This window comes from Daktulosphaira vitifoliae, unplaced genomic scaffold (genome assembly GCF_025091365.1).
Source record: "Daktulosphaira vitifoliae isolate Bord-2020 unplaced genomic scaffold, ASM2509136v1 Scaffold_1, whole genome shotgun sequence".
Taxonomy (NCBI): domain Eukaryota; kingdom Metazoa; phylum Arthropoda; class Insecta; order Hemiptera; family Phylloxeridae; genus Daktulosphaira; species Daktulosphaira vitifoliae.
Window position 1 is genome coordinate 34,797,109 of NW_026099572.1, and position 72,089 is coordinate 34,869,197.

Consider the following 72,089-nt stretch of genomic DNA (forward strand, 5'->3'; position numbering starts at 1 on the left):
TTTGTACGTAATTTCGACTACTGACACATGAAAGATGAATTGAAACGAAACGTGTACTGTGAACGACATCTAACATGATAATTAACTTGGGGTTACTTTGATAACTACTATTTACATTTTTTTTTATGTATGTAATTTACATTTTATATCTTTTAATGATTCGTCAATACTAAAAAAAAATTACAGTAGGACATGTAAAAACTATGATGATTGGCTACTAAATGACGCATTAATCATAATTGCAAATGGCGATCATCAAATATTGGGTATGTTATTCTGACGAAAAAGATAAAATAAATAGTAAAAAAGGCATAACTCATGACTCTGAGTCTAATCAAGAACCTATAGTCTAGTGAACAGAATAGTAATATTATTTTTAATTAAGTCAATGCAAAATTTTAAAAACAAGGAGCGATAGAAAATTTGTAGATTGTTGTTGTAAAAAAACCCAGCACAGGGGGGTCGCGGCACAGTGGTGACGTGGCATAGTTGGATCAAGTATAATGATATCTGACAGTGATTAAAATCACTAACCGGCGTCTAAGCCAGGCCGAGTCCGGGTTGGGTGGAATACCTGTAGGCTGAGGATACTTGATAAAGGTCCTCAGTGCTACAGGTGTCTGGAACGTGGGCATATTGCCCACGCATGTAAGGGGCCGGACCGGTCAAAGGCTTGCTTCAGGTGCAAGAAGGAGGGGCACCTTTCCAAAGACTGCCCAAATAATGGAAAGAAAAAAGAAGAAGGTCAGGTTTCAAATCTGACCAAGAAGAAGAAGAAAGACGGCCTACCCCCACCTCCAAGTGGTCCAACCCGGGCAACGGACCCTCTAGTAGGGTCCGGCTAACGGGGGAGGCTACGCCGTGCTGGGATTCGGCTCTGGTGTAAACTTGGGCCGTATCTCAGCGCGGTGGTAAGAAGACGAAGGCGACGTGGGTCGCCCCGAAGCAATGCCTCACGGCAGTTCCGGGGCGGTCCACATTAGGTCGAAAGGGAGGGAAAAAAAAAAAAAAAAAAAAAGGATCCACCGGTCGTCAAGCCGAAGGAAGCCAACGTGACGGGTAGAAAAAGGAAGAAGAAGAAAAAGCGCCCTGCTGTCCAAGATTCGATCTCCGATTCAGTCGCGCCTACCCAGACGCAGACTGACGAGAGAGCGACGAACCGGGCAAACTACCCGAGGTCTGCAGAAGGGGATGCGGGAGGTACTCCCGCTGAACCGCTGTGGTCCAAAGTACTAGGAAGGAAGGTAGGAACAATAAAGAAGAAGGAGGAGACGGCGACCGCGCCTAAACCTCCACAATCAAAAAGAAGCCAGAATGCAGCGAAGCTGCGGTCAAAAGTGCCACGCACGGAAGCTGTGGTGATCGGCCCCTTGAGGGAGGGTCAGAAATATGCCACAGTTATGGGTATAGCCATGGCTGCGGTTGATCTTCTGGCCCTGGGCATCCAGGTGTCCGGGACCAGGAGAACACAGACGGGGGACGTCCTCTTGGAGGTCAGGGGGTCAGCGGAACAAGCGGACCTTCTGGCGGCCATGTTAAAGGCGGCCCTACAGGAGATGGACGTGCAGGTACAACGTCCCTCGATGACCTGCAGTGTCCTCCTACTGGATGTGGAGGAGTGGCAGGAGGAGCAAGATGTGCGCCAAGCACTGAGCGCCGCCCTGAATTCTCCAAATGGAGAATTGCCGCCAGAAGTGGGACCTATTACGGTCCTCACTAACATCGGTGGTAAAGGACGGTATGCGAGGTGCGAGGTGCCCCTCAAAGTTGCTCATCGCCTGGCAGGTCTAGGCCGAGTCCGGGTCGGATGGACGTCCTGTAGACTGAAGATTCTCGATAAGGGACCTCAGTGCTACAGGTGTCTAGAACGCGGGCACATAGCCCACGCGTGCAAGGGACCGGACCGGTCGAAGGCCTGCTTCAGGTGTAAGAACCTCTCCAAGGATGCCCTTTTTTTTTTTTTTTTTTCACGGTCGACATAATGCTGGACGCCCTGGAACTACCGTGAAGTATTGCTTCAGGGCGCCCAACGTCGCATAAAACTCATACCGCCGTCTTTTGACTCAGCCCGAAATTAATCAAGAGCTGAGTCACAACACGACGTTGCCTCCCCCGTTAGCCGGATCCTAGAGTGGGATCCGTTGCCCAGGTCACACCACGTGGAGGTGGGGGTAGGACTTAGCTAAGGGTGGGCATAAAAGAATTCACAAACACATAGAAACATACACAAACGGTGAGGAGAACGGGAGATACCCTAAGTAGGCCTCTCCTTTCCTCCCACCTTCTTGGGGCAATCCCTCGCCCTGTGGCCCGCTGCCCTGCACGTGAAACACGCGCCGGTCCGATCGACGCCGTTACAGGCCGTTTGCACGTGGCCCCTTTCGAGGCACCTGTAGCAGCGCGGTCCCTTATCCTGTGGGACCCGGATGGGATGGGCACGTGCCCCATCCCACCCGGAGCCGTGTCAGTCCGACCAGCGGTTGATGGGGACCTCGCACCACGCGTAGCGGCCCTTTCCACTACCATGAAGTCGGACTGACACCGCACCGACCGACACACCAACCCCTTCTTTCGAGAGGATAGTGGTCAACGCCCCTACGACGTCCTCTTCCACTATCCACTCTTCCACGTCTAACAGCATGAACGCCGCGGACATCACTGGGCGATGTACGCGGACGTCCATGCCGTCCAATGCCTCGCTGACCTTGGCGGCCAGCAGGTCGGCCTGGGCACCGGTTCCCGGGACCTCCAGGAGCACCGCTCCCGTCTTGGTCCTGCGGGTACCGGAAACCACAACGCCCAGCACCTGAAGATCGACGCCTTCCATCACCCTCTTGACCACGACCGAATATTTTTGGTCCTCTTTAAGAGGACCGATAACAACGGCCTCGGTCCGCGGGGCCTTCGCCTTTATGACGGGTCTCTGTGCTGAGACGGGAGGTTCGGGGTTTGGACGAGGTTTCGCCGACCGGTTAGGAGCCTTACGGCGGACTACGTCCGACCACGTATCTTGCGGTGGCACCGCAGGCGCTACCACGTTCTGGGACGCCCGCCGCAACCGCAGTCTGCGATTGTGGCGCACCATCGTTTCATCGGACACCCGCTTCACCATCGTTCCTGCCATTAGCCTTCTTACGCCGGCGTTTCCGTACCCGTTTGACCACCTTGGCGGTGGGTGGCAGGTCGCCGTCTGGTGCGCTTTCCCCAAGGGTATTCGACGCAGCGACTCCGGTGCTCAGTTCGCCGACGCTCACTGCAGCCTCGGGGTGCTCCATTTGTGTTCCCGCTTCCTTGGTGGGTACCTTCTCAACCCGACCCAGCATGGTTCTTTCATCGGGTGGGGCCTGATGGACCCCAACTCTTGACGACGGCTTCCTTCTCCTCTCTCCCTCCAGTACCGCTTCGAGTTTCTTCGTCGCTTCCTGGACCTCTCTATGGACTCCCATACCTCTCCGTTTGTCGATGACACCACGGAGTACTCTGACTTCGTTGACCATGGTCGGAGTCGCAGTCATTTCCTCCTTTTCCGGCGTGGTTCAGCTGAGCTTCTTAACTCAGTCAGAGCCTGGCACGACAGGGCTATCTGTTTAAGAAGGAATGCCAAATGAGTATTTGGCACCTCCTTCATGAGGCTTCCCTCTACCTCCGCGGCTCTGGAGAGAGAGACGAGGTGGTTGAGGCCAGCGTCAAAACGTCTCCTCATCATCAGTAACTTGGGCGCGAACGCCCCCTGGACCCTGCCTCAACAGTCCAACGGTTTTTCCCAGTCGCTGGATAACGACTGGGTCAAGCCTGCGTTAGCACTTTCCCCAGCCGGTCCTGGAGTCTCCGAAACTCCTGGCACTGTAACAGTTTTTTTATCCTGGTGTCCTTCCATATTTGGTTTTGAGGGTTTTACCTGCCGCCAGGGGATTGGTTTTCGGTGTTACCTTCACCTAGGTGGTCGCCTTACCAGGCTATCGGGCCCACCCGCCCGTTGTGAAATTACCCTCGCTCGCTACAGCTTATTCGTCCACTCTTGGAGTGGCTTATATCACGACTACCCTGCATATCTGCAGGGTTAACGAGCGATCGAGGGGCTCGCTGTCCGCGACCGCTTATTCGTCAGTCCAAATGAATGGACTGCTTATTTTGCGGCTAACCTGCATATCTGCAGGCCGTTCCTCTATCCGCAACCTGAGGACGCACCCGATTCTTCGAGCTAGGGACGCTGCGCTCGTGCCGACGTTTCGTAGCCCCGCAGAGCCCGATCACGCCGACACTGTAACGCAGCGCAACGGGTCCAAGGACTGCCCTGTTAGAAGAAAAAAGAAGAAGGTCGGGTTCTTAACCCGGCCAACAATGGAGAAGACTGCCTACCCCCACCTCCACGTGGTCCAACCCGGGCAACGGACCCTGTAGTGGGGTCCGCCTAACGGGGGAGGCTACGCCGCGCTGGGATTCGGCTCTAGTGTGAACTTGGGTCGGGTCACAGCGCGGTGGTAAGAAGAAGCGAAGGCGACATGGGCCGCCCTGAAGCAATGCCTAACGGCAGTTCCAGGGCGGTCCACATTAAAGTCGAGAAGTGGAAGAAAAAAAAAAAAAAAAAAAGATATCATTATACTTGATCCAACTATACCACGGCACCACTGTGCCCTGACCCCCCTGTGATGGGTTGGGTTTTTTATTACACTTCTTTGGTTTTTAGAAGCTTTTTTTGTATTAAAGCATTTTAATAGAATAATTTTTATTTAAAGGAAATTTTACAGATTATTTATTGATATTTTACGTGTCATTACAATGTTTTTTAAGGTATTTAAGTCGGGGCTCTAGTTATAATTACTATATACGATAAAAAATTTGATGTACTGAACCTTGTAATGGACGGGCCGGGCCATTTCTGTAAATTTTTCGATCAGATCGAACCTCAAAATAAAACGCAGATACTGAAATGTATCGTCTTTTGTTTTTTTGAAGTCGAGAAAAATAACTTTGAAATTTGAACTAGCTAAATTTTCATTTTTATTAAGTGATGAATGAGACGTACGGTTTTTGAAACGGTAACACTTGGATTTATCACAACTGTGGCACAGAATTTTTTTTTAATTCTTTTTGAGTTAAAAAAAAATGTTCAACTCATTTTATTTTTATCTCATTTAGATTCAATAACTTCAATAAATATCAAGGATTTTATTACTGTAGTCTCCTCTCGTGAGAAGAAATTCATATTAATATTATTTTACTATGTGGTTTTTTTTTTTTGTTGCTATCATTTATTTTCTCAGCTCTCATTTGACCTACTTTTTTGACAAATTTTTTTTTTTTAATTAAACACTATCTACAGATTTGTATCGAAGCGTTTTTATAATAGTGATTTTAATCATTGTCAGATATCATCTATACTGGACCCAAATATGCCACGACCCCACTGTGCCGCCACCCTACTGTGCTGGGTTTTTTTTTATTTCAGCTTGGAAGTTTGAAATCGATTTTAATCTAGTTGAATTAATAACCATCAAATATTGGAAAAAAATCCCTTAATTTTAGAATTTTAGATAAATATATTCTATAAAAAGTTATAAATTCAACAATATTTTTTTAAATAAATAACTCTAAAAACAATAATTGTATAAAATTTGTTTTTATACTAAATTACACAGTAAAATCATATCACTATTTCTATGGTCTCTTTTTTTTTGATATTATTATTAATTTCTAAAAACGTGTATTTACATTTTTAATTGATTTCATTTTTAATATGTTAAAAATAATCCGTGTAAAATGTTGATTCAAAATGTCATGCTTATCTATATTTTGGTTCCTTTACAGTTGATCATTATGAAAGTTTATAATTTAAAAATATTTTAACTTTTACCTTTTTTGTAATTCTACATGCAGGTTTGAACTTGATATCTTCATATAGAAAATTTTATGAATATTTAAAAAATGGTTATGTTTAGATTGATATAAAGCAAGGAACTTATATAATTACTATTAACAGTTTACGGAAAAAGCCCAATATTTCGTTAAAATCAGTTATCTTATTTTTAGTATTTATATCGTAATAAATCATTTTAATAGAAATACTAATCATTTATATGTAACCCTTGGTAATTAAATTAGTGATGGACATTTTTCAATATTTTAAACTATCGAATAGTTTTAAAAACTATTCGATTTTATTGTGTAACTATAGACTATTTTTATTATTCGAATATCTTTTGAATGATTATGAAATAGTTCGGTAGTTACTATTCGATACTTCCCATCACTAGAAGAAATAGATGATTATAATGAAATATTCAAAACTTTATTCCGTATAGTAATATCCTATAGTTTTTAACTAATTAGTAATAAATTCAAAGTTTAGTGGTCATATAAAAAATCTGATTGCAGATTTGAAATCAACTCAAAATATTGATAAATAAAAATATATTTTTGATTCTGTTAAAAATTCTTCTTAAAATCTTTGAAAATTCACAAATTTTAAATAATTTTGATTTTAAAGGTAGGTGTTTTCAAGATTCTTAAAAATAAAAAATAATCTATTATAAAACTCGTAAATGACTGTAATATCAAAAATAATTTTTTTTCAAAATATCAATTTTTTTTTTATAAGATATATCCCCTGTTGGTCGGGGTTAGAATAGACCATCGGTTGTTCCTGCCTATCGTAAAAAGCGACTGAAAGGGACTTGTAGTAGGGCAGCAGCTACTACAATATTGGGTGTAGGTGCAGGTAACTGCAGACGATATAGCAGTCATAGCTGAAAATGAAGAAGAATTGCAAAGGATGCTATGGTGTATGGAAGAAACTCTGCTCAATGAAATGAGCATGAAAATAAATACGAAAAAGACCAAAGTTCTCGTATGCAGCAGGAGCTATAATATTACGACAAGAATACATCTGCAAAATAACCAAGAAATAAAGCAAGTAGAAGAGTTCGCATACTTGGGAAGCATAGTAAGTAAGGATGGCAGAAGTAAAAAAGAAATAGTAAAGCGAATATGCCAAGCTAAGATAGCATTTAACAAAAAGAGAGGACTTTTTACTTCAAAAAATATTAGCATACGCACCAGAATATATCTCCTGAAGACATACGTATGGAGTATAATGCTGTATGGCAGCGAAACTTGGACGATTGCCAAAGAAGAGCGAAGAAGAATAGAAGCTTTCGAGATGTGGTGTTTCAGAAGAATGCTCAAAATAAGTTGGACGGGTATGGAAACAAACGAGGAAGTATTAGAAAGAATGTCCGAAAGAAGAACTTTATGGAGTAGTATCAAAAAAAGGAGAAATGAATGGATTGGACACGTATTGAGACATGGTGGGTTGCTAGGATTGATTATAGAAGGCTGCTTGGAAGGAAAAAATGCTAGAGGAAGACCACGAATGGAATATATGCAACAAATAATAGAGGACCAAGGATGTATTTCTTATGAAGAGACAAAGAGAAAAGCAAGTAACAGGGAAGAGTGGAGAATTGCTACAAACTAATCTCAGGACTGAATACTAAAGAAGAAGATATGAAAATTCCTTTGAAAATAAGAATTTTTATTTTAGTACAACAAAATCTTTGCTATCACTACAATAACATTACAGTTCAATACAATACGTCAAATTACAACAAATTCAAAAGATCTCATATAGTAGAGTAGAAATTTATGAGATTAACTTCTTTAATATTTTTAAGCATTCTTGAAAAATAAAAATAATTTATTGATATTTCTTCAATATAAATTGCAGCCATAAAAAAAAATTTTAGTTAGTAATTCTTTTTACATAAACGACAACGAATTTCACCAAAAATAGATTTTCTATTGGTTTAAAAAGACAAAATTTTATGAATTTTATAAAATATTTCTTTATAAGGAACACGTTTTTTAATTTATCAATGATGGGTCACATTATAATTTTTTAGCGTTACAGGTATTCATTTTTATCAATTAGTAAGGATTTAATGAAAAACATAATCACATAAGTTGTTACAAGAATATTAGACCATACGTTGGTATTATAACATGAAGTAGTACTATTCTAAAAATGCTTGCAAAATGTACTTTTTACTTTTAACATACTTTTCTATTATAAATTACAAATAAATAATAACATTTTATATCAAAGTTACATTAAATTTATATTTATGAATATATATATATGTTTATCTTATTATATAACAAATCATTATAAAATTAGCCAGTGCTGGAATAAATTTTTAACGATCTACTATTTTGAAATTTTTTTTTTAATAAACGAACTCGGCGATGTAGTTCTAGAAATTATTATTTTAAGAATAATTTTTTAGCACACCGTGAGCGTTTGAAAAATTTATCAAAAATGCGTATTGCCGTTAGCGTTTTTCGATTTAAATTCTAAAATTTTTACCTGGTTTGCTCAAAGGTAGCCTGAAAATTTCGTTGAAATCTTTTTTCACCAAGTTATGAGCATTTATTTTTCTGGGAACTCTAGGCCACGCCGCCCGCATTTCTTATGCCACTTTTCTCCATGAAAACAATTTTTTCTGTATACCTCATATACCACTGTAATCTAAATGGAAGGTGGAAAATTCCAAAAATCTAAAATTTAATCAATATTCTACCCGCTGTGATCGTTTGAAATTTACCGCCTGCCTACAATTTTTATTTTTTTAAGTCCACCTGCATAGTTTCTAATAAGACATGATTTTACTTTGTGAATTTAAATTTCGTTTATAATTTATGTTATTGATTGTAGTTTTCACCGATAACACTGTATTTAACATTTTTTTATCGATTAGAATCAAAACTTAAATTATTAAGTTTCCTTTCGTCTATTTGTTGTTTGGAATAATAAGAATAAGATAACTTTGAACTATAGTTGTTAATACACATAAGTATTTCGTTATTACATTTATATTTATAAAAGTAAAAATGTTTAATTTACAAGTGGGAATAATTATCTGGTAAACTGCTTTTGAAGTTATATTTTTTTCACGCAACATGTCGTGCTCAGCGCAGCCGAGTACTCCTACTGGAATCAGTGGCCTACCTGTAAGGACAGGCCGAGGGGGCTAAAGCGCCGTAGAAGCGTGAGCCCTGTAGAGCACCGGGTTTGAGGTGGTTATGGATATTTATTCAAATTATTGAATCTAAATGAGATAAAAAAAAAATGATTTTAACATTTTTTTTCTAACTCAAAAAGAATTAAAGGAAAAATTCATTGTCACGGGCGGAATCAATCCTCGTACCTCTAGCGTCAGTGTTACGGATTCCATAACTGTACGTCACATTTGTCGGTTGATAAAATTGGCAATTTAAGTTACTTAAAATTTTAAAGTTATTTTTCTCGACTTAAAAGTAATAAAAAAATAAAATAATTTTAACTATATATTCTATGTCAATTAGATTTATATAATATTCATTAAAATCAGTGTATTCCCCATATGAGGTATTTTAAATTATATTAAAATACAATATTAAGAAATTTAACATAAAAGTAGCATATTTTTAAATATGACAGCCCTTTTTACCATGAAGACGATTTATAAGTAGAATTTTTTTTTTAATAGTTAAGTATATTACATAAGTCTAAAATTTAAGATACATATAAAAGTGTTAATTTTTCTGGAACATTTTCAAAACTTAAGTTGAAAAAATTTAATTTTTGTGCAGAAAATGNCTTAAGTTTAAAAATTTTAATTTTTGTGCAGAAAACGCTATTATGAATTCCCTCCTGTGTACAGATTTTCAAAAACTTTATATTAAATGAGACAGAAATATCTATAGTTACAATAAAAAAAAATATATTTTGATTCATTCATTTTCCAAATAAGTTATGGCAATTTTTAGAAAAAAAAATGTCGAAATTTACCGATTTTAAAAATCATAATTTTTGAGGGGATTTTCTGCGTTTATGAGGAACGAGCATAAAATTTTCAATTTTTGAGGGTAATATCTTCAACTAGATACGATTTATGATCTTTTGACCTATCGTTGAGAAAATTGTTCCAGCCAGAGCTGAGAAAAAGTAGTGACAGACACAAAAAAAAAAAAATTAAAAAAATAAAAACATCATGGTTGTTTGGTACAGAATGCTTTTAGCAAAGATTTAGTAGACCAGTTGTTATAAACATCATTGATTATATTATATCGTGTGACAGCTGATCTCCAGCGTCTTGTTTTACTCGCCCAGCACGGCAAATCGATGACCTTCGTGTCAATTGTCATCCGTGTAAAGTTTATTGTCGTAAGTCAGTCAGTCTATTGTTTTTTGTGTCTTTTTTTTTTTTTTGTAGCAAGCGCCTTCGCTTGAATGGTAAATTGTTTATTATAATGAATCAAATATAAAAAAAGATATGTTTTAGTTCGGATGGTAATTTTTTCAAAAAAAAAAAAAATTTTGTTATTTAACTATCAAATTATAATTTTGTTTATTTAGTTTAAAAATATAGATTCAATTTTAATTTATATATGTGTTTTGACTTTTTAAAGTTAAATCCAAAAAAAAAATGTAAAATACTTAATAATTGAAAAAAAAAAGTCATTACTAAAACAGATTAATATAATAATAACAGTTATAGTGATACTAAAATGTAGTCATATAAATGTATTTTTATAGTGATTTTAAACTACATTTTTGGTTTTTATTAAGATTAATTTGTTTTATTGTAAAGATATTACGATTGACAGTCAGATAAGTTGCGATTAAAGATGACTATACTTGTCAGTTCTTTTTACTCTTATCTTAATAATAAAACACAATGTGTAAAACAAACTATACTGACGTCATATAAAACATCAAAGTGATTTGTATATTATTCGAATGTGATAATTTATATATTTTATGTATTAATTTATATATTTGATGCTATTTATATATTAATATCTAAATTTTATGATTACTTGTCAATAAAATAATAACATTGCAAGAATGGGACAATGGTGATAATTCGGGGAAACAAAATACTATAAAAAGCAGTCAGTCCTGAGGGCTTGAGAGTATCTATCTCCAGATACTCAAGTTGCTGCTCCTAATGCACTCTCAACACCATCACGCATAATTTATAATCATCATTGTCGAATTTCTCAACTGTTAAAGTTACAAAGTAAATTGATTTGTTTTAATTATTGATTAATATTATTAATAAAAATATTGTAAGAAACGGGAAAATTATCAGGTAAGATTTTAAAAGTCAATAAGAATCTAAATTCATGTAATTTTATAATCCTCGAACAACACCCCGAAATAAAGTAACAATTTTCTTCTACTCAACTCACTCACTTAGATATCCTCCCCTCTTCGTTTTATTTTGACTTACTATAATACGGAGCACAGTTCTCATGGTGAAATTTAACATAATGGTTTTTATCTCCTCCGTGTCAAAATCATTTAATTTTCGACGAGAGGAACAGTGCAAACGAGAAATAACTATTAAAAAAAATACCATTTCCCGAGTATTACTTACGCTTATTATAATACAATTTTAAATTACTAAAGCTGTAACATCATGAACAGACAATATAATATATTGATAGTATAATATCCAGTAACAAGCATATAGTAGCAATCACTGGCCTAGTAATTTAGTCAAGTTTTTATAATGATTAATTTTGAATAGCATTATTTAAAAATGTAATTTTGTACAAACGAGGAACTTGTTGTATATTAGGAAAACAAAAATATTCGTAAATGATTAAAAATAATATTATTAAAAGAAATAACATAATTACATTTATTCATTGTTTAACAATTTTACACGTAATTTATCTTTGATTATCAGGTTACATTCTGTACAATTGGCATTATCAATGCATTTACTGCAATACCAACCATGACCACATGGACTCATTACGTGTTTATTTGGAGGATTCATATTTTGTATTTTTTTGAAGCAGCTTATACAACGTGCTTCTCGTCGATGTAAGACACATTTTGGCTGCACGGTTAAATAATCTAATTACAAATATTGAAAATTAGTTCGTTTTATAGTACAAAAGTTTACGGGAGTGGGAAACTATTTTAATTTTCACTCAATGATATTAAGCACTAAAGTAAAAACAAACTGCACGCGCTTAAGTAAATAAGTATAAGTAGTAAAAATTCAATAAATATATATATATATTGCATTAGTTAGCTTTTATTTGTTTAGTCCTTAGTTACTTGGTTTATATATAAATAATATAAACCAAGTATACAATATTTAAATAGACAACAATTTGTAGATCTGTGGCTTTTTAGATTTTTTTATAATATGTGTCAAGAAAGATATTTTCTTTCGTTTGTCAAAAAAATAAGATTCATTTTTTAACAGCAATATTTGATTTTTTGTACACAAATTAGTATACCAAGAAAATTAAAAGGTTATTGAAAACTGAATTTCTGTTGTTATATCTACTATAATATTTAAAATATACATAATACGACTAAATTTTAACTAGAATATTATTTGTAAATTATACATAACACATATACTTCATAAATATAAATAATAAATGTGTTCACTATGTAATACTATGTAAGTTAATCCCTTATGTCTGATAAAGGTGTCAACTTTGTTTTTTTAAATGAGAACACATATTTTGAATTTAATAAAATGTTTGAATTTTTAATTTAATAGTAAATGGCGTTTGAATTTTTAATATACCTTTATTTTTTTATTATATATAAACACTTAAAGTTTCAAATTTTTGAGTTAATATACATGTATAATACACGAGGAATTATAAATACAGGTAGCTAATTGGTTTTTTATGACATCGATATTAGCAGGTACACAGCATTGTTATTATCAATGGTAGTAAGGCACATTGTTGTGAGTTAATAAATACACTAACTGACAATACAGATTGTATATCTATTGATACTCATACTTGATAATAAACAACCCATGACTGTGACAGCAATGTTATAAAAAACTCAAACATTTTATTAAATTCAAAATGTGTGTTCCCATTTAAAAAAAACAAAGTTGACACCCTTACAAGGCATAAGAGATGAACATAAAAAGTTTTAAGTAGTTAATAATTCAAGAACAATGTGTAACTAAGGAAAACAAAAAAAAAATGTTTGAATTATTATTACTCTGTATGTAATTGAGTGGGTTATGATAAAAAAAATCATTCTGTATATAGAGAAAACAAAATTTTTCCCCTGGTGCGTGGCAAGATATTTTAGATTAAGAAATTTTTTATGTCATTTTTAATTATTGTTATAATTGTTAAAATATTGTAACAGAAAATTATATAAAAGGAAAAGAAATCGACCTCATGACCCCCCAAGTAATGTTAACAAAATTTCTATATTTACAAATGGCCACACTTAATAGCCATTTTTAAATACTTTTTTAACAAAAAATGTTGATAGTTCCATAATAATTTTAAGAAAACTACAGCTATTCTACAATTGAAAAAAATAAAATATTGTTATTTATATTAATAATAAAAAGAATAAAATATGTTTTGAACGTAATTATCAAAAGGCAATAGTTGTTAAAAGAGAAATTTGATTAACGGAATAGTAATTATATATAAAAGTTCATATACACTAATTGAAAATAAAACAATTTTTTCTGTAGCATTTTTGTTAAAAAATTCTACCTACTTCGTAATTGCCTTTCGTAATCTCCTAATTTGAACAAAACTTAAAATTTCAAATAATTTTTATTCGTTATCTTTTTTTTTTTTAGCATTGCAATACCAAAAAAAAAATTTTTTATTGAAATATAAGTTTAGTTCAGCTCAATTTAAAATCAAAAGTCGTACAATACTATAATCATATTGTTATTGCATAAAAGTTTTAACAAGTATTTAAAATAATCATACGTGTTCATTTTAATTATTTTTCAAAAACTTGTCATTAGTTATATTTAAAAGTATTTTTATATAATTTTGTAGACACTTTACTAAGTAAAGTTTAAAGTATAGAGTTTTGTAAAGTAGATAATCATGTAATTTTTAATGCATATATTATATTAGTGGTATTTCTGAAAGGGAGCTAACTATTCTCAATTTGCTAATTATTAATATGCCGTATGCAAAAAATAATAAATCTATAAACCCCTCAATCTAAATTACCAAACATAGTAATTATAATTTATTTACTTCCTTCAACTATTGATGTAGGTGTTAGTATATTTAGTTGTTGAGTACTTGTAATATCTTGATGACATACTGGACACTTTTTCACAAGGCTATAACACAAATCACAGCACCAGCCATGTCCGCATGGTACAAAAATAAAAATTGTATCAACCATACCACTACACAAACGGTTACACCTGCCACAAAAGCTTTGATCTACAGTAAATATGAATAGTATTGTTAAATACTTATATTGGTATTTATTTTTTCAAATTTTATGTTTTAAGTTTTAGTTCAAAAGCTTTTTCAGTATTTCTTTACGAATTTAAAACCAATTAAACAAATAGCCGACAATTTCGAAGATTAATTTCTTTAACATCGAATATATATTTATATTATAATTTGAATTTTTATAAATCTATATTTATAAATTAGCCAATAATTCTATTATCTTGAAATTAATTGACAAATATTTGCAGGAAAATATTTCACAAATTATAAAAATGCTTTTTTTTTTCTTAAAAATTTATGTTATATAAAAAACGTTTTAAAAAAAATTTTCCTCCCTACTTTTATCTCCAATTACATATTTGTAATTAGAAATTTGTGACCATAAACTCAACCCATTCCTAAGAACTTTATTATTATTGTCAGAATACTCTTCTAATTCGTTTATAGACATAGTATTTATTGATTCTACACGAGGTTCTGCTAAAAAGTGTACTTTATCTTTCATTAATTTCATGCAGCTTAGTAAATCCTTTCTGTATTTTCTGTCTACTTTTTTAAACTTGTACTTCTTATGATTGTGTTTGTGTTTTTTGTAAACTTCTAAAATACATTCATATGGTTCAGGTGAAAACAATTCTCTATTAAATATCAGTATAAGTTCCTCAAGATGTTCACTAAAGTCTTCTAATTCATCAAATATATTAGCACGTTTTTTATTCATTTCTATTGCAAACTCGCAGAATCGATACATATATGTAAAGCCCATACTTTCAATAGCGTTCAAAATGATTATATAAGCCAAAGTATAAAAGTGATTATTTACACATTCATTAACTACATTTTCCAAAATTTCATTTTCTATTAATATACCTTTATAAGGAACTTCTTCATTATCTACTGCTTGACTGTAAGGTATTGGACAAACCATTACGCCATTGTTTGATTTTATATAATATGGATGATTTTGAAGTGTGATTTTCATAATATTTGGAAATTCCCTTTCAAGAGTCTGTATGTCCGCATGTGTAATGTGATTTAGATCAACACAAATCGATTGGTTGATTGTTTGAATAAAAATAATAATTAATTTCACTATATTGAGTAACATATTATTATTTTAAGAGAATTAAAAATTACTTATCAAAAATGTTTGAATTACAAGAATTACTGTAACAAGAGTATTTATAAGTAGTAGTCACAAGTTTATTTTAAAAACATGATCAAAAATAAAATTTTATTATGTACTTTAATAATATATGAACAATTGTAATTTAAAATATAATTTGTTAATTATTTACATATGCAAAAATACGAATTTTCTTTAATGAAATGTTTGATTGAAAAAAACAAATGAACATTAAATTTAAAATAAAATACTATAATACTTGTGTATCTATTTTATCTAACAGTTTATTTTGATTTAACTGTTTCATATTGAAACCGATTTTTTTAAATATTTTTAAAGATTATCTATTTCAATGAAAATTTGTAAATCGTAAATAAAAATAACTTTTTAACAGTTATAGTTAAAATTTAATTAAACATTTTATATTGAAAAATAGTATGTATTATATCTGTTTGATATTGATAAATGGATTGATTAATAAATGAATCAGGTAACCGAAAAAAAAATAATAATGCTTCCGAATTTTTTATAAAATTGATTGAATAATAATTTATTACGAAAAGAATAACAAATTTTTATAATTTACCCAAAGTTTTTTAAGTGGGACATGAGGAAACTACCTCGAACTTAGTTAATACATATATAGTAATTTTTTTACCTAATTACCTAGATAATACCTAATTAATAATAATACCTAATTAAAGCAAAAGTATTTTAACATTCCCATTAAAACAAAATTTTAATTTGACTTTTTACAATTAAGTAGAAATCAGTATTAAATAATGAGGATTTTATCAATTGATCTGAATATATCTAGTAGTATTCCTAAAAAAAATTTCTGATTTATATTTTCTTTATGATATTTTATTAAAGGTTATTAATTTGCCTTATACTCCTCCATATGCATGTAAATAATAAATATTAAGATTGTTTTTAATAATCTCGGTTAAACATATTTTTAGAATGAGTTAATATTAAAATACATAAAACGTTGAAAAGCACCATAAGTGTTAACTATTTTCTTTATTTATAACGATATAATGACAAGAAAGTTAATTTATTGGTTAATATGATAAGTTTTGTAATTATAAAATAATTTTATTTATTATACTAACTCTGCCTTTTAAAGTAAATTATATTAAAACATTTAATTAACATTTCTGTTGTTCAATATTATTATAAAAGTGTACTTATCGATCATATAGCTGAGAATACTTGTCAGTATTATTAATTTCACATTTATAAAAGTCATAATTAAAATTTCCAAAAACATAATCATCTTATAAAGTTTTCAATTATTTTTAAAAGTACAAAGTTTGTATGTTTTATTCTTTTAAAATACTAAACTTGAACTTATTAAATTACTATAATCTTCAGTGAAAAGTATGGTATACCAAGTAGTAATTATTGAGATTAAAGCATTTTTATGCCTGGAAAAATGTTGTTGCTCTTTGATTCGCCAGAACACCTGAATCCAAAGACATTTTGCGGTTTATGGAAAATATCGATGTTTACTTAAGTAAGGGCTTTGGTTATACAATAAATAGGATTTGTTGGATTATGGAGTGTGTTTACAAATATTGCCCTCTTGGTGAACTGTATTATATAGCTCTACANAATTAAAATTTCTAAAAACATAATCATCTTATAAAGTTTTCAATTATTTTTAAAAGTACAAAATTTGTATGTTTTATTCTTTTAAAATACTAAACTTGAACTTATTAAATTACTATCATCTTCAGTGAAAAGTATGGTATACCAAGTAGTAATTATTGAGATTAAAGCATTTTTATGCCTGGAAAAATGTTGTTGCTCTTTGATTCGCCAGAACACCTGAATCCAAAGACATTTTGCGGTTTATGGAAAATATCGATGTTTACTTAAGTAAGGGCTTTGGTTATACAATAAATAGGATTTGTTGGATTATGGTGTGTGTTTACAGATATTGCCCTCTTGGTGAACTGTATTATATAGCTCTACTTCAATCACTTGAAAATCGAAAGGCTAAAATTAACGTTCAGAACTTAAATTATAATAATATCATATAAATAATATGTGTTTCAAAAATAGTATACAATCAATATATATCAATATTCATCACCCTAACGGAATGTCTTTTATAAAATTTTATGAATTCTACTCGATAAGTTTAATTTTACAGGAATCAGCTATTATAAAACCTGGAGGTTTTCATAAATATACATGGTAACAAAAGTATACATTTACATATAAAAATAGAACAAAAAACTCAAAACTCATTATTGACCGTGAAGATCAACACATTATAATTTCTTTACGAGCATATGAAAAAGAGAAGCTTATTCATTTTGAATTATTGCACACGAAAAAAAAGAATAAGCCAATCATTTTTCAACATTAGTAGAACCTCAAATAACAAAACACAAAGCAGGTTATAAGATATGTAAAAGGTGTTTTAAAGTCTATCACGATAGAGTTAGGAAAGTGTGTAAAGAATACAGCTAAAGGGACTACATGATCCTGACAGTATGTTGTAATACAGTAGGGTTGAACTTAAGCTTATTTCCGATTACAACATGATTTTAATGTTTGAATCAGTAATAAGAGAATGGTTAACTCGGGCATCAAAACGATATTCAGTAGCAAACAATCCGAATGCTCCAATTTATGATCTTAAAAAACAAATANGAGCATATGAAAAAGAGAAGCTTATTCATTTTGAATTATTGCACACGAAAAAAAAGAATAAGCCAATCATTTTTCAACATTAGTAGAACCTCAAATAACAAAACACAAAGCAGGTTATAAGATATGTAAAAGGTGTTTTAAAGTCTATCACGATAGAGTTAGGAAAGTGTGTAAAGAAGACAGCTAAAGGGACTACATGATCCTGACAGTATGTTGTAGTACAGTAGGGTTGAACTTAAGCTTATTTCCGATTGCAACGTGATTTTAATGTTTGAATCAGTAATAAGATAATGGTTAACTCAGGCATCAAAACGATATTCAGTAGCAAACAATCCGAATGCTCCAATTTATGATCTTAAAAAAGGTTTCATAATCTATTTGGACGATAGAAATTAAAAAAAAAATGTATTTTAATTTTATTATTAGGTATACAATTTGGTTGGGCAATGTCTTCAGTACTACCAAAAAATAACTTTTTGTGATAAATGATAAATGTTGATAAATCATAAGACTGATAAAAATTGTACATTTTTATTATTGAGAGCAGCATACCTTTTGTGGAGCGCACCGCTCGCGCTTGTAAAATAAACGTATATCAATTTTCGTACTTGACGTTTTATTTTAAATTTATTTAATATATTTGAATTATAAAAGATCACACTCGGACGTATTATCCTTCGCCCGGAACGTCTAATGTTTAGCGGAACGCGAAAGTGCGATATTAGAGTACGCAAGAAAAAACGTTGTATGATCGTGTGTCATAAAAATTTCTAACAAATCGAGTTGTAAAATGGTTATTTCTGCTCAACGTTTCCTTACTTACTGAATCTCTGTATAGTAGTAACGGTCAGCTGAATCAGTTTATTTATTTTGGAACAATTATTATTTATTATCGTTAAAAGCCAAAATAAACTAAGCCTGAAGATAACCGAAAGCCGGGTTATGAAAAATTGTCAAATTAAATATAATAAAATAATACACAATACACATATTATTTTAAAGGTCGCAGTAGAAAATAGAAATGAAAATAATAAGAGCGATTATATTATTACAGCAATCGGTGACGACGAGCTGTACGCGCAGTTAATTCTAATAATAAAATACCCAATTTAGTAGTAAATTAATATTTTACCGTATGGACAATGCTGTAGGTCATCCAAACACTACTCGTGTGTGTGTATGCGTATCAGCATATAATGAGGGAAACAGCTTTTATGTTCGTATTATAACTATTATACTATTAAATAATTTGCATTTATAATAAAAATATGCAATTAATTTTCTTCTTTTAATTAATTTTTGTAGGCGGTGCGGCCGTCCGGTCGTCCAACCCACGAGCCGCTACTAGGTAAACTATCAACTGTCAAGGAATTAACGACATTTTTAAGCGAACGTTTTCAAATAATGGAATCTATAGAATCATCGCAATGCAATAATGATTTTTTATCGCCTGTTGACAGGAAAAGTAGTTTAAAAGTACGAACAATAACCGTAAAGTAATGATTCGGTCAACGATTAAGTGTTATGCTCGTAATTAGCCGCATACTACATAAGTGTCCATCTTTTATTGCGTTATCGGTAGCCGAGCGCATATATCAAGTAAATACAACAGGTCTGTGTAAAGTCGTGTTCCCACTACTCGTCTATTTGCCGAATATTCGCTGTTTGGCATATATTTGTCAAGCAATGGAAACGATGTACTCGTGCGAGTGTTCGTTCATCGGTATTCGTTATTCGTCATCTTCCTAACGGTTGTCGGTATTGGTGACACGAATCAAGGAGATTATAAATATTTGTCCAAACACGCGATAAGTGGGAACGGTCTACTCGGCTATGTTTTTTAAATAAACGAATATTCGATCAAAGTCAATATACTTAATTTTAAATTGTTTTAGTTAATTAATTTAATTATTTGTTTTAATTAGTTAATTAAATACATTTTCAATTAAATTATATTATTATATAGTGATTTTTTTACGGCTAATCAATCAAGTACCATTAAAATAATAAGTTTCTTTAAAAATATTTTATTTTAGATTTTGTTAGTAACACATGTATTTCAATATACCTGTTATAAAAAATTTTTTGGGTCTATTCCTTATATTTTATACAGAGTGCCAACTTTATTTGTTTAAACTGCAACATGCATATGAAACTAGTTTATAGTATAGAAAATTATCCAATTAAGAAAATGACTGCCTATAGTAACTTTTGGACCAATAATTTGGAAGTTATTAGCATTTTAAAAAATAGTATTGATGGTGNTTTTGGGTCTTTTCCTTATATTTTATACAGAGTGCCAACTTTATTTGTTTAAACTGCAACATACATATTAAACTAGTTTATAGTATAGAAAATTATCAAATTAAGAAAATGACTGCCTATAGTAACTTTTGGACCAATAATTTGGAAGTTATTAGCATTTTAAAAAATAGTATTGATGGTGAAGCACATATGATGCTATTTTTATCATTAGTCGTTCTTCGGGCACATTTCTTTTGCCACCTAGGTACAAAAATTAGAACATCTTCCGAAGCACTGATCTAAAAGTTGTTGTTTTAAATTACGTTAATTTTTCAAATTACAAATATCCTTTTGTATTTTATAAGTTGATTAACACAATATTTATGCACTGCATTTATTTAAATTACTATTTATGATTTTATAATTCAACCATCATTATTTATAAGCTTAAAACAATATTTTGAGATCCACATTTTATTTAACTTACAAATTTTATCAATTATTATCGAGTAAAATCAAACCAACACGGCAATGGAAATTTGAGGTTTATATTTATTTTCTAGTGAGTATATGTTTCTTTAGGATAACTTAAAATCTAAAAGGCTAAAAAGTATTTTTTTTTTATTCCAAGTTCAATATTTGTACTTGAAATACTAGAGTCACATTTATGATTTTATTATTATTTTTTTATGAGAAATAATATTTTTTAATAATCCCTTTTTCATTCGACATACTTTATCTTAATTAGGATATTACTTTTTTAAAGTGTTTATACAATTTTCATTTTATATATTGGAAGCGACCGAGAAATTACTAGTAATAAAAATACTTTTAGCTGCGTATTACTTACGCCTATTAATATAAAAAAGTAAAGCCGTATAATTATAAACAGACAATATAATACAATTTTAATTTATTATTCATCAGTAAAAATATTTATAAATTAATCAAAATAATATTATTTAAAACAAGAACTTTATTAGATTTATTCATTGTTTTATAAATTTACACACTGATTACTTAAAATATTCTGATCACATAGAATACAATTAGTGAAATTATCAATGCATTGACTGCAATACCAACCATGACCACATGGTATCACTACGTGTTTAGTGGGAGGATCCACATCATTTATTTGAATGTGACAGCTCATACAACGTGCTTCTCGTCCATCTAAAAAACATCTTGGCTTTAAGGATAACAAACCTAATTGCAAATATTAAAAATTAATTTGTTATCTAAAACAAAAGTTTACGGGCAGGTATTTTACTTTTCACTCAAGCATAATGAGTACTTAAGAAAAAAACTGCACGAATTTAAGCAGTATTAGTTAAAAAAAAAAAAAATATATTGCACTACTTGGCTTTTATTTATAGACCTTAGTTACCTGGTTTATATATAAACAACACTAGAGTACAACTATTTAAATAGAACTATTTCAATTTTCTTAATTATATTGCAAATAACTTTATAGCTTTAGAGAATTTTCATTTTTTTTTTATAATGGAAATTATGGTCTGTAAAACTAACTGAATTTAAAAATATCTAAATAAAACCATATGAAACGAAGTTATTTAAAAAATCGGAATTTTGTCCAAAAGTAATATTTTGAGATTTTTTGCAATAGTTTTTCTACATTTACAAATTAAAAAAAATCTGATATTGGGAAAAATTGTTTTATTTTTATCCTCTCTTTTAGTTCAGGTTGCAAGTTTGAAATCGATTTTAATCTAATGGAACTAATAACGATCAAATATTGAAAAAAATCCTTTAATTTAGAATTTTAGACAAATATATACTGTAAAATTTACAATCTCCAACAAAAATTGTTTTAAAAGAGTATCTCCACTAAAATAAGAGTATAAAATTTGTTTTTATACTAAATTACACAGTAAACCCATACCACTTTAATGAAACGTTGATTAATCTGCCTAGACCAAAATATATTTTGATAATTCACGTTTTTATGTTTATTTTTAATCTGCAGTCAGTTTTTTCAGTTGCCTCTTTTTTTTGAGATTATTATTAATTTATAAAAACGAGTATTTACAATTTGAACTGATTTTATTTTTAATATGTTAAACTTGGCGGTGTATCAAAAATATATTCGTCACACCCAAAAATAAAATTTATTTGGGTTATTCTTACACTTATATTGACGTTTATTCAATTTCTTTTTTATCATTATTAAGAATAAACGTAAAAAATGTTTATAGATTATTTAAATATCATAGAAAAATGAATATTTTAATTGAAAATAAAACGCTACAATGAACAAAATTAATTCATTTTCGGACTCAGCAAAAAAATATTATATAAAAAATGACTATTATATGATATGAGACAAGAAAATTTGTTTATTTGTGAACTAATGGTTTATATTATAATATAAACCAAATATACAATATTTCAAGCGACAACAACTTGTAAATCTGTGGCTTATACCGAAAAACTTATATGTCAGTAGAATGATGGTAGAGATTATTTTATAATATGTGTCAAGCAGAATGTTTTCATCAAATTAAATTTAGAAAACAATTAAAATTCGAAATATTTCCCCAGGCAAGATTGTATAATTGGGCAAGTTGGTATACCTTAGCTTGATATAAATTAGGCTCAAAAATTCATTATATATGTATTGCCGAGTTAAAAGAAAGTAACCTCTTGCACTCTTGAGTAATTTTTTTATGTGATTCGATGATAATTCTAGGAAAAGTACAGCTTTTTTACTATTTCAATAAGTAAAATATTGTTATTTTTATTAAATATCTGTATCTGTACAAATTTTGTGATAAATAATAAAAAATATGCGTTGAAATTTAATGCAAGAAGATAATTAAAAGGCAATAGTTGAAAAAAAAAATTATTAAACGAAATAGTTATAGAATAAAAATTTATTATATGTGTCATAAATTTTTGACTATTCGTAAATTTATTACTGTTCAATTTAAAACCAAAAACCGTAAAACTATAATTTTATATCGGTCTATATGTGTTAATTTATATTATTTTGGAAAAAAATCGTCATTGGTAATATTTAAAAATATGTAAAATGTGGTGAAGAACATAAAACAGAAGATTGTCCAAAACCAAAAAAATCGAAATCAAAATGCGCCAAATGCGGAGAAGCCCACGCCACAAATTGGAAAGGCTGTTCAGCTTACAAGAAAGCAGAAAAAATATCCACCAAAAAAAAAACATTCAAAGTGTAACGTCTCTAACAGAAACCTGCTAAAACTGTTTCATTGGATGTTTCCTATGCTAAAATAGTTAGTAGTTCTAATGGAAATAACGTTATTCTTAAAAGACAACCAATAGAGCTGGTTGAAAGTAATAACTCCGCTCTAATGGAAATGTTATCAGCCCTTACTAATATAACAAAATCTTTAACAAATATGACCAGTAGACTTTATAAGTTAGAAAGTAACCAGTCTAAGTCTAACAATCAAAACAAAAGAAGAAATGAATCATACATTACGTATCATAGCTTGGAACGCCAATGGGCTAGTACAGCGTAAACAAGAACTTCTTAAGAATTAGAAAATTGACATTTGGACATTACTGTCCACGTTAAGGTGGAACTGATCTTTAATAAATTGAATGAGTTTTTACATACTCTAAGCAACTGTTTTATTGCAGGTGGTGATTATAACGCCAAACATACTCATTGAGGATCAATACTTATTACCCCTAAAGGACGTTTACTATTAAAATCAGCTAATTACAACAAATCTAAGTTTATTTCTAATAGAAAACCAACTTACTGGCCAAGTGATTCAAATAAAATTCCTGATTTTTTAGACTTCTTCGTAATTAAAGGTATCTCTTCTAATTATGTTCAAGCAAAAGAGCTGGTAGACTTGCCGTCTGATCACATTCCTTTGTTATTAACAATAAGTTCGAATGTCATATTAAAAAAGCGGAAAATTTGTCTGGCAAATAAACAGACAGACTTTCCATACAGTTGAAAACAGCAAATGACATAGAAACAGTAGTACATAAATTAACTAATGATATTGTCAAAGCGTCAAAAAAAGCTTCTACAGAAACTTGTAAAGACAGATATCGTGAGACAACCTATCCAGCAGAGATAAAAGAACTTATTCAGCAAAAGCGCAGGGCTAGAAGAAAATGGCACACTACCTGTCATTTAGCAGATAAAACTGAATGAAGTCACTTATGCAAAACGCTTTGTGAGAAAATCAAAGAAGTTAAAAACGAAACATTTAAGTCATATTTAAAACGTTATAATACGCACACATTATATTCCAGAATAAAACGGAAAAAGGCGCAAGTAATCATGTTGCTGAAACCTGGTAAGCCTCCAAAGCAATCTTATTCATATAATATCACTTTTACCCAGTATTCCTAAACTCTTAGAAAAACTTCTTTTAAAGATACAAACCTTTAATAGAAGAAAAAAGTTTATGCCCGATCATCAATTCGGAATTAAAAACAAACATTCAACTATAGACTAAATTCATCGTGTAACAAACGTAATAAGTAACGCGTTTGAAGAAAAACATTATTGTTGCGGAGTATTCCTTGACATAGCCCAGGCTTTTGATAAAGTCTGGCGCAAAGGCCTGCTTATAAAATTGCGTGAACAACTACCAAACTCATGGTGTACACTACTCGAGTCCTATTTGACTGAAAGACAGTTCCGCGTCATACATGACGAAGCTTTAACTAATTGGAAAAACAAATCAGCTGGAGTTCCACAAGGTAGTGTGTCGTAATATGCATAATGTTCTGCATTACGCATCTTACATTATCAATAAAAAAATTATTACTCTATATTTAATACCAATTGTATACAACACAAATAATTAATTTATCTGTCATAACATACAAATTTGTACACTAGCTATTACATATGTATATACATATTAAATTGATTATTGTATACTATGCATCTTATCTTAAAAATAATTATCATTTTATGTTCAAATTTTACATAATGAACTGAAAATCACTAAAAGCGCTGACGGTAACAACCCATGATGGGGGTAATTAAAAGTAATATAAAAAGGCGCTGATTTTCTAAGAGACTCCCAATTCTCTCTTCTTTTTGAAGATCTGAATTTAATAAGGAATTAAGGATTCTTCTATTTGATTTATTTTGAACAAACTAGCCGCGACCCCGTGTTGTCGTCGGTACATTTTAAAGCGATATCAAGTACAATTATTTTTGCGTCAATACTTTATTTATTTATTAAAAAAGAAACAGTATAAAACTGAACGCAATATATACAAAGGAAGTAAGTAAATTTACATCAACCCAATTATTTAGAATTAATAACCTGAGTAAAGAATGGTAAAGCAATAGATTTTTATACATTATTTAATTTAATTATTAATAACTAGTTGAGTATTTTGCAGAACAACGGAATTAATAAAAGAGGACGTTCCAGCGACCAGTCTTCTATGAGTAATCGGGTTCTAATTTAAATAATTATGTAATTTTTTATTAATATATTAAATCAGTGGCGTGGCCAAAATTGATATAAAATGGCTTTCCTCCCACCATAATTGACAAAACATGATTTTAATGCTGGTAAGAGTATATGATAAGCAAAAAAAAAAAAGGTATTTAGTCCCATCAAACTAATAAACCAGACATATTAATTTTTCCATTAGTCGTTAATAGATAGTTCATTCAGGATAGATTATTACTTTCCTTGGAATGCCATTAGTTTTTATACAACGTACTACTAGTAAATAGTTTCAATAATTTATACTGAAATATTCAATTACTACAGTTACTTATTATCTAAATAGAACAAAATAAATCAGCACATTAAACAGTACAAAGAAATTCTCATATTAGTTAATTCATTAATGTTTCAGTAAATAATTCTAATTTGTATACCTTTTTTCATTATTCTCGTAGGTGTTTTTATATGAATATCTTGAGTACCTGTAATCTCTTCATGACATACAGGACACTGTGTCATATTTTCACTACAACATTCACAGCTCCACCCATGTCCACAAGATAAAAAAATACAAATAACATCGATAACACCACTAGACCATATCTTATTACACCCAGGGCAAAAGGTTTGATCTGCAGCGAAAAAAAAAAGAAGTGTTAATTACTTTACAAATACTTAGTTATGAATTTCTTCTAGTTTTAAACTTTAGTTTTCAGTTCAAAAGCATTTTAAATATATTATCATTCTTTTACAACTCATTAAAAATTATAGCGAACAACTCCGAAGATTAGTTTCTTACATATGTATAGTTATTAATCAAATATATTAACAGTATAATATGATTTTATCTAAATCTATATTTAACAAATTAGCCATTATTTTTTTTATCTTGAAATTGGTTGAAAGTATTTCAAAAATTAAAAAATTAAATTTTCCTTTTTAACACGCTTACATTAGTTTCACATGTATGTTGTTTGTATATTTGTAACTCTCCTCTATGACCTTGAGACTAGACTGTCATAACCCATTCACCTAATACCGTTCACCACTCGCCGGCAACAATATTTTCATGTATAATTTAATTTTTGGTTTTCGTATCCGTACACGCGTGAGTGTCATCAATTATATATATATATATATAAACAAATTTTTACTTTGACTAACCAATACCGCCCGCGTGCCATACACCTTACGTATATATATTTATATATTCCTACCGCCGATTATACCTCAGGTATAACGTTCCCCCCCATCCCGCGCCTGCTGCTTTCCTTGGATGTGGTAGCCATTTCTCAGACTCCCTCTCCGAAATCGAATCCTGATTTTCCGTTACCCGTTACAACCGTATTGATAGTAACTATTATCATAACATGAAACTAAAAAGTTTAAAATAAATATATTTAAAAAAAAAATAAAAAAACACGCTTTTAAAGCACATCGAACTAAAAAGTTAAAAATAATTTTTAATAAGTTTTTTTATTTTTTTTAAATATATTTATTTCATAAAAAATTATGTTATGTAATACAACGTTATAAAAAAAATTTTGCTCCTTACTTTTATATCCAATTATATCTTTGTCACCAAAACCGTCCGGTAACAGAAGCTTAATCATTTCATCATTATCTTCTTGTGTCTTTGTTAGTTCGTCTATAATAATATTATTGATTGATTTTACACGAGGTTCTCTTATCAAGTTTATTTTATCTTTCATTAAATTCTTGCAGTCTAGTAAATCACTCATGTACACTTCGTCTACATTAGTAAATTTGTAATTCTCATGGTTACATTCGTGTTTTTTGTAAACATTTAACATGCAGTCGTACGGTATAGGAGAAATCCATTCTCTATTAAATATCGGTACAATTTTATACCTAAGATTTTTACTAAATTGTTTTAAGTGATATGATATTGAAGCACCTTTTTTATTCATTTCTATTGCAAACTCGCAGAACCGATACATATATGTAAGGCCTATACTTTCAATAGCATTCAAAATGATTATGTAAGCCAAAGCATATTTTTTTTCATACACACAGTTATTAACCACTTCATTCAATTTTCTATTTATTATTCCTATACCTTCATAAGGAACTTCAGTATAATTTACTGCGTGACTGTAAGGTACTGGATAATACATTACCCCATTGTTTTGTTTTATATAATAAGGCTGATTTTGAATAGTGCGTTGCATAATATTTTGGTAGTCCCTTTGAAGTGTTTGTACATTTTGTTCTGTGATATTATTTAGATCGACTTCACAAATCGAGTGATTGATTGTTTGAATAAAAAAAATTATTAATTTCAATTTATTGAGAATCATTATTACTTTAGAGAATATTCAACAATTCTTAAATATCAGAATAGTTTATCAATTAAAATTAAACAGATTTGGAATTAATTATATACTAATCAAATATTTTTGAATTACAAGAATTACTGTAATACAGTATTTATAAGCTCCTACAAGTGTATTTTAAATACCAGATCAAAAATAAACTTTTATTATGTACTTTAATAATATATGAACAATTGTAATCTATAATATAATTTATTAATTATTTATATATACAAAAATACGGATTTTTTATATGAAATGATTGATGGAAAAAAGCAAATGTTCATTTAAAATATTACTTATAAATCTATTTTAACAATTTAATTTAATTTAACTATTTCATATTAATAATCATTTAATTTAAATTGCTTAAATATTTGCAAGATTAACTATTCTAATAAAAATTCAGATATCATTAAATAAAATAAATTTTTAATTATGTATATTGTAACAGTAGTTTTATGGACTATAATTTAATAGATTACATAATAATTTAAAGCTAAATGATGACACTTTGCAATAAAATATATATGTATTTATTCAATAATTTACAACACTAGTTTATAACGATTTTGGCGCAGAGCCTTTTATTAATACAATGAATAAAACAGAATATAGATAAAAAATATAAACTAAACTAACAGTTAGATTAAATATTGAAATTGATTAAATTAAAATTGAAAGAATTTCATATGGTGTATATTCCCCCACTTAGTAATTCGGTAAATGAAAATAATTTTCAAAAATATGTATTAAATCTAGACACGTTTCTTAAATATTACAAATATATATTTCATGTTGATCAATGCATTATTCAAATTGTTAGGGAGATAAATAAAATTATTATATCTTACTATAATTATTATAAATTTTTTTTTCTATTCCTTTTTCTAAAAAGCTACTAAAAATTTAAGTATACAAAAGTTTTGATTGTGACCACACACTCGTACACATCCTATTAAATAATAAATCTTTGAAAAATTTTTTAATAACGTACGATTTTGAATTTTTTAATGAAAAAACTTGGCGCCGTTAATTTGCTTTTACAAAACACATATTGTGCCTGGCGTAGTCGGGTATTCCTACAGGAATCAGTGTCCTTCCTGTAAGGATAGTCCAAAGGTCAGTACCTCAGGGCACTGGGTTTGAGTCTGAGCCCTAACTAGCCAAAGCCTAGTTTAAGACATATTGATCTTATTTTTAATATTATGTTTTTAGGAAATCCATTACATAGTTTTAAAATTTCGTCATAAAATTTTAGTCATTTCTAATAAAACAATGTGTAAATCCATTGTAAAAAAGTAACCCTTTTTGAAAAACAAAAACGCGTTTAAATATGATTTTTAACTCTTAATATTTATATTTGAAAATGACGTAAAAAAAAAAAAATTGAGCTCTAATGCGTAGCTGAAATTCCATTAATTTTACTCTGCTACTTTTTAGTTTCGATGCGAAGTTGGGAAGGTATTAATTTTACTATGATGTGTTTTTTTTTGTGTCTGTTACTGCTTTGTCTCAGCTCTCACCCAAACGATTTCTTTCAACGATACATCAAAAGATCACAAATGGAAGACATTATCCTCAAAAATTAAAAATTTCCCTCGTTCCTTGTAAATGGAGTAAATCTCCAAAAAAAATAACAAATTTAAAAATCGCTAGATGTTAAAGCGTTCCAGAAATAACGACACTTTGGCATATATCTTAAATTAAAGCTAATGTAATATACTTTATAATGGAAAAAAAAAAATTTCGGACTTTATTTTGTCTTTACGGTGAAAATAGCTACCGTATGCAATTTTTGTGTTAAAATTATTGATTTTATATTTAACATTCTTAACTTTATATATCTATAACATTTTGAAAAATGTATGGATCAATACAATTATTAGATATATAATAATCGATATATTTTTTTTAAAATCGGACTATTTCCGATAAAAGTAGAACTTTTTCAACTTATTTTTAATTAAAATATATTTATTGATTATTCATAAGTAACCTAATAATCAAACATGAATATTTGTTATATTAATTAGAAGGATTTTTTTATTATTTGAGCCATGTGAGAAACTTTAATTGCATATTTGAAATAGGCATGGAAATGGGTTTAGAAAAGTATATATTGGTCTCGGACGAAAATTCCTTGTAGACCAGTAAATTTATTTATAAATAATAAACATTTTTTTTTTAATTATTACATCAAGACCGTTAAATTTTTATATACATTTGCCACGAAAATTATATTAAATATAGAATCAGACGTATTTTGAATTTTTTGCCAATTGGAGGCATTAAGAGTTAAATAGGATCATTTCAATGTACGCAAACATTAATCAATATATAAAATTTAATTCAAATGAATAAACATTATTCAATGAAAAATAAATGATTAACTTTACTCCTTATAATTCAGGCGCCGGTCTACATTTACGTAAATTATCGTCGGGCAACAATAGTTCGATAGGTAATTTCTTCCCTACCGAACACAGTACAGATAGTGACGCTTCACATATTGTCGACGACGAAAATATAAGGACTGTGTTGGGACCCGCCATCGGATTCATTTAAATATACACTAAGTGAAAACATAATAAACAATAACAATATAACGAAGCGAACAATTTTATTGAATGTAGCAACAATTATCGATCCCTTTGGTTTGTTCGGACCGGTGTCAGTTGTTGTAAAAATTATCATGCAACGTTTATGGTGTTTAGTCAACTCGGTTGGCACGAACCCGTTTCGGTTGAAGTCGCTGGCCAATGGCGTAATTATAGTGCACCATTGACGACATTAAGCAAGTTCGGTGTTCCAAGATAGACGTTATGTGAAAATAGAATCGTTGAATTGCAGTTGCACACTTTTGCCGATCATCTATCAGAGCGCATGATTGGGCGTCATGTCCGCTCGGAAGACAATCCCGTCGATTTAATTGCACGTGGCTGTACTCCAAACGAATCAACGCGATGCGGTGGAACGGTCCCATTGGTCGAAGGAACAAAATGTTAAAAATCACAACAGATTTACCACTACCAGTTGAATTCGTTCAACGAATTTTTAGTAGATAAACCAAAACAAAATTCATATAAAACATTTAATTATTCATCTAATATCATAAATGTTATCAGTATTGTTTTATTTTTAGTGTAGAATAAAAATGTTTTAGTTTCAAAATTCTAATTGAAAAATTGATTACGTAATTACTACAAAAATGTATTTAGTGATTCATTTTCAATTAAGCAAAAACTTGATTCAAATATTTCGTTTATTTTTTAATTCTTAATTTTGTTGATTTTTATGTGTGTCTTACGTGATAATATTTTTCACACTAAAGCTCAAAACTAATAGTACATTTTTTTCTTTTTGCCAAAATCAAAAGTTAATAAATATTTTTTTTTTACTTTGACTATTAATTATAATATAAAATTTTAAATAATTAATTTAAAATTAATAGTTTATAATTTTTTATGAGTTGTAGTGAAATCCTGTCATTAGGGGTGCTAATTAACTAAATTTCTAAACTCCCAAAAATATTTTAAATAATTTCTTAAATTAGTAAAATATTAATGTGGTTTTAATAATATGATTATTCATAAGTAAAATGTTTTGTCAAGGTGGCAAACAGAACTCGTTATTAAATATCAGTTCCAATCTAAATGTTCTAACGTAGTTTTTTTTTTTTTTTTAAATTACAGCTGAAAAAAAATGTTTTTTATTTAAATAAGAATTTAGAAATCATTAAAAATATCTATGAATATCAAAAAACAAAATATGAAACAAAGCAAGATAGAAATAGTAACACGATCAAAAGGTTAAACTTTAGTCTTCAAAACATATTATACATCCTTCAATAATACACTACACGTATTTTTTTAAATACAGTAACAACTTTAATTTATTCTTTTTTATATTTACTTCACTTGCAAAAAAAATACCATAATATTTCATTCCGAAAATTTTATAAGTAATATTAAACATTAAAAATACTAATATAGGTATTAATCATGCGTAAAATATTTAAAAAAATATGTTTAAGCTCTGCTAAAATAGCAATTTTGTATTATAGCTATTAAATTGTAATTTTATTTATTCAGTTTAAAACAATGTATTAAATTTTCATATAATTTATGTGCGTGTTTTGACTTTTAAAAGTTAAAACCATCATAAGGGAAAAAAAATAAAACTGTAAAGTACTTAATAATTAAAAAAAAAGATAATTATAACAAGAAATAACTATATTAGATTTATTCGTTGTTTAACAAATTTACACGCAAATAACCTGTGGCTTTGTGGATACATAATGAACAGTTTTTTTTCTTAGCGCATTTTCTGCAATACCAACCATGACCACATGGTCTCATTACGTGTCTGTTTGAAGGATTTGCATCTTTTATTTGACTACGGCATTTTAAACAACGTATTTCTCGTCCATCTAAGATACATCTTGGCGATAAGGGCCAATGCTCTAATTGCAAATATTAAAAATTAGTTCGTTTTCTAGTACAAAAGTTTACAGGAGTGAGCAACTATTTTACTTTTTACTCGAGGACACTAAGTATTAAAAGAAAAAGGAATTGCACGTACTGAAGCAGTATAAATTTAAATAAATAAACGGTAGTACAGTGGATCGCAGCACAGTATGGACATATGGGATTGCTGAGACAAGTAAAAATTTATACTTGTCAGGTGGTATCATTTAATGATACCTGCCAGCGATTAAAATCACTGTCATATGTAACGCTTCGTTGCAATTCTGTAGAAAGTGTTTAATTTTAAGAAATTGGTGGATTATTCCATATGCTACATGATCTCCTCTTTCCTTATTTATATCCTGAGTTGTAGTTCTTAGATTTAAAAGTATAATACATGATTATATTTTTATTATAGCAATTAAATATAGTATGAAATTAATATATAAATATTTATATATATATTTATATAAATATTTATATATTTATATAAATATATAAATATTAATATTAAATATTGTCATTTTTAGGGAGAAATAATAAAAAATTATAAAGTAGTATATATCTTTAGTTCTATGACAAACAAATAAATAAATAAAGGGCATTATGCAATACTTTATAAAAGAAATTTTTTTTTTTACTTATGAATAAATATATTAGTCTACAAGGAACTTTCATTGGAATCAAAAATATACTCTTCTTACTGTTTTCAAATCTGATATTAGACTTTTTCTATCACTTCTAAGTTGTGATATCATTAATTATTTATTGTAATAGTTGACTTAAGTAAAAATTCATTGTTAAATTCAGGTGGAACTAAAAATCAATTTTTTTTATAAATTATTTGTATAGCAATATATTACCAAACAAATATATATTATAGATTAGTAGTAGCACATACAGATAGAAACAACAAATATAAATTAAAAAGAAAATTATTTTTATTTTGTTGTTGAAACCTATTAACATATCAAACCTAATTCGACAATAAATACTTTAAATATATTAGAAATGAATGATTTTAATTGTCTGCATGGAAAAAGCTGGTTAAGCAACAATTTATTTGATAAAAAGGATTTTTTTCAATTTTGAGGGTAATGTCTATAACTAGATACTAGTTGTGTACTTAAACTAGTTGTGATCATTGTACGAATCGTTAAAAACAATTGGTCAGTCAAGTAAGAGCTGAGAATATATATCGCAGCCACAAAAAAACCACATAGTAAAATAATATTAACATGAATAAGAAATTTCTTCTCACGACGTAAGACTACAGTGATGAGTTCCTAAATATTTATTGAATCTAAATGAGATAAATATCAAATGAATTGAACATTTTTTTCTAACTCAAAAAGAACTAAGGCGAAAATTCATTGCCACAGGCGGAATCAATCCTCGTACTTCTAGCGACAAAGAAATAAGTTCAACGATAATTTTTGGAAAACTACAACTATTTCAAAATTGAAGTTAATAAAATGTTGTTATTTATATTAGTGATAAATAATATAAAATATTAGTTGAACGAAAAAACAAAAAGGAAATAGTTGTTAAAAGTAAAATTTGATTAACAAAACAGTAATTGCTAAAAGGTTATTAGATTTATCATATGTTTATGATTCATACTGTATATAGAAATTTCATATACAATAAATGAATATAAAATAACTTTTTCAACATCATTTTTATTAAAAAATTCTTCCTACTTCATAATTGCCTAATTCGTACTCTCCTAATTTGAATAAGACTTAAAATTTCAAATAATTTTTATTCGTTATCTTTTTTTTTCAGATATTGTAAAAACAAAAAATTATTAACTATTTAAACATAACTTTAGTTCTGCTTAATTTAAAATCAAACGCAGTAAAACAACAATACTATACCATTCATGAAGAAAAGTTATAATTGCTATTTAAAATGATCATATATTGTGATTTAAATTATTTTTGAAAAATTTGTCTATAGTTTTATTAAAAAATATTTTAATAACAACTTTGTAAACACTATACTAAGTAAAATATATAAAAATGAGTTTTTTAAAGTAGAAAATCATGTAAATTTTGAATGGATTTATTATATTAGCGTCGTAGTTAAGCGGGAGCTAAGGGGCTATATCTCCCTCCCCATAATTTGCTAATTATAAACTTTCGATGTATACAATTTTAACACTAGTAAGACTATATCGTATGCAAATAAAAATAGGTCTACGACCCCTTAAGCTAAATTACCAAACATCATATACAATATAAAGAGACGCTAGTCATATTTTTCTTCATTCATATTTCAGTAAGTAATAATAATTTAATTACCTTTTTCAACTATTGAAGTAGGTGTTTGTATACTTAGCTTTTGAGTACCCGTAGTCAATTCATTACATACAGGACAAGCCACAATTTTGTCAGCACACGTATTACAGCACCAGCCATGTCCACATGGTGAAAAAATGTAAATTATCTGGATAATACCACTGTATTCTCGTCCACATATAGTACAAGAGGTTTGATCTAAAGGAAAAATTGTTAAATACGTATAAAAACTTTATTAAAAAAATCTTCCTCTTTACTTTTAACTCCAATTATAATTTTGTAATCAGGAAAATATAGCACTAAACGCAACCCATCAAGAATAATTCGAGTATTATTATTATTATACTCTACTAATTTGTCTATAGACATAGTATTCATTGATTCTACACGAGGTTCTGCTAAAAAGTGTACTTTATCTTTCATTAATTCCATGCAGCTTAGTAAATCCTCTCTGTATTTTTTGTCTACTTTATTAAACTTGCAATTCTTATGATTGGGTTTGTGTTTTATGTAAACATCTAAAATACATTCATACGGCTTAAGAGAAATCATTTCTCTATTAAATATTCGTATAAGTTTAGCAAGATGTTCACTAAAGCCTTCTAAGTAATCAAATATATTGGTACCTTTTTTATTCATTTCTATTGCAAACTCGCAGAACCGATACATATATGTAAGGCCCATACGTTCAATAGCATTTAAAATGATTATATAAGCCAAAGCATATTTTTCTTCATACACACAGTTATCAACCACTTCTTCCAATTTTCTATTTATTATTTCTATACCTTCATAAGGAACTTCTTCATTATCTACTTCATGACTGTAAGGTACTGGACAATACAATACCTCATTTTTTGATATAATATAATAAGAATGTTGTTGAAGTTTGGCATTAAAAATATTTGGGTATTCCCTTTTCAGAGTCTGTATGTCCGCATGTGTAATGTTATTTAGATCAACACAAATCGATTGGTTGATTGTTTGAATAAAAAGAATTATTAATTTCACTATATTCAGTAACATATTATTATTTTAAGAGAATTTTCAACAATTCTTAAATTCCTGAATAGTTCATCAACTAAAATTAAACAGTTTTTAAATAAATTATATACTAATTAAATTAAACATTTTTAACTTTATATGTCTATAAATTTTTAAAAAATTTGTGTGGATTAAAACAATTTTTTCATCAGAAATAATATTTATATACATCTTTCATTGGACATACTTTTTTTTTAAACCGGAATATTTTCCATAATACAAGGGGGTTCAAAACTCAAAAATGCACACAGAAAGTAGAACTTTTTCAACTTATTTTTAATAAATATATATTTATTAATCATTTATACATAACCCAATATTAAAACATAAATATTTGTTATATTAATTAAAAGGATTTTTTTATTATTTAACCCATATGCGAAACTTAAATTGCATATTTGAAATCGGGGTGGAAATGGGTTTAGAAAATTATATTTTGATCTCTGATGAAAATTCCTTGTAGACTATTAATTTTATATATGAATAACAAAATTTTTTTTTTAATTGTTGCATCAAGAACGTTAACTTTTATATACGTTTGTCATAAAAATAATGACTACTTTGTAATTTTTTATAATTTCTCCGTAAATATTATAATACTAAATTATTAAATATCAATTTTATACTAAATTTAATTGCTATAAAGATTTATTCAAATATTACACTTATAAATCAAAAAACATGTAATCAGGATATAAATAAGAAAATAGGAGATCATGTAGCTTTTGGATCAATCCGGCCTTTTTTTTAAAATTAAACACTATCTGCAGATTTGCATCGAAGCGTTTATTATGATAATGATTTTAATCTCTGTCAGATATAATCTATACTATACTCATGTAGGGATTAACAAAGATGTTAAATAACATGTCACAATGAATGCGTTTATATATGTTTATATGTTTTATCTTAGATGTACTGCAGTACGATAACACTCCGTGTATTTTTTTTAGTCTCGCGCTGTTCGTCAATCCAGTGACATTTTTTATTTGTACTTTTTTTTTTATGTATGTATAAAATCATTTTTCATTATTAAAAATTATTAATTATTATAAATTTTAATTGTAGTATTTCGTAATAAATATAAACACCAAAACACTACACTTAATTATGCCGCGTTCCCACTATGCCGTGACCTCACTGTGCTGGCCTCTTAATTTTTTTACTTATAGCGTAACAATGGCAAGCATATTAATGATTAATATTATATATTGGATAATATGTAAGATTTTATAATTATTAACTAATTTTATTTATTATTATTGTAATTTAAAAAAAAAAGGGTAATGGTAATTTAAATATTAAAAGAACAAAAATGTAAAATAATATTATACATCTGTATGGATATGTTGTTTAAACAGATATTAAAATAATTGAGATTCTTATGTCGGTGTTTCGAGGATTTTTCTTTTACTAACACAATCCCAAAGAAAAGAAATATTACCAAATATATATGTTTATGGAAATTTTAATTTACCAAGAATCCAGAGCAATCGCCAAACGTAAAATAACAGCTCAAACGAAATCTGCACTATATGGATTCAGTTACATCAAAAGTACTTAGCTTAATTTTATTTTTTATATTAAAGTTTTATAACCAGCATTTTTGCCTACCTTCGAATGAGTTTTCTGTAAACAAAAAATATTTTCTTTTTTTCTTTTGAGATGTGTCTGTTTACACTAACGATGTTGATGAACAAAGTGATTTTGAGAGATTCTATGTGTGAGTGTTTTTTTTACCACGTTAATCCGTTTTTTAGCTTCGATGCAAAGCTGATAAGGTATTAATTTTACCATGACATGTTTTTTTTTTTGTGTCTGTTACCACTTTTTCTCAGCTCTCACTGGACCGATTTCTTTTAACGATACGTCAAAAGATCACACATCGTATTTAGTCGAAAACATTACCCTCAAAAATTGAAAAAATTTCCCTCGTTCCCCGTAAATGCTGTCTATAGCATTTACTATTAGTTCTATATAATTCCCCTAGCTGCCCATCTAGTTGAAGACATTACCCTTAAAAATTTAAAAATTTTCCCTCGTTCCCCGCAAATGGGGGAAATATCCAAAAAAATTACAAATTTAAAAATCGACAAATTTTGTCATTTTTTTCACTTTTTTTTCTTAAAACTTCCATAACTTTTTCAAAAATCAACAAATCAACATAATTTTTTTTTAAACTAAAACCTTAGATATTTTCCTTTCATTTGATATAATTTTTTTGAAAATTTAACACTTAACCTGCTCATGAGGGGGGATTTAAAATTGCAACTTTTTTACAAAAACTAACTTTTTCAACTTAATTTTTGAAAATGTTCCGGAAATACTGCGTCCTTTAAACATATATCAAATTAAAGCTTATTTTATGTACTATAAAATGAAAAAAAAAAATTTGTCCCGACACCTTATCTTCTATGTGCAAATGGCTGTCGAAATTATAAAAAAAATGTAATATTTGCGATAAAAATCACCTTTTATAACGATGTTTTTTGTACTTAAAACTGCCATAACTTTTTCAAATATTAACTAATCAAAATAATATTTCTTTATATTGAAACCTTAGGTAAATTTCCCTTTCATTTGATAATAATTTTTGAAAATCTAACACTTAACCTGCTCATTGGGGAGGATTTAAAATAGCAACTTTTTTACAAAAACTAACTTTTTCAACTTAATTTTTGAAAATGTTCCGGAAATACTGCGTCCTTTAAACATATATCAAATTAAAGCTTTTTTTATGTACTATAAAATGAAAAAAAAAAATTTGTCCCGACACCTTATCTTCTATGTGCAAATGGCAGTCGAAATTATAAAAAAAATGTAATATTTGCGATAAAAATCACCTTTTATAACGATGTTTTTTGTACTTAAAACTGCCATAACTTTTTCAAATATTAACTAATCAAAATAATATTTCTTTATATTGAAACCTTAGGTAATTTTCTTTCATTTGATATCATTTTTTTTTGAAAATCTAACACTTATTCTGCTCACAGGGGGGATTTAAAATAGCAACTTTTTTACAAAAACTAACTTTTTCAACTTAATTTTTGAAAATGTTCCGGAAATACTGCGTCCTTTAAACACATATAAAATTAAAGCTTATTTTATTTTCTATAAAATAAAAAAAAAAAATTTCTTCCGACACCTTATCTACTATGTCGAAATTTAAAAAAAATGTAATATTTGCGATAAAAATCACCTTTTATAACGATGTTTTTTGTACTTAAAACTGCCATAACTTTTTCAAATATTAACTAATCAAAATAATATTTCTTTATATTGAAACCTTAGGTAATTTTCTTTCATTTGATATCATTTTTTTTTGAAAATCTAACACTTATTCTGCTCACAGGGGGGATTTAAAATAGCAACTTTTTTACAAAAACTAACTTTTTCAACTTAATTTTTGAAAGTGTTCCGGAAATACTGCGTCCTTTAAACACATATAAAATTAAAGCTTATTTTATTTTCTATAAAATAAAAAAAAAAAATTTCTTCCGACACCTTATCTACTATGTCGAAATTTAAAAAAAATGTAATATTTGCGATAAAAATCACCTTCTATAAGGATGTTTTTTGTACTTAAAACTGCCATAAATTTTTCAAATACTAACATATCAAAATAATATTTTTTTATATTGAAATCTTAGGTAATTTCCTTTCGTTTGATATCAATTTTTGAAAATCTAACACTTATTCTGCTCACAAGGGGGATTTAAAATAGCAACTTTTTTTACAAAAACTAACTTTTTCAACTTAGTTTTTGAAAATGTTCCGGAAATACTGCGTCCTTTAAACATATATCAAATTAAAGCTTATATATTATAAAATGAAAAAAAAATTTGTCCCAACAACCTATCTTCTATGCGAAAATGGCTACTGTATTCAAAAATATGCTATTTTAATATTAAGGTTAATGTTGCTTTTGTAATTATCCATCAATTTCTTAATATTAAACATTATCTACAGATTTGCATCGAAGCGTTTCTTATGATAGTGATTTTAATCACTGTCAGATTAAATCTATACTGGACCCAACTATGCAATGTCCCCGCTATGCCACGACCCCACTGTGCTGGATTTTTTTTTTTTATACTTTTTTTTAAATTCAATTATGAGATCAACATCATTAGTGTTTCCAAATATTTTTATTGACATGTAGTTAAATGTGATAAAAGTTTACAATATTTTCCTTTAATACACAATAATATGAGTAATAAGATGATAAAATAATTTTTGTCAAATTAACACTATTACAACATTACACTAAAACTGCCTTTTAAAATCAATTCTGTTAAAAATATATATTTTTAATGTAATTAAATAATATTCTAAATGTGTACTTATTAATAATACACGCAGAGAAAACTTGTAGAGGATTAATAATTTTCAAATATCATAATAAAAATTCTCAAAAAAATGTTCATCTTGTAGAGTTTTTAATTATTTCTAAAAGTACAAAAATTGTACATTATTTACGTTTATTAATATATAAAGTTATTATACAAGCTTTTGTGTAATTTAACAGATTTAAACGTAATTGTTTTAATATTTTATATGCAGATGTCTATTTGGATATTTTCGTTTGACATGTAACTTAAACCGTATAAAATATTAAATTTAAATAAAATAAATAGTTCAACAATTAATATTTTTATTTTTATAATCCACAACTTCTAGTTGATGCATTTAGGTTGAAAATTTACTTTGTAATAGATTTAAAACAACTCTCTTTGTTATAGCAAAGTTGAAAGCATATGTTATTCATTATAAAGATTCTTCAGCTTTATTATAAAAGCTATAGTTTGTAACGTCACAAATTCGAAAGTGGACCATTTATAATTTTTTGTTATGTATACTTATTTTTTTTATCACGCGAAATAACCTTTTCCTGACACAGCAGTGTCAACCTCTCGTTATTTTTGCCGCTGACCGCTAAATAAGACGACAAAAGAGAATAAATATAATTAAACTCGAATTGTTTATTGATATTGATCCCTCCCAAAAGACTGGTCGTTATCGATTTGAAATTGCCGTTAGATCGGTGTTGGCTCTTCTCGATCTTTCTTCTGTTATAGACCTTGCTAAAGTGCACATGTTTGTTGTCTTATTGTCACTTTTTTAGAGCCGCCAATGGCGAACTGCCAGGTCTGTTCGGCGGAGGATCCAGACTATCAGATGGGTCTTTTCGGTAACCGGGTATCGTTTTTGTTTTATAATTTATGTGATGAGCTGTATTTTATTAATTATTTTATTTTATTCTTTTTAACCTTACATAACTTTATCATATAATTATATTCGACAATGTAATGCTGGTTATTTAATAACCAGTATGAGTTTTACTTTTAATTTAATGCACAGATTTGAAACTTATTTACCTCTTGATACTAAAATACTAAAGGAATGATCCTACATTTATATACTTTTTTTTAAGTGTTTATACAATTTTCATTTTATAAATTGAAAACTTTATTATCACACAATTCAAAAGTTAATGACTAGAATTAATATGAAAAAATAATTAATTTCACAAGTTTAGGAAATTAAATTTTAGGCCTTTGTTATTATTTATATGTAAAAAAATTCAACAAGTTATTATTCTAAAAGAAATAATACATTTATCAATATCTAATAGCCCTTACTAACATCTTGATATAAGAATAGTATAAAAAAATAATTAAAATATAAAAGCTGTGGGATATCATCATCATGGGAAGCTCCCATGATGATACTTAAAATCATGATTTTTTATCTCTGCCATGGCCAAATCATTTGTCAGCCATTCGACGACAGTGAGATTGTGGCCGAGAAATTATTAGTAAAAAAATACTATAACCCGCGTTTTACTTACACCTGTTAATACAAAATGTTAAATTAGTAAAGCTGTAAAATTATGAACAGACAATATAATACAATGTTATTTTAATATTCATTAACAAAAATATTTATAAACAAATCAAATTAATATTATTTAAAGAAAGAACTTCAATAAATTTATTCATTGTTTTATAAATTTACACACAATTTATCTTCGAATTTAGTTTCACATTTCGTACATATGGCGCTATCAATGCATATACTGCAATACCAACCATGACCACATGGTATCATTACGTATTTGTTTGGAGGATTCACATCTTTTATTTGACTGCGGCAGCTTATACAACGTGCTTCTCGTCCATCGAAAAAACATCTTGGCTGTAAGGATAAAAAACCTAATTGCAAAATAGAAAAATTAGTTTTTTTCTAACACAAAAGTTTACGGGAGTGAGCAGGTATATTTAACTTTTTTTATTATTTTTACTTTTCTCTAAAGCATAATGACTACTTAAGGAAAAATAAACTGCACCAATTAAAGCAGTATTAAGTAAACAAATATATATATTTTGCATTACTTGGCACTTATTTATAGTCCTTAGTTACCTGGATTATATATAAATAACACTAGTTTACAACAAAATTGACCTATAGCATATGACAGTCATTATTTACTTAGAGTAAAAAATATATTTAGCTTTGAAAATTTTTTGATTATTGATGCATAAAACCAATAAAATTTTAAAAATGTCTATTCGTTTTAGACAATACTTATCATTTGATATTCCAACAATTTGGCGATAGCTAATGTGTCACGAAGTTGATTACTACTTCTGTTTGACTAAAATAAAGCAACATGAACGTCATATAACAGTTGAACATACACATGTAAACACCTTATTAAAACTAGTTCCCAATTCACATTCTTTTTTAGGAAACTTCAAAAGCTTAAATTATTGAGAAATGGTGGACGATTTATTAATAAAATATTCAAAAACAGGTGAACATTACTTACTATAATTTTATAATTTTCTGTACAAAAAATACATGATATTTTTAATATCATATGGGTGAATATGTCACTTAAAATACATTATCTTTTAGATTTTTTTCATAAAAATCTTGGAAATGAAAGCAATGAGCATACTGAACGTTTTCACCAACTAATAAGTGATATAAAACGTCATTACTAAAAATTTCGGGGTTAAGTAATAATGGGTGACTATTATTGGTTTCTTATAAGAGAAAGCAATAAAACATATAAAAGAAATATATCGTCTTATTCGTCCCATTTTTCTATAAATAAAATTGATTCATCGGTAATTATAATATGAACTATAAAAATATAATAATAAACATTATACATGTATTTACTTTTGAAAAACAATAAACAAAACGAAAACTCATTATTAATTTTTTTAATTACATATGAAATTTACTTTATTACTAGTTATTTTTCTAAATCTATGTTAAATTAATTTCAATTTTCTTAATTCTATTGCAAATTACTTTATAGTTTTTGAGACTTTTAATTTTTTTTTTATAAGAGAACTTATAAACTGTAAAATTAACTGAATTAAAAAATATTTAAATAAAACTATATGAAACTAAGTTGTTTAAAAAATCGAAATTTTGTCCAAAAGTGATATTTTGAGATTTTATGCAATAATTTTTCTACATTTTACAAATTATAAGCATCAAATTTCAAAAAATCTGTTATTGTTATCTATCAAACATTGCAAAAAAATCTCTTTATTTCAGATATTTAGACAAATATATTCTATAAAAAGTTATAAAGTTAACAAAAGCAGTTTTAAAAAAATATCTCCACCAAAATAAGAGTATAAAATTTGTGTTTATACTAAATTACATGGTAAAATCATATCACTTAAATGAATCATTATTTAATCAGCCTAGACCAACATATATTTTGATAATTCACGTTTTTATGTTTATTTCTAATCTACAGTTAGGTTTTTACCATCGCCTCTTTTTTACAGATTATTATTAATTTATAAAAACGAGTATTTACAATTTGAACAGATTTTATTTTTAGTAATAAAGCTGGAAGGTGTATCAAAAATATATTCGTCACACTCAAAAATAATATTTATTTGGGTTATTCTTACACTTATATTGAAATTTAGTCGATTTCGTTTTTAACACGCTTATATTAGTTTCACTTGTATGTTGTGGGATGTTTGTAACTTTTCACGCGGCACGTGTTTACGGCCTTGAGACTAAACGCACAGTGGTCTGAAATCGAATTTTAGGCGCTCATAAGTCCCATTTTAAAATGTACTCATAATGTTAAAATAATTATGAAAACTCAATTCTAGTATATTGCTTAGATAAAATATAAAATTTCAAGGTCACATGTTAACCCGGTCTTCATTTATAGCCGTTTGAAGTATAGATATGGTTATATTACGGTTATTTCAATAAAAAAAAGGTCTTTCGTTGTAAAGTTTTTTAATAAGGTAAAAAAAATTTTTTTCGATATTTTTTTTTTATTATTTTATTAAAAGTAAAGGTTAAAGATATTAAAAAAAAATGTTTTTTTGATTAAGTAATGATTGTTTTAATAATATAAAGCATTTTTTGAGACATTTTTGAAAATTAAAAGCACAATACTAAAAATTACCATATTTTACCCAAGTATCAATGCATAGATATTGTAGAGCAACTAGTCTAGATTTCAAAAGTATAATTTTTTATTGTGGTGTACAAAAATAACTGTGCATAAGGCTAATAAGATTAAACCAATTCGTACATTTTTTATTTACAATTAACTTTCATTTATTTCAATTTCTGATATTGAATTGTTTAGGTTATTCATTTCATCTTCGACTATGTTTTACTAAATTTATATCTATTCATGTTATGTTCAATGTACAAATCATTTTAGTTGTTTGACAACATTTATGACTTTTTTAAGATAGTTAGGGCTTTAACAATCGATAGACATGTCTCATTACGTTGATCTACGTTATAAATAATACAACTTGTTTGTTTCTTGTAACGTTTTATTAAGAATTTTATGTTGTATTATTATTAACAATAATACAAAATATGTATTATTAACAAGTTGTATTTTTAAGTAATTTGTTTATGAGTGATCTGATTATGTGGTCACAAATGTTAGTTACTGACTATATAAATTAACTATAATTTCATATTACAAGCAATAGTCAATCCGTCTATTTTTTTCACTCTCTCTTTTCTTTATTTCATGAGCTGACAGTTTCCTCGGGTGTCGTCAGGATGGACATGGTGAACATCTCAATGAGTCCTCTACATTTATGTAGAGGATACTCATTGACGTTGGTGACATGTCCACTATATCCTGACGCATGCGTTGGATCTGTCATGCTCTCATGTTTTTTCTCTTTTGCTCTGTTATATTATATTGTGGTTATGTCATTTGAAATTAAATATATTCCAGCAAGTAATTTATTCCAGTTAATATTGTTTTATAGCTGGTGACTAGTTCTTATCAAGAACACTGACATGATAAAAAAAAAAAAGAAATAGATCAATATGTTCAGACTTTATTAGTCATGAATTACTATACTTTATAAAGAACAAAGGCTATTTGAATGCCTGACTGTCTATAGACAACTTGTATGTAATATTGGTATCAATCACTTTATATTGTCTTAACTTTTAATTATAAACAGACTGTAAATTTCTTTGATATCCTTGACCATAACTAAATTACTATTAATCTATTTAATATCTTACTGTAGTGTTTTTTTGTTCCCTATATTTGGGACCTATGTTTTTAATTAATTAATTTGTTTTTATGTACAATTCTCTTTTAAATATTTTTATTATATTATAAGAACAAGATATAAAATTTCTTGTAATGTTTAATCAATTTTAATAACTGTTCTAAATCATATTTTATTAATTACCTTTCTCCCCTAGGATAAGGTACCAAAATCCCCGGTGCTCCGGCTCTGCCTCGGCCCAGGGTGGACCCTCTTCAGAGTTCTTGTAAGTTTAGCTTACAAACTCAAAAAATGTTTTACTTTTTGTATTTTGGACTTCATTTTCGGATTCAGCCAAAACATTTACACAAAAATGACTGTTATATGTCATGAGTCACAAAATTATTTTTATTTGTAAACAAGTGATAAATTTTATAAAATAAACCAAATATACAATATTTCAACCAACAACAATTTGTAAATCTGAGTCTTATACTTAAAAGCTTATATGTTACTAAAATTGATGTTGAGATTTTTATATAATATGTGAGGAGCAGAATGTTTTCATTAAATTGAATATAGAAAACACTTAAAATTCGAAATCTTTCCCGAGGCATGATTTTTTTAATTGGTAAAGTTGGCATATCTTAGCCTGTTATTAGTTAGGCTCAAAAATTCATTATATATGTATTGCCCAATTAAAAGAGAGTAACCTCTTGTACTCTTGAGTAATTTTTGATGTGATTATTAATTGGTCTATTGAATAATTTAAAAAATATTGGGATGGAAAAATATATAAAAGTTATATAAGGCGAAAGTTTAAAAAAAAAATTATTAGATTTGTCATATATTCGTGACTCTTCGTAAATTTATTTCTGCTCATTTTATAACCAAAAACCGTAAAACTAAAATTTTATATCTTTCTATGTGTGTCAATTTAAATTATTTTCGAAAATATATTCATAGGTAATATTAAAATATATTTCCATAAAAATGTCTTAAATACAATTATAAATCATCATTCTACAAGTGTCAACTTGAGGCAACTGTTTATTTAATATGACGAACACTTAATTTGGTTACAAATATGAAATCTTTATATGGTATAAACATTGTTTTCCCTTTTCAAATTTAAATTTGTCAATATACATTATAAAATGAGTAAAAATTTAATCAAATGCCAAAAAAATTATATTTCATTTGTTTTTATTATATATGAAATTAGTTTCCATGTATTGCTGAGTATATATTAATTATTATTGATTTAACTAAGATTTTTTATGTTATTCGATTTGCTACTACTACGCTTTACGCTCCTATTGCCCTAATTTCACATAAACTGAATTTTCTTTTAGTACAACGTACTACATAGTTTCAATAACTTATACTGAAATATTTAATTACTACAGATACTTATTATCTAAATAGAACAAAATAAATCAGCACATTGAACAGTATAAAGAGACGCTCGTTATAGTTAATTTATTAATGTTTCAGTAAATAATTATAATTTGTATACCTTTTTTAATTATTCTCGTAGGTGTTTCTATTTGAATAACTTGAGTACCTGTAATCCGTTCATGACATACAGGACACTGATTATTAAGTACATTACAATATTGACAACTCCACCCATGTCTACATGGTAAAAAAATGTGAATTACACGGACCGTACCACTATACCTCATATCCGTACACCCAGTGCATAAGGTTTGATCTGCAGCAAAAAAAAAGAAAAAATTATCAAATACTTTTATCAATATGAATTTCTACTAATTTTAAATTTTGGTTTTCAGTTCAAAAGCATTTTAAATATAATATTATTCTTTTACAACTCATTAAAAATTATAGCGAACAACTCCGAGGATTAGTTTCTTACATATGTATAGTTATTAATCAAATATATTAACAGTATAATATGATTTTATCTAAATCTATATTTAATAAATTAGCCATTATTTTTTTTATCTTGAAATTGGTTGAAAAAATTTTACAGAAAAGTTTTTCAAAAATTTTAAAATATTTTATTTTCTATAAATATTATGTTATGTAATACAACGTTATAAAAAAAATCTTGCTCCTTACTTTTATATCCAACTATTCTTTTAAAACCAGAAAAATCATTCGGTAACAAACGCTTAATATTTATATTATTATAATCTTGTGTCATTACTAAGTCGTCCATAGTAATATTATTTTTGAATTCACTTATAAAGTTTACTTTTTCTTTCATTAAATTCTTGCAGTCTAGTAAATCACTCATGTACACTTCGTCTACATTAGTAAATTTGTAATTCTCATGGTTACGTTCGTGTTTTTTGTAAACATTTAAAATGCAATCATATGGTATAGGAGAAATCCATTCTCTATTAAATATCGGTATAATTTTATAATGAAGGTTATTACTAAATTCTTTTAAGTGATCTGATATTGAAGCACCTTTTTTATTCATTTCTATTGCAAACTCGCAGAACCGATACATATATGTAAGGCCTATACTTTCAATAGCATTCAAAATGATTATGTAAGCCAAAGCATATTTTTTTTCATACACACAGTTCTTAACCACATACTTCAATTCTCTATTTATTATTTCTATACCTTCATAAGGAACTTCTTCATTATCTACTGCGTGACTGTAAGGTACTGGACAATACTTCACTCCATTTTTTCGTTTTATATAATAAGGATGGTTTTGAAGAATGTCTTGCATAATATTTCGGTATTCCATTCTGAGTGTTTCTAAGTGCTGAAATGTGATATTATTTAGATCGACTTCACAAATCGAGTGATTGATTGTTTGAATAAAAAAAATTAATAATTTCAATTTATTGAGAAACATTATTACTTTAAGAGAATATTCAACAATTCTTAAAATTTAATATCACAATAGTTTATCAATTAAAATTAAACAGTTTTGGAATTAATTATATACTAATCAAATATTTTTGAATTACAAGAATTACTGTAATACAGTTTTTATAAGCTCCTACAAGTGTATTTTAAATACCAGACCAAAATAAAATTTTATTATGTACTTTAATAATATATGAACAATTGTAATCTATAATATAATTTATTAATTATTTATATATGCAAAAATACGGATTTTTTTATATGAAATGATTGATGGAAAAAAGCAAATGTTCATTTAAAATAAATAACTATATTACTTTTAAATCTATTTTACAGTTTATTTTTATTTAACTATTTCATATTAATACACGTTTAATTTAATTTTTTTAAATATTTGCTAGACTATAAAATTACTATTTTTTAACAGTAATTTTATAAACTACAATATAACATGTTATATAATTATTTAAAGCTAAAGAAGAACAAATTCAATAATTTTCGTTAAATTTGATCAAGTAACGTAAATTTAGATTTCAAACTATTTTTCGTATAATTTATGTTTTAAAAATGCAGTTAAAGGTTTGTGATACTTGGTCTCAAAAGAAAGTACAACAATACACTGCACTAGTTTATGATTTTATTCGCTCAGAGCCTTATTAACTAAATAACAATAATTAAAACAGAATATAGATAAAAAATATAAACCAAAGGAACAATAAGATTACGTTAAACTTAAAGTAAGTTTTATAAGACTGTAGTAAGACCAGCCAGAATATGTGGTTAGAATGTTGATCGGTTGACAAGACAGTAGAGCAAAAATGAGTATTGTAGAGATGAGAATGCTTAGATAGATGTGTGGAATAACTAAAGAAAATTGGATAAGGAACGAACCATAAGAAGGAATATAGGTGTAGTATCAATCCTGGATAAGATGAAAGAAAATAGACTAAAATGGTTCGATCATGATATTAGAAGAAAGGCGTCGGAAACTACGAGAACAGTTATGACAATGAATGTTGAAGGAAAAAGAGATAGAGGAAGTTCAAAAATGTAATAGAGGGATGTTATTGAATGCGATATGAGGACGGCTGATATTTGCGTAGATTTATGGGAGATTGTATCAAATTGAAGTTTTGGATAAGGGTGGCTGACTCCAAGTAGTTGGTATAATAGTGAGGTAAAATATTAAATTAAAATTTGTAATTTTTTTGGAAGTTTCCCCCACGGGGAACGAGGGAAATTTTTTCAATTTTTGAGGGTTATGTTTTTGACTGAACACGATTTGTGATCTTTTGACGTATCGTTGGACGAAATCGGTTTGGTGAGAGCTAAGAAAAAGTGGTAACATACACAAAAAAAAACACATCATAATAAAACCAATACCTTCTCAGCTTCACATCGAAGCTAATAACTTTAATAAATTTTTTCATTATTTTATAAATTTACATACAATGTACTTATGGGATGGTCTCACTCACAATATGAACAATCGTTTTGTGAAATGCAATTAATGCAAAACCAACTATGGCCACAAGGTAACATTACGTTGTTTTTTTGGAGTATCCACATATTTTATTTGACTTTGGCAGCGTATACAACGTGCTTCTTGATAATGTAAGTAATATCTTGGCTGTAAGGGCATATATCCTAATTGCAAATATTGAAAATTAGTTCATTTATATGAACAAATTATATTTTATTTGCTTATATGATTTACGAAATTAGTCTCAATGCGTTTTGAAAAGCTATTGGTTTAACTTTGTAGGTTATTTTTTTTTATGTTACTCGACTTGACATATACTACAATATTGCTCTTACTGGAACAATTTTGCTCTAGTTGAATTTCGAAATATTTGATTTTTATTAATCAAATTAAGCTAATAAGATAAATTAAGAGATCAAAAAAAAAAGAAATTATACGAAGTCTCGATACTTTGAGTTATCAAGCTTTAAAACGAAAAATGATTTGAATATCGTTAAAAATGGCTAATTTTGAAGTAATTTTCAAAGCAACGTAGTTAATAAAGACATTCTGTCGACTAGTCTTCTATTAGTAATCGGCCTCTAAAATAGATAACAATGTAATTTTTAGTGAATATATTAATTCAGCGGCGTAGCAAAGGGTGATCTGAAGAGGCTGTTGGCCCCCACCCAATTAAAGTATATTGCTATAACGCTTGTAAGAAATATGAGATAAGAAAAAGATATTTAGACCACTCAAGTTAAAACACCAAATATATTTATTTTTCCATTAGTTGTTCATAGATAGTTAATTCAAGAAAGTTTATTATTTTCCTTGGATTGCCATTAATTTATAATACAACGTACTACTAGTACATAGTTTCAATAATTTATACTGAAATATTTAATTACTACAGTTACTTATTATGTAAACCAGTTGGGTAAATCTTATGAAACTGAAAATAGAAGATTATTGTCAATGAAAAATAAGTTTCGTAGAAATCCAAAACTGAAACAACTATATGTGAAATTTATTAGGGAATTTGAATCACATAAAAAGTGTAGGTGTCGAATCAACAGATATATACCGGAAAAATTTGTTATGTAGCTCACCATGGTGTACTTAATGAAAATAGTAACACTAGAAAATTGCGTGTAATATTTGACGCTTTAACAAAAACAGAAAGTGAAATTAGTTTAAATTGACACTTTATCAAAAAGGCCGGTTATTCAGGAACATTTAATTTATATATTAACGCGTTTTATAATTTATAATTATGTTTTAACCTCCAATATAAAGAAAACATACAATGACAAATATTAGTCGTAAATAAACATCGCGTTTGTCAGCGTATTTTATGGAGAGAAGAAGAAAATAAGCGTTTATTGTTTACTCATTCTTATGGTCGGTACTTGCTTCGTATATTGCCACGGGTTACTTACAAGTATTGTCTATAACTGAAAAAAAAAGGTATCCAGGTGCGGCCGCCGCTATCGATCACAATTCTTATGTGGATGATTTTTTGAGTGGTGGTGTATCGCAGGCGGCAGCTACTGAAGTACGTGCGGTTTTAACGAAATATTGTCAGTAGCTGGTCTTGAATTAGGTAAATGGTCGTCGAATAACCTGCAGTTGATTAGTAGTGTGATTGGCATTAAAGAAAATTTGACCCAATTAACTGATTAAAATAATTTTATAACGAAGATATAGGATTTATGCTGAAACTTTCATAAAGATATTTTACAGTATAAGATCGATAAAAATTAAAATTTGACTACAGATATTTTGTCCAAATGTGATATTTTATCAGAGATCGTTCGAATTTATGACTCGTTAGGATTGATCGAACCAGTAATTATAAAGGCTAAATTAATATTATAAAGTCTATGGAAGGAGCGTATTACATGGATCGAGCCGGTAACTGATGTAAAGAATGGATAAACTATAAAACTGATTTAAACGCGTTAAATATCTTAAAAATACCACGACAAATTACAATAAAACATAGAATGGTAAAAATTGACGTTCATGGTTTTGCTTATGCAAGTATAAATGCTTATGATTGTTGTTTATATCTAAGGTGTTTCGACGAGTATAGTTATAATTATATTAATTTAATCAGCACTAAAAGTAAAATAGCCCATTTAAAGGAATTATCTCAAAGAGATTAGAATTTTGTGTTGCCGTATTACTTGCGCGCCTAGGTGACAAAATTATTCCCAAGTTTTATTACCTATAAAAAATTTTTTTTTACTGTTCTGATTCAAAGGTAGTATTGTGTTGGATATCGTCACTTTCGTGTCAATGGAAAACCTTTACAGCGCACCGCGTTTGTGAAATACAAGAATTGGCCGCTCCGTCAGACGGTATTACGTTAACGGCAAAGATTATCCGGCCGACATAATATCCCGCGGGTGTAGCGTATCTGAAATAGATAACATGTCAGTGTGGAGGCATGGGCCTAGTTGGCTTTTGTTGAATGAAAAATAATGGCCAAGTACATCAAAAGAGGAGATTGTTAGTAAGTTGAAAGAAATGCCGGAAGCTAAATGTTCCATAAGTTCTGTGTGTTCCGCCAACGAAATGTTTAAGTTACTATCAAAGTTTTCCTCGTTCAATGAACTATTGCAGTTTGTGGTACGTTGTTTCAGATTCAAACACAACGCACTATATAATATTTACAAAACAAAAAATACATTTCATACTTTTAAGCAAAATAGCGTTATCAGTGCCATAGAAAAAAACGCAACAAAGTTTTGTTTAGTTAAGCTAGATCCGGGGAAAGCATTTCCAAGCGAAATAACTGATAAACGAAATAATAATTGGAAAAAATTGAAAGAATATCTCAAAAGCAAGTAAATTATATCATCTTGGACCATTTTTGGATGAAAACAATTCGTTACGCATGGGTGGGCGTTTAAAAAACACAGACAATATTTCGGCGATTCAAAGGAATCCGATGATATTACCGTCACATTGTCCGTTTACCAAATTGTTATTTAGGAAGAAAAACATTAAGTAAATGCATAGTGTTTTTAGCGTCCGTTCGACTAATTATTGGCCTGTTAACGGTCGAAACCTCTCACGTTCTACCGTTAATAGATGTGTTGTTTGTTTTCTTCCCAACCCTCAAGTGGTGCAACCGATCATGAGCGGATCTATCAAGGGACCGAGACCGAGCTTTTCTAGTCCAAGTATAGATTTCTGTTGTCCATTATTGTTAAAAATAGGATTGAAGAAAAATTCACCGGTTACTAAAGTCTATGTGTGTATATTTATTTGTTTTGCGACACTTGCTTTTTGAGCGATTTAAGTACCGATATTTTTTTTTTGTATAATACTGTTTACCAATTATGTATTTTGAATTTTATACTTGTAAATAGTTTTGAAGCCAATTCTTCAAGGCCGGTGGTATGTTGTGGAGACGTTATCGTAGTTTTTTTATTATTATCATTATTGTAAAAAGCAGAAGATCGGTTTTTCTATGCGGAGAAAAAACCAGTCTCCAAATAAATTCTACAATATACAAGTATAACAAAAATTAATGTATGAGTTTTAAAGTTAATCGACCTAATTAGCCTTTTTCTCATTAGAAAATAAGAAAATTCAGTCTCCATTCGCAACAACTATATTACTTATAAATATATTTTGAACAGTTTATTTCGATTTAAATGTTTTATATTGATACCAATTTAATTAAAATGTTTTCTGATATTTTGTCAAATTAACTATTCTAATGAAAATTCTTAAATAATTTATAAAAATAACTTTTTAATTATATATTTTAAAACGGTAATTTATGAACTATAATTTAACGTGTTATACTGAAAAAATTTATGGATATTATATGATTTATATCGATTTGACATTGATAAATGTTTAGATTTACAATTCAATAAGGAAAGAGTGAGACGAGTTGTTTGATGCAAAATGATCTTTCCCGATTTAAAAAAAAATAGTAATGTTTGTAAACTTTTAATAAAAGTAATTGAAGAATAATTTTTTATGAAAACGTGTATTGATTTATACATTTTTCAAAAAGTTATAGAAATATAAAGTTAAAAATGGAGAATTTTAACACAAAAATAGTATACGATAGCTATTTTCACCGTGAAGATAAAATAAAGTCCGACATTTTTTTTTTCAAAATGAAGTATATTGTTTTGTACTAGGCAGCTAGACCGTAAGACTGCTAGTTGTACACCGCACTAGAATGCCGTTTTATCTTAAGCTTGTTTAAATCGTTATTATTGAAGCGGGAATGGGTCATCTGAGGGATGACGACTAACTGTACATCCAATAAGTAAACGAGAATAGACAATAATTGAAAACAAATAACCACATATATTAGACATTCTTCAAAGAGTATTTTAAATTTAAAGGGTACCGGGGAGCCCTTAAATACTAGTGGCCGGCGAAGCGGCATAAAACAAAATAGTTAATCTCAATTAAGACAAACAATAAATAACATTAGAAATAATATAAACTCAGCTGAATATATGAAGTTAATGATGATGATGAGTGGACTGTATGAGATCTTGTGGCAATGGTGTCGAACATCTGAGAATGACGAGTCAGAGTGTAAATCTAAGTACGTATTGGCAGATGAGAACAGACCGCAAAAAAGCGACTACGGCAATGAAGATATTTAGAGATGGTCAGAGCCCAATCACTAGTGGCGTGAAAGGGCACATAAACTTTGACAACAAGGGTGTAATAAACAAATAAAAGAATAACGGCGTACAATGGCCGAACAATTTACCATTCAAGCGAAGGCGCTTGTTACAGAAAAGGAGTGACACACAAAAAACAATTGACTGACTGACTTACGACAATAAACTGTACACGGATGACAATTGACACGAAGGTCATCGATTTTCCGTGCTGGGTGGGCAAAGGGGTGAGTAAAGCAAGACGCTGGAGATCAGCTGTCACACGATATAATATAATCAATGATGTTTGTAATAACTGGTCTACTATATCTTCGCTAGAAGGATTCTGTACCAAACATATATTACTTAAGCTTTAATTTAAGGAATATGTAAAAGTGTTAGTAGTTCCGGAACACTTTCAAAATTTAAGTTGTAAAAGTTAATTTTTTGTGAAAAAGTTTTGAATCCCTTACTATGGGCAGCTAGAAGAATTATAAAGAACTAATAGTAAATGCTATAGACAGCATTTACGGGGAACGAGGGAAATTTTTTCAATTTTTGAGGGTAATGTTTTCGACTAAATACGATGTGTGATCTTTTGACGTATCGTTGAAAGAAATCGATTCGGTGAGAGTTGAGACAAAGTGGTAACAGACACACAAAAAATAAATAAAATAATTNCAGCATTTACGGGGAACGAGGGAAATTTTTTCAATTTTTGAGGGTAATGTTTTCGACTAAATACGATGTGTGATCTTTTGACGTATCGTTGAAAGAAATCGATTCGGTGAGAGTTGAGACAAAGTGGTAACAGACACACAAAAAATAAATAAAATAATTTTAAAAAAAAAAAACACATAGATTCCATTCAAAAAATAGCTGACAAAGTACAAAAATCTCAAAAGAATAACTATTAAATTAAATACAATTTCGATATTTGTTCCATATGAGTTAGTGCTACTAAAATTTCTAATTACACTAACAGTAAAATCCCTTAAGTACAGCTGTTCATTTAAAATTCTCTGCTTAGTGCAATGTCCTGTTAAGCCTATTTATTTTTAACTTTCCAGGAGAGGCAAAATACCAAAAGTTTTTTATTAAAATCAATGTTAAAACTTTTTACTCTAAATTGATTATTTTCTCAAATTATAAGATTGTAGTACTTCTATTTGTACTGAATTACACATAAAAAATTATTTCTATTCAAAATTATCAAAAAATTATTTTCTGAAAAAGATTAGACCGATCTGGTTGTTGCAACAAGACCTCCAACTATAAAATTCAATTAGTTTTAGATTGAAAACTAATTAAAAACGTAATTTATGTAAAACATGCTTTAAATTTTTTTTTTTTTTTAGTTACAATTAGATGCATTAATATTTAAATAGTATGAATAGTATGATATAAACTATTAATATTTCATTGCAAAAATTTTATTAGTAATATTTAACATTAATAATCCTAATATAGCTATTAATCATGCATTAAATATAAAAAACATGTTTTTGCTCTCCTAATCGTTTTCTTTAAAAGAACAATTTTTATTATAGATATTAAACTGTAATTTTATTTATTCAGTTTAAAAATATATATTAAATTTTCATATAATTTATATATGTGTTTTGACTTTTAAAAGTTAAAACCATAAAAGGTAAAAAATAAAACTGTAAAATACTTAATAATTTAAATAAAAAAAAACGTTACTACATAATATTAAAATAGTAATGACGAATAACACTAATAAATAAAAGTCAGTCACATAAAAAGCATTTTTATAGTGTTATAAAACCAAATTTTTGGTTTTTATTAAGACTATTTTGAAGGTAGTATAAATAAACAATCTAAATAAAAAAGCTCTAGGGATACAGTTATCATGATGATATTTAACATAAAGGATTTATCATCTCTCATGGCCAAATCATTTGACAATCAATCGACGGGAGTAAGAATGCAACCAAGAAATGACTAGTCATAAAAATACCATTACCCGAATCTTAACTCCAGCTATTACTTTAAAATATTAAATTACTAAAACTGTAATATTATGAACAGACAATATAGTACATTGTGAGAATAATATCCACTAGCAAGCATAAAGTAGTAATGAATGGCCCAGTAATTAAATCATGTTTTCATAATGAATAATTTTGAATATCTTTAGATAAAATTGATGTAAAAATTTGTTGTATATTTAAAAAACAAAAATAGTTTCAAATAAATTAATATAATATAAATTAAAAAAATAACTTTATAGATTTTTTCATTGTTCTATAAATTTACACACAATGTACTTGTAGTATTCCAGTCACAAGCTGAACAATTTTTTATTGAAATGCAATTATTGCAATACCAACCATGACCACATGGTCTCATTACGTGTCTGTTTGAAGGATTTACATCTTTTATTTGACTGCGACATTCTATACATCGCGCTTCTCGTCCATCTAAGACACATCTTGGCCATAAATTCCTATACCCTAATTGCAAATATTGAAAATTAGTTCGTTTTCTAGCATAAAAGTTTACAGAAGTAGAGGTAGTTTATATAATATTTAGAATGTTTTTCCCTTATTGTTCTAATGTAATTCTTATTTGGAGTATTAAATATAAGACCAGTCTATTCAATATAAATCAATACAGTGAAATACATTATACTCGTATATAACTATAGTGTACTTAATCTATAGATACAATTAAAAGAATTTTGTTTGTTTATGTAAAAAGCTGAATTTTGGCAAAGACGAAATTGTTATATTAGAAATTTTGGTAAGACTGTTTTGAGTTGGGCGGACGAGAAAAAAAACAGCTTCCAAATTATGTAAATGTTTTTATTAAAGACACCGCAATCCTTATCCAGAATGTATAAATTTATTAGTTAAATTTTTTAAAACTAATCATAAAAATGAATTTTGAACAATTGATTTTTCTCGTAAATATGTTATAAAATTAATTCATTTTTTATCCATCTTAATACTTTTTATTTTATGGCCTAAAAAGAAGTACTTGTCCAACATGATTTTTATTTACCTATAACTTTTGGTAATATTAAAATCTCCAGATTTTATCAGTTACACCAATAGCTGGAATCTAGATTATAAAATATTATCTAGCAGAAAACTAAATTTAAAAAACCCAGCACAGGGGGGTCGCGGCACAGTGGTAACGTGGCATAGTTGGATCAAGTATAATGATATCTGACAGTGATTAATCACTATAAAAAAAAACGCTTCGATGCAAATCTTTAGATAGTGTTTAATTTTAAAAAATTGGTGGATTATTCCAAAAGCTTCATAAACTGCTAGTTCCTTATTAATATCCTGATTAAGATAAAGTATGTCGAATGAAAAAGGGATTATTAAAAAATAGTNTCCTGATTAAGATAAAGTATGTCGAATGAAAAAGGGATTATTAAAAAATAGTATTTCCCATAAAAAAATTATATTGATCAATACACTTTTCAATAAGTTATAACATTATAAAGTTAAAAATGTAAAATATAAAATCGAAAATTTGCACACAAAAATAGCATTCGGTAGCTAATTTCACCCTGAAGACAAAATAAAGTCCGAAATTTTTTTTTTCATAATAAAGGATATTACATTAGCTTTAATGTAAGATATATATGCATCTATAAAAAAAAGAATTATATTGATATATTTATTTTTAAAAAAGTTACGGCAGTTTTTAGTAAAAAAAATTGAAAAAATTTCGAAAATTAGCCATTTTTAAATTTGTAATTTTTGCGGAGGTTTCCCCCATTTACGGGGAACGAGTGAATTTTTTTCAATTTTTGAGGGTAATGTCTTCGACTAGATACAATTTGTGATCTTTTGACGTATCATTAAAAGAAATCGGTTCGGTGAGAGCTGAGAAAAAGTGGTAACAGACACAAAAAAAAAACACATCTTAGTAAAACCAATACCTTCTCAGCTTCGCATCGAAGCTAAAAACTTGATTACTTTATATAAATGTTCAGATACGATACAAAAAATAATTAAATATTCCTATTTTACTTTTATATACCGAATAGGACGGGTAACCTAAAAATTGTAGAACAATAGAATCAAATGCCGGTCACTTCACATCGAAATAAAACGTGTTATCCACTGAATAAGTTAAGTCAACTTTCACTACACTATTATAAAATTTCATAATTTATTGAAAATCAGACCTGAATAATTCATATAACTCTATTCAATAAAATAGTTAATAAGAATTAACTAAAAATGTATTGTCCTTTTTTATTAATAAATAGTCAATAAAAAAAATAAAATGAGTAAAAATTTAATCCTTAGCCAGAAAAATTGTACTATATTTGGTTATATGACGTATGACATAAGTTTCAAGGCGTTTTGAGAAGCTATTGGTTTAACTCTGTAGGTTTTTTTTTTAAATCACACACATTACCACTATAATTATCATTCCTACTAAGCACAATTTTGCATATTGAATTTCAAAAAAATGTCTTTTTTAAATCCTACACCAAATTTATCTAACACAATGAATTTTGAGATAAAAAAGTAAAACTATTTGAGTATTGATTTCCAGGATTTATCAAGCAATAAAACGAAAATTACACATTTTTCATTAAAATTGGGCAATTTTAAAATATTTTGCAGAGCATCAGAATTAATAAAGAAAGACGAACCGACAACTTGTCTTCTATGAGTAATAAAATAGACAACCGTGTAATTTTTGGTGAATATATTAATTCAATGGCGAAACTTAGGGGGAGCTTAAATGGCTGTTGTCCCCCTCCCATTTACATTTTATGACTTTAATGCTAGTAAGAGTATGTGATAAGAAAAAATTATTTAGACTCCTCAAGTTAAAACATCAAACATAAAAGACATTATAAAGAAACTATTGTAATATTTTTCTTTATTTATATTTCACTAATTAATTATATTTTATATACCTTTTCCAATTATTTTCGTAGGAATTTGTATATGAATATCTTGAGTACATGTAATCTCTTGATGACAATCAGGGCACTTTGTCATTAATTGAAAACAATATCTACAGCACCAGCCATGTCCACATGGTAAAAAAATGTGAATTTCCGAAAACATACCAATGTTTTTCTTACATATAGTACAAGAGGTTTGATCTACAGAAAAAAAGATTGTTAAATACTTGTATCCGTATTAACTACTAGAAATTTTAAAATATACTTTTCAGCTCAAAAGCATTTTAAGTATTTTCTTATTGCTTTTAAAATTTATTAGAAACTATAGCCAACAACACCTAAGATATGTTGCTTAAACATGTTTAGTCTTTAATCGAATATATATTTATAGTATAATTTAAATATTTTTTTTATCTATACTTAATAGATTAGCTATTAATTATTTTATCTTGAAATTGAATGATAAGTTTTTACACAAAATAATTTCATAAATTATAAAAATACATACACTTTTTTTTTTCGTAAAATATTATATTATGTAATAAAACGCTATAAAAAAAACTTCTTTCTTACTTTCATCTCCAGTTAAATGTTTGAAAGAAGGAAAATCTATCTTTAATATCAATAGATCATGAATAATTCCATTATTATATATATGTGTAGCTTTTAATTGGTTTATAGACATATTATTCATTGATTCTTTGTAAGGTTCCGTTAAAAAGTGCACTTTATCATTTATTAAATTCATGCACGTAAGTAAGTCATTTCTGTAGTCTTCGTCTACATTATTATATTTGTTTTCATGTATTTTGTAAACATTTAAAATACATTCATACGATTCAGTAGAAATTATTTCTCTATTTAGTATCGGAACAAGCTTAGCAAGAATTCTACCAAAATCTTCTAAGTAATCTGTTATTGGAGCACCTTTTTTATTAATTTCTATTGCAAACTCGCAGAACCGATACATGTATGTAAAGCCCATACTTTCAATAGCGTTCAATATGATCGCATAACCCAAAATATATTTTTTATATGCCACACAGTTATTCACCACTTCTATCAATGTTTTATTTATTATTTCTATACCTTCATAAGCAACTTCTTCATTATTTAATGTGTGACTCCAAGGTAATGGACAATACTTTATTCCATTGATTTGTTTTATATAATAAGGATGATATTTAAGAATGACTCGCATAATATTTGGGTATTCCATTTCAAGAGTTTTTACGTCCTCGTGTGTGATATTATTTAGATCAACACAAATCGATTGGTGGATTATTTGAATAAAACACATTATTAATTTCACTTTATTCAGTAACATATTATAATAGAATATTCAACAATTATTAAATTTCACAATAGTTCATTAACTATAATTAAATAATTTTTAAATAAATTATATACTAAAATATTTTTGAATTCCAAAATTTACTGTAACAACAGTATTTATAAGTAGTAGTCACAAGTGTATTTTAAATACCCGATTAAAAATAAACTTTTATTATTTAGTTTAATAATATATGAACATTTATAATTTAAAACATAATTTATTAAACATTTATACATTCAAACAACCTCAGTATTAATATTTTTATTTATTTATAAGGTAACAATAGCAAGCATATTAATTTATTGGTTAATATGTAAAATTTTATAATTAATAAATAATTATGTTTATTATGCTGATTCTGTCTTTAAAAAAGAATTCTATTAAAACAAATAATCAATACTTATGTTGTTCAATAGTGTTGTAAAAATTTATTTTCATTTTATTTTGTTTGTGACTTGTGTTGTCAAGTCACGTCTTTCTTTTTTATAACTATATAGAAAATTAAATAAGCTACAATTTGATTTATTTTTGAATAGTGTAGATATTCCATTGTAAATTAGTTCAAAATTAATGTCAATTTTAAATGTCAATAATGTTAATTGGTTTTAATGTCCAATAATTTATAGATATATAGATAATTTTAATTTTTTCATCTTTTAGTGGTTTGTTTTAGCTTTAAATTAATGTATATTAACTCAAAAAAAAAATAAATATAAAATTTAATTAATGATTAAATTTGATTTATTGAAATTAGTTAAATTGGTTTTGTATGAGCATGAGAATACATGAGATACTATAATATTTATTAAATAAAATAATTTTCTCTCGGTATGTGAGTACGAGGATTTTATGAGAAGATGTAAAATATAGAAAAGCAAATTGATCTTCTTCTTCTTCTATCTCTTCTTCCTTCAACATTCATTTCTATAACTGTTCTTACAGCTTCCAATTCTTCTCTCCTCATAACATGACCAAACCATCTAAATCTATTTTCTCTCATCTTATCTACGATTGAACACTTTTTATACACCTTATATAATGATAATCTTTAGACCTTTTTTCTCTTATCTTTGAAAGTCTATAGATTTCTTTCTCGCCTTCCTTTGTTCCTAGCCTATCATACAACTCATCATATCTCTTAAACTTCGCCTTACTTACTGCACACTTGGCTTTTTTGCACAATCGTTTATACTCCATTCAGTCTTCTCTCCTTTTTCTCTTCTGCCATACTTTGATTGCTTGAAAAGCAAATGGATGTTTGAAAATTTATTAATATAATAATAATTTGAAATAGACATTATTGTGATTAATTATAATCGTACCAATAGTTATCTAAGCTTGTATTGACTGTGAGTCGTGTCAATAAATACCTCGAGTAGTATAGGAACCACAAATGGGGTTTTCTATCTTCGCAGGACAGTCTTTATTAGTATTGACTACACAGATAACTCACTTAAAGATTGGACTAGGCTGGATAACTTCGTACAAACGTTATTGATTCTCTTTATTTCTTTAGAAAATATTTCATTCTAGAGATCACTTTATTTTTCAAGCTTCCTGCTTAATTTATATACACATATTTAACTTTAAACCTTATAAATCTTTTGTAAAATATAATTTACCTTAATAATGTCAGGAGTAAGGTTAAAAAAATTGTGTATACAGAGTGATCCAAATGAAAAATATAAAAATACAGAGTGATTCAAATGACAAAAAAAAAACCCAGCACAGGGGGGTCGCGGCACAGTGGTGACGTGGCATAGTTGGATCAAGTATAATGATATCTGACAGTGATTAAAATCACTATAAAAAAAAACGCTTTGATGCAAATCTTTAGATAGTGTTTAATTTTAAAAAATTAGTGGATTATTCCAAAAGCTTCATAAACTGCTAGATCCTTATTAATATCCTGATTAAGATAAAGTATGTCGAATGAAAAAGGGATTATTAAAAAATAGTATTCCCATAAAAAAATTATATTGATCAATACACTTTTCAATAAGTTATAACATTATAAAGTTAAAAATGTAAAATATAAAATCGAAAATTTGCACACAAAAATAGCATTCGGTAGCTAATTTCACCCTGAAGATAAAATAAAGTCCGAAATTTTTTTTTCGCATAATAAAGTAGATTACATTAACTTTAATTTAAGATATAAATAAAAGTGTCAGACTTTCCGGAACAGTTTCAAAATTTAAGTTGAAAAAGTAAATTTTTTGTGAAAAAGTTGTCATTTTAAATCCCCCCCTGTGGGCAGGTAAAGGGTTAGATATAAAAAATATATATACCAAATGATAGGTTAAGACATCATGCATCTACAAAAAAAAGAATTATATTGATCCATACATCATTCAAAAAGTTATAGCATTATAAAGTTAAAAATATAAAAAAGAATTTTTTTACAAAAATCGTTTTTTTTTTATTAAGTTTAATGCCTGTTTTCACCATGAAGATAAAATAAATTCCAAAATTTTTTTTACCATTATAAAGTATATTACATTAACTTTAATTTAAGATATATATAAAAGTGTCAGACCTTCCGGAACACTTTCAAAATTACGTTGAAAAAGTTCTACTTTCTATATGCATTTTTATGTTTTGAATCCCCCCTGTATTTAGGGAAATGGTCCGATTTAAAAAAACAGTATGTCGAATGAAAGATCTATATAAATACTACTTCTCATAAAAAAATTGTAATGATTCATACATTTTTCAAAAAGTTATAGCATAATAAAGTTAAAAATGGAAAATACAAAATCGAAAATTTTCACACAAAAATAGCATTCGGTAGCCATTTTCACCATGAAGATAAGATAAAGTCCGAAATTTTTTTTTNGGTAGCCATTTTCACCATGAAGATAAGATAAAGTCCGAAATTTTTTTTTTTCATGATAAAGCATATTACATTAGCTTTAATTTAAAATATATATTAAAGTGTCAGACCTTCCGGATCATTTTCAAAATTTAAGTTAAAAAAATTAATTTTTTGTGAAAAAGTTGTCATTTTTAATCCCCCCTTGTGGGCAGGTTAAGGGTTAAATTTATGAAAAAAATATACCAAATGAAAGGTAATGATATTATGCATCTATATAAAAAAGAATTATATTGATATGTTTATTTTTGAAAAAGTTATGGCACTTTTAAGTAAAAAAAATTGAAAAAATTTCGAAAATTAGCGATTTTTAAATTTGTAAATTTTTTGGAGCTTTCCCCCATTTACGGGGAACGAGGGAATTTTTTTCAATTTTTAAGGGTAATGTCTTCGACTAGATACGATTTGTGATCTTTTGACGTATCATTNCAATTTTTAAGGGTAATGTCTTCGACTAGATACGATTTGTGATCTTATGACGTATCATTAAAAGAAATCGGTTCGGTGAGAGCTGAGAAAAAGTGGTAACAGACACAAAAAAAAAAAAAAAAAAAAATAAACACATCTTAGTAAAACCAATACCTTCTCAGCTTCGCATCGAAGCTAAAAAATAAATATACTTCAATTTTCTATCGAAAATCGTATTTTGTCAAGCAACTTGTTGGATTCGTTGAAAGTTCTTAAGATAAAGTATTAGTGACAGTTTTTATGCCCTTTTATGTTAAATTTAATTCATCTATATGTGCAACAAGTGTCACGACCTTTTACTATTATCTGTTTATCACTCAATTGTGTTATTTATTACTTATTATTTTACTTAAAATTTATGATTTGTAACAACTAAAAATTTCTTATAGTTATTACATTAGATTTGGATTCAATGCATTTTGAGACATATTCCTCGGAATAGTTTAAAGAATTAACATTTATATTTATTTTGATGACTACTAAACAATAATTCATAGACTACTGAATAATGAGTGGTGTATGTATTATAACAGAGTTCGTATATATTATTCGAGTACCAACAAATAATTTAATAGATGAATTTTTAGTTATCCTTAAAATTTTCATGTTATAATACTTATGGTCTAATCATCCTCTAACACCTTTAATATAATTATGTGTTTTTATTAAATCCTTAGTAAATAAAAACCTGCAAGATTAAAAAATTATAATATGACCTAAAATTACTAAATTTAAAAACTCGTTCTTTACGAAGAAACATTTTTATAAAATTCATAAATATTTGTCCTTTTTAACAAATTAAAAACCCGTTTTTGGTGAAGTTCATTTATGAACATTTATGTAAAAAAAATAATTTCTAACTAAAAATTTATTTACGCTTGCCATTAATATTGAAGAAATAGCAATAAATGATTTATTTATTATTTCTCAAAAATGCTTAAAGTATTAATGAAGTTAATGTCGTAAATTTCTACTCGTCTATAGGAGTAAAGATATTTTGAATTTGTCATAATTTGACGTATTGTATTGAATTGTAATATTATTATAGTGATAGCAAGGATTTTTTAATAATAAAATAAATATTATTTTTTTTAAAGCAGTTTTCATATTTTGTAGAAAAAATATTATTCGTAATGTTTAAGTCATTTACGATTTTGAACATACATTATTTTTATTATTTTGGTTCTTGGAAACACCTTTAACATACAAATTGTAATAAATTGCGAATTTTTTTTTTTTTAATTAGAATCTGCGCACTAAATTCTTTCTGAAATAATTTTTTTTACCAAATAATATATTAATATATTAAAAATGACGTAAGTATTTCAACTACAACACATTAAACGTTTAGTTTAATTATATCTATTTATCGAAAAAACTTGGAAAAATATTATATCCATATAATATAATATAATATAATATAATTAATTAATATTTTACTTATAGCATCTATTTAAACACCAAGAGATTACTAAAAGTTCTACTTAAATAATTTATTATGATAAAAATGCAAAAAAAAATTTAATTTTAAGGAAATTTAGAAGTATTCTCACATATATACTCTTAATAGTAATTCTATAACCTCATATGAGCAAAATCGGTCTAGTGGGGTCACAAGTCTTGACGTACTAGATAAAAAAAAAAAACGGCCAAGTAAATAACTTCTCAGTTACATATCGAAACTAATTATTTTACTTAAAATTTTTGAATATATCTCAGGATTTCTGAAAATTTGAAACGTATACAAAATAATACATTTTTAAGAGTACTATATTATGAAAAAAATTTAAAACTTCGCAGTGACAGTTTTTCAATGAGTTTTTTTTTACTTAAATACCAAAATTGCAATATTTCTGTAAAAATTCGTAATGATTTTTTTATATTACTATAACTTTTTCAATAATATTGATGAAATTTTTACAGAATATATTAGACACAAACATTTTTTTTTTTAAATTCCATTTTCAGAAAAGCTAACGAAAAAATTAAGTATAACAAGGATTTGAGTGCGACCCTCATCTTATAACTATACAAAATTCCCAAATATTTCATGTTTTTTACTAACGAATATTAACAAATATATACGAATTTTATCCTTAACTTCTTTAACACATACTATGCACCTTTCTCGTATTACGCAATCATTACAGTACCATCCATGACCACAAGGAATAATTATGTATTTATTTTTTGGTACAGCATCCTTTATCAGGCGAAGACAGCTTTTATAATATGATATAAATACATCAAACAAAGTCAACAATTATAATCAGAATAATGATAACTTAAAAATTTTTGAATTCTCTAAAAAGGGAGAAAATATTTATAGCAAAAATAATTGAGGATTTTTTTGTATTGATGGAAAAGATAAAAGTAACTTCTGTAAATGAAATATTAGAACTTTTAGAATTATCTGATTTACCTAATTATTGGTTTAGTGATAATGAATTAGCAACTACAGTGGATTCCGCTTAATATGGGCACGTTGGGACCAGAATTGTTTTCCCACATTAAGCGGTTGCCCATAAAAACCGAAATTATTTAAAAAAATTTTAATGATATCAAAAAAATTTATTTTACACACGTTAATCATACAGTTGAAAAAAATGTTAAATTACCACGTATATTAATTAAATTAAATATTATAAAGTACATTATTTTTAAAATACATACATCTTAATACATACATACTTCATACTAAATAAAATTACTTTTCGGGTGTGGAAGGTATACAAAACGTTGTAATTGCTCGTTGTCTAAGCTGTTTTGTGTGGATCTGGTTTACAAAATGGGCGCACGCTTCAAGCTTATCAGATGGACTACCCTCGTTACCCTCTTGCATAAAGAACTTCTGCAACAAATCAATGCATTTTTTAGCCTCTCTAGTTGTAACTGGTGGTTCAGTATCGTCTTCTTCTTCTTCTTCTTCAAACTTTCTTTTTTTAAGAACATTTTGTATTATTGAATCACAAATGTCTTCATTATTATCAAAACAAGGAGCATTTTCATCAATGTTTTCAAACTCGCTGTGGTTTTGAATAAGTAAAAATTGTTCATTCAATTCAGTCAACTCAGGTTGTTGACCAACAAAATTAGAAAACCCACAATGAGCGAAACAATTTATAATGGTTGTTCAGCTGACTTCTCGCCAACTCTCGAATACAAACTGTATGGCTTGCAATATGTTTATTTTACCACTTATTTGATTAGCAGTTGCAGATGAATCAAAAAGTTTTTCCTCAATCTTTTCAAGAATAAAATTAACCAGCTTTATTCTATACTTCACCTTGAGGTTTTTTATAATACCCATATCTAAGGGTTGATCAAAGGATGTCGTATTTGGTGGTAAGAATTCTAAAGTGATATTTTTGAGTTCAACGTTTTTTAGATGTGCAGCACAGTTATCAATGAGAAGAAGTATGAACTTAGATTTTGCTTGCAGTTCCTTATCCCATTCACACAGCCAGTTTGAAAATATAGTTGAAGTCATCTATGCATTTTTATTCGCATGGTAATGCACTGGAATTTTATTAATAGACAGATTTTTAAAACATCGAGGTTTTAAGCTTTTTCCCACTACAAGCAGCTTTCTCTTCTCACTCCCCGTCATATTGACACATAATAAAATAGTAATCCTCTCCATTGCTTTTTTTGAGCCGGATAGCACTTCGTGTTTGAAACATAAAGAACCGTCAGGTGTCGCTCGATAATACAGTCCAGTTTCATCTGCATTAAATATGTTATCGGGGGAAAATTTGTTCAAAATTTTTGGTAGCTTGTCAATTTTCCAATCATTAGAGGTGGCATCATCAGCACTTGCTTTTTCACCATGCACACGTTTGAATTTAATCTCATGTCTATTTTTCCACCTGCTTAACCAACCATCAGTAGCAATAAACTGATTGTTACCAATTTTTTGGGATAATTCTTCAGCTTTACACTGCAGCATTGGACCAGAGACGCGAACACCACGACTTGTTATTAATGAAAACCACTCACTTAGAGCCTCGTCAACTTCAGGATCTTTCCCGTTCCGTTAACGTTTTTGATTGCCAGTTTTTGAATTGAAGTTTTCGCGTAAAATCACTTCTTCTTTTAGCAGTTTGGCCACCGTTGATTTCGGAACGCATAACTTTTCAGCGATTTTACGTTGTGAAGTACCTGGAGGAAGCGATTTCGCTTTGTCCAAAATCGCGATTTTTTCCTTGAGAGAGAGATCTTTTCGAGACATATCGTCGCGTTGAAATTCACGTTAAAACTGAAATACGAGTAAATATTGACGCATAAGAGAATACGAGCTGTATTTTTATCGCGTCTGACAAAATTCCATTAAGGTTATTACTTTCGATAAACATAATGTCTTAGATATGACGAAACCGGATTAAATTAGTCGTTTTAACATACATATATGTATATTCTAACCCTATGATAAAATAAAAATTGCCCACATAAACCGAACCAAATGGCCATATTATGCGATTTTTTTACCCATATTGGTATACGTTGGGATGGGACCAGACCATTATGCCCATATTTAGCGGATGCCCATATTAACCGGTGCCCACATTAGGCGGAATCCACTGTATTTCGATAATAACAATTGTGGCACATATATTTTTAATGATACAGATAAAACTAGAATCATTTATGGTTTGGGTAATCGTCCACCTATGGTCTTATACAATATAGATAAAAACACACACTGGATTCTAGACACACAATCAAATAAACCATCAAGAGATATCCGTTTAAAAACAATAAATTTAATAGAATTTTAATCTATAGACAGTAATTTTATAGACTATAATTTAACATTTTATATTTTAACTTCCCATCAAAAAAAAAAACAGTAGCACAGTGGGAATGCGGCAAAGTGTAATTTCACTTGAATTTAAAGATGGATTTTAACAATTATAATCAAATTTAATAATATATCCTAATCACAAGTTCTATGATTTATTGAATAAATTAAATAATTTAGTATTTTAATTTTTACGGAGAATTGATAAAGATATTACTTTTATGGCAAATGTGTATAAATATTAAAAGACTTGATGCAATATTAAAAAAAAAAAGAATGTTGTCACTCATGAATTAACGTACTGGTCTACAAGAAATTTTAATCAGAGACGCAATTTTTCTAAGCCCATTTTTGCACCGATTTCAAATCTGAAATTATATTTATTCTATCACCACTTTTTTGAGATTATTACTAATTATAAAATGAGTATTTACACATGAAAATATTCATTCAAGTTTAGAACTGATATCATTAAATAGAAGATTTTATGAGAATTTAAAAAATTGAATTTTTTAGGTTGAGATGTGATAAGGAACTTATATATTTACTATTAACAGTAAATGTATGAGTAAAGCTAAACTCTTGGTGTTTAAATAGATGCTATAAGTGAAATATTGAAATATTATTAATTATTTTATTTAATTTATTAATTTTTTATATTAAATTATATGTATATTATATTTTCCCAATTTTTTTCGACAAATAGATATAATTAAACTAAACGTTTTATTTACTTCAATAAATAAATTGTTTAATTTAATAATTCTGGATCACATTATAATTTTATTAGCTTTGCAGGTTTTCATTTATTAAGGATTTAATCATTTTAACATTTCAGCTGTTACAGGATTATTAGACCATAAGTTAGTACTGCAACATGAAATTTTTCAGGTTAATTAAAATTCACCTATTAAATTATTTTTTGGTACTTGAAATATATATTCGAGCTCCTTGTCATAATACTTTTAATTTATTATATAATTTTCTTTTATAAATTACAAATGAATATTAAAATGTTAAATAAAAGTTATAGTAAATTAATATTTACAAAAAATATATAAATAAGCATATACAAAGTGATTTTTTGATCATAACCCACTCAACTATCTACAAAATAAAAATAATTTTAACATTATTTTTTTTAGTTATCTATAGTAACACATTATTAATTTTGTAATGATTTTTAAGTTTATTCTTTATGCCTTGTAAGGATATCATCTTTGTTTTGAATGAGAACACATATTTTGAATTTAATAAAATATTTGAGTTTTTAATTTAATAGTGAATGATATTTGAATATTTAATATATCTTTATTCATTTATACAATATTAACATTTAAAATTTTCCAATTTTTGAGTTAATATGCATGTATAATACACAAGGGATTACAAATATAGGTAGCTAATTGGTTTTTTATGGCGTCCATACTCTATCCCAACCGATTTTTTTCAACAATACGCCAAAAAGTAACAAATTGTATTAAGTCGAAGACATTACCCTCAAAAATTGAATCAATTTCCCTCATTCATTGCAAATGAAGGAAATCCCTAAAAAAATACGATTTTAAATCTGTAAATTGTATGTTTTACAAATTTTTAAAAAAAAATTTTATCCCTTTTTAAGCCGATTAAGTGGTTTGATAGCTTTCTCTAAATGAGGAGGTTTCTTAACCATTGACACTCGGGACTGATGGTTAGTCAGTCCCCGGACAACGTGCCATTTATTAATTTTGAAAGTATTCGAAAAAACCTTTAACTTCAAAGATATCTGAAATAAAAGCTTAAATTCCAATATTTTTTAAACTTCTTCTTTTAAAACTATAACAGTTTTAAGATAAAACTTATTTTATGTTAAAATATTTTTGAAAAATGAATGAATCAAAATAATTATAAAAAAAAATACCTTGAGTATTTTTCTTTTATTTGGTATAAATTTTTCGGAAATGTAACCCTTTATTTTCTTTTAGAAAATAATTCAAAATAGCAAATTTTGCATGATATTAACTTTTTTAATTTAATTTTTGAGAATGTACCGTATTTCCTGACATCTTTATATATATCATAAATTAAAGTTTATGTAAACTAATATAGTTTATTAAAAAAAAATATTTTTTCCGATTACTTTTTGAAAACGTTTTGATAAGATTATTTCCTACCAACAATACTCTAAGCTGCATACATAAGTTATATTAAAATTTATGTTACATTATATAAGTTAAAATCTGAAAAATGACATATCTTAAAATGTGCGATCTAATTACTTTTTGTTCCTTCATGCAAGTTAATATACTAACTGCCCTCCTTTTTTTATTCCACTTTTATGTTCGGAATACTTTTTAAATCATGTTTTTGTTGTATTCATTAAATCTAGCTATTTCTTTAATCTTACAACTAATAAATTCAAAAAAGTCAATTTTCCCTTTACTTCCTGTTTGAATGTGTATTTAATCGATAGGTAAAAAGAATTTAAATATTGTATGAAGAACTTTGTATTAAAATTTTTATTTATTACTTCCAAAATAGCATTTACATACCTAATACAAACTTTCGGATAATCACCATATGTGACACATTTATTTTTCTTTGTATTGAGTATATTTTTACCAGCTTATAAAATAAAAAATAGTATAATAAAAAAAATGAGTTGTCGATAATAACTTTTGATCCATTATTTCAGAAGTTAAGACTATTAAAATAAGTAGAGTAGATGTCAAGTATGGTTAATGTTATTTTCATCATTATATTTTACTCTGCTGCTTTTTTCTTCTATATTTAAAATTGCTAATATTTCCACTTTTCAAAAGTTGTTATAGGCCATTCGATTTCTTAATTATATTATATATTTTTTTTATAAATATGTTGCCACTCAAAAAAGTTTGTTGACACCTTTATAAGATATAAGGATTAAGTTAAAATAACTTAATAATCAATAAATCGAGAATTACATAGAATTAAACATTTTCAAAACTTATTCACTTAATATAGTTAACAATCCCACATTGTTGGGTTTTTTTTATATAGCAATCAAATAATATATTTTATTTATATAAAAATATTATGGTTTTTGACTTTTAGGTAGTGTTACGTCGAGTTGAATAGAAGCAAAGTAAACCTTAACTTGAATTCACGTTTATATTTTTATTACATGTTTTGCCATCAATGGTCATTAACAAACAATATATCTACATAAATACTTAAGTCTAAAAAGTTGTGTCTACATAAGTATAACTATATAAAAACTAGAAATATAGATTAGAATTTGTATTTGCATAATTAGTGCTGTTATTTACAATTGTCAT

At 28.0% G+C, this 72,089-nt stretch overlaps 7 protein-coding genes across 14 annotated transcripts in view; all 7 read right to left on the minus strand.

Moving 5' to 3' along the window:
• Positions 1 to 11,648: 11,648 nt before the first annotated feature.
• LOC126894368 (uncharacterized) lies at positions 11,649 to 15,409 on the minus strand. Of its 3 annotated transcripts, none has more exons than XM_050665324.1 (3): positions 14,608 to 15,409; positions 14,107 to 14,253; positions 11,649 to 11,911 (listed from the first exon to the last, which is right to left on the minus strand). In XM_050665324.1, the coding sequence occupies exons 1-3, from the start codon at positions 15,374 to 15,376 to the stop codon at positions 11,691 to 11,693; spliced, it is 1,137 nt and encodes a 378-aa protein (XP_050521281.1). In that variant the 5' UTR covers positions 15,377 to 15,409; the 3' UTR covers positions 11,649 to 11,690. The 3 variants fall into 3 exon arrangements, with proteins under 3 accessions (XP_050521281.1, XP_050521280.1, XP_050521282.1); XM_050665323.1 differs by having other exon boundaries at positions 14,059 to 14,253; XM_050665325.1 differs by lacking the exon at positions 14,107 to 14,253.
• Positions 15,410 to 21,203: 5,794 nt separating this feature from the next.
• On the minus strand, positions 21,204 to 48,397 carry LOC126894372 (uncharacterized). 4 transcript variants are annotated; one of them, XM_050665335.1, is made up of 3 exons: positions 47,517 to 48,397; positions 26,181 to 26,378; positions 21,204 to 21,514 (listed from the first exon to the last, which is right to left on the minus strand). In XM_050665335.1, the coding sequence occupies exons 1-3, from the start codon at positions 48,271 to 48,273 to the stop codon at positions 21,303 to 21,305; spliced, it is 1,167 nt and encodes a 388-aa protein (XP_050521292.1). In that variant the 5' UTR covers positions 48,274 to 48,397; the 3' UTR covers positions 21,204 to 21,302. The 4 variants fall into 4 exon arrangements, with proteins under 4 accessions (XP_050521292.1, XP_050521294.1, XP_050521291.1 ...); XM_050665337.1 differs by lacking the exon at positions 47,517 to 48,397 and adding an exon at positions 27,302 to 28,177 and having other exon boundaries at positions 21,204 to 21,481; XM_050665334.1 differs by lacking the exon at positions 47,517 to 48,397 and adding an exon at positions 27,302 to 28,176.
• On the minus strand, positions 32,311 to 35,972 carry LOC126894369 (uncharacterized). Its single transcript, XM_050665326.1, has 3 exons — positions 35,112 to 35,972; positions 34,858 to 35,052; positions 32,311 to 32,547 (listed from the first exon to the last, which is right to left on the minus strand). Exons 1-3 carry the CDS (start codon positions 35,878 to 35,880, stop codon positions 32,327 to 32,329), a joined length of 1,185 nt encoding a protein of 394 aa, XP_050521283.1. The 5' UTR covers positions 35,881 to 35,972; the 3' UTR covers positions 32,311 to 32,326.
• A 7,702-nt stretch (positions 48,398 to 56,099) lies between the features above and the next one.
• On the minus strand, positions 56,100 to 60,719 carry LOC126894376 (uncharacterized). The gene is made up of 3 exons (XM_050665346.1): positions 59,884 to 60,719; positions 59,320 to 59,511; positions 56,100 to 56,878 (listed from the first exon to the last, which is right to left on the minus strand). The coding sequence occupies exons 1-3, from the start codon at positions 60,635 to 60,637 to the stop codon at positions 56,670 to 56,672; spliced, it is 1,155 nt and encodes a 384-aa protein (XP_050521303.1). The 5' UTR covers positions 60,638 to 60,719; the 3' UTR covers positions 56,100 to 56,669.
• A 6,403-nt stretch (positions 60,720 to 67,122) lies between these two features.
• LOC126910493 (tigger transposable element-derived protein 6-like) lies at positions 67,123 to 67,479 on the minus strand. Its single transcript, XM_050693120.1, has one exon. It carries the CDS (start codon positions 67,477 to 67,479, stop codon positions 67,123 to 67,125), a length of 357 nt encoding a protein of 118 aa, XP_050549077.1.
• On the minus strand, positions 67,480 to 67,938 carry LOC126910502 (tigger transposable element-derived protein 4-like). The gene has a single exon (XM_050693131.1). It carries the CDS (start codon positions 67,936 to 67,938, stop codon positions 67,480 to 67,482), a length of 459 nt encoding a protein of 152 aa, XP_050549088.1.
• Positions 67,939 to 71,843: 3,905 nt separating this feature from the next.
• LOC126894371 (uncharacterized) overlaps positions 71,844 to 72,089 on the minus strand; it is a 4,183-nt gene continuing 3,937 nt past the window's right edge. The window contains exon 4 of one of the 3 annotated variants that reach the window (XM_050665333.1): positions 71,844 to 72,089. This exon is cut by the window's right edge and continues 192 nt beyond it. The gene's annotated coding sequence lies outside the window, so the exon portion shown is untranslated. The other 2 variants (XM_050665332.1, XM_050665331.1) reach the window with 2 other exon arrangements.

Excerpts from the sequence above, each read along its gene's own strand:
- LOC126894369 (XM_050665326.1), bottom strand. The coding sequence starts at position 35,880 with ATGTTACTGAATATAGTGAAATTAATAATTCTTTTTATTCAAACAATC. Across the intron at positions 35,053-35,111 it reads AATTATAATTGGAGTTAAAA|ATCAAACCTCTTGTACTATA; the intron begins GTAAAGAGGAAG and ends TTTTTCCTTTAG. Across the intron at positions 32,548-34,857 it reads TACTTCAATAGTTGAAAAAG|AGCATTGGCCCTTATCGCCA; the intron begins GTAATTAAATTA and ends ATTTGCAATTAG.
- LOC126894372 (XM_050665334.1), bottom strand. The coding sequence starts at position 28,067 with ATGATTCTCAATAAATTGAAATTAATAATTTTTTTTATTCAAACAATC. Across the intron at positions 26,379-27,301 it reads AGATATAATTGGATATAAAA|ATCAAACCTTTTGCCCTGGG; the intron begins GTAAGGAGCAAA and ends TTTTCGCTGCAG. Across the intron at positions 21,515-26,180 it reads TACGAGAATAATGAAAAAAG|GTTTGTTATCCTTAAAGCCA; the intron begins GTATACAAATTA and ends ATTTGCAATTAG.
- LOC126910493 (XM_050693120.1), bottom strand. The coding sequence starts at position 67,479 with ATGACTTCAACTATATTTTCAAACTGGCTGTGTGAATGGGATAAGGAA.
- LOC126894368 (XM_050665323.1), bottom strand. The coding sequence starts at position 15,376 with ATGTTACTCAATATAGTGAAATTAATTATTATTTTTATTCAAACAATC. Across the intron at positions 14,254-14,607 it reads ATATGTAATTGGAGATAAAA|ATCAAAGCTTTTGTGGCAGG; the intron begins GTAGGGAGGAAA and ends TATTTACTGTAG. Across the intron at positions 11,912-14,058 it reads TACATCAATAGTTGAAGGAA|ATTATTTAACCGTGCAGCCA; the intron begins GTAAATAAATTA and ends ATTTGTAATTAG.
- LOC126910502 (XM_050693131.1), bottom strand. The coding sequence starts at position 67,938 with ATGCTGCAGTGTAAAGCTGAAGAATTATCCCAAAAAATTGGTAACAAT.
- LOC126894376 (XM_050665346.1), bottom strand. The coding sequence starts at position 60,637 with ATGTTACTGAATAAAGTGAAATTAATAATGTGTTTTATTCAAATAATC. Across the intron at positions 59,512-59,883 it reads ACATTTAACTGGAGATGAAA|ATCAAACCTCTTGTACTATA; the intron begins GTAAGAAAGAAG and ends TTTTTTCTGTAG. Across the intron at positions 56,879-59,319 it reads TACGAAAATAATTGGAAAAG|GGTATAGGAATTTATGGCCA; the intron begins GTATATAAAATA and ends ATTTGCAATTAG.